The 72,089-nt window shown below is 38.2% G+C and overlaps 2 protein-coding genes across 2 annotated transcripts; one reads left to right on the top strand and one right to left on the bottom strand.

Annotated features, from left to right (window-relative positions):
• Positions 1-31,656: 31,656 nt before the first annotated feature.
• LOC128860815 (lysosomal aspartic protease-like) lies at positions 31,657-33,026 on the bottom strand. The gene is made up of 2 exons (XM_054098572.1): positions 32,940-33,026; positions 31,657-32,841 (listed from the first exon to the last, which is right to left on the bottom strand). Exon 2 carries the CDS (start codon positions 32,835-32,837, stop codon positions 31,713-31,715), a length of 1,125 nt encoding a protein of 374 aa, XP_053954547.1. The 5' UTR covers positions 32,838-32,841; positions 32,940-33,026; the 3' UTR covers positions 31,657-31,712.
• A 3,165-nt stretch (positions 33,027-36,191) lies between these two features.
• Positions 36,192-37,529, top strand: LOC128860934 (lysosomal aspartic protease-like). Its single transcript, XM_054098734.1, has 2 exons — positions 36,192-36,257; positions 36,357-37,529. The coding sequence occupies exon 2, from the start codon at positions 36,361-36,363 to the stop codon at positions 37,483-37,485; it is 1,125 nt and encodes a 374-aa protein (XP_053954709.1). The 5' UTR covers positions 36,192-36,257; positions 36,357-36,360; the 3' UTR covers positions 37,486-37,529.
• Positions 37,530-72,089: the final 34,560 nt, after the last annotated feature.

Raw genomic sequence — 72,089 nt, 5'->3', positions numbered from 1 at the left:
TTTTTGTCTTTTTGATTTCAGACACCTGTGAGTCCCGGAATCCGTGTCGCCAGCAACATACCTTTTGTTGGAAGACCATTTTTTGAAGATTGTCAACTTTTTCAACGAACCTCATGCGGCCGAAAAGAAATTTTTATTTTTTAAAAGTGAATCAAGAAATTAAATACTCAAAACAAAAATAAAAAGACTTTTTTGGTTTCCATTTTACACGCTTTCAAAGAAACACCCACAAAAGATCATTTCGTATGAGGCGAAGGCCTTAACGTATTTTTAAAAATTTTGAATTACATCTATGAGACTGGGCAGCTCCTAAAAGATTGGCTTAAATCAATTTTCATAACACTGCCAACGCCGAAAAGCGCAGTGAATACAGATTATATAAAGCCATAAAGACAAATAATTCCTATTGCAACTGCAGTATTCTACTTTCAAATTAAGTCTGCAAAGTCTGCAATAAGCAAGCAAGGGCAGTCAGCGGCTGTGAGACGAACACGCCCCACTCTATTTGGAAGGGTTAAGCAGATTTCTGCAATCAAAAAAGTATTATTTTCAAGCGAAGGCATAGCGTAGGTATTTTTTCCATAAACAATGGAATATTTCCATGACTTTTAGCAGAAGTTTCACGCAAATATCCGCATTTGTCGAGGCAGTTCTTGTTCGAGTGGAAAGCATCCCTTTACTATTTTTGTACTTTATCATTACTCAGGATGAAATGCTACAAACTAAAGGCATATCCTTCCTATTGCGCAACAACATACAACTTTACCTAAGCCTACTTCCTTTTCTAAATGCGCCATTTCGGAGCTTTTCATATGATTTGCCGCCATATAAAATTCTCTACTCAACTACTCTTCCATACAAACCGCTTTCATCTAAAATTTGTCTACAATAATAAAGCAAACATTTTTATTTGACAACGGTAAGTGTTGGTGGAAATTCATTGTAGTGGCAAAATTATGTTGGCATTCCTTTGTGAACAGTTTCATAAACAGTCGCCGCTAATTATGAACTCAAGCTAAAGTTTTCTGTGGATAGTCAACCGTTTGCGGAAAGGCCCCAACTACATACTAATGAAGTACTGAGAACTTTAGATTTTCCTTTAACAAACTAAGTAAACAGAGAGTCGAAAAAGATTCCCTATGTATACTGTTTATCTGCCACCCCTTTATTGTTGTTGTAGCAGCATATAAATTGTATGCCCAACCCATCGCCCATGAGGATTGAGCAATTGGATGGAGGGTAAATGGGTTGGGTTTGTTATTTTTTTATTTTTTATTTTTGTATTAAAAAGTAAAATAATAGTTGTTGTGCTTAGAGCTAAACCAATAATTGCAGTGGGCTTCGACTGGGTTCATTATTAAAAAAGGGTTTAGTTATTACCCCTTTCGGTTTAAGGGTGAACCCGAGCAAAACTGCACGGCTGATATTCACTAAGGAAATCTAGATAGCAAACTTTAATCTCTACGTTAGTCTTACGCTAGCCCACAAGCAAAATAACTAGGTGTTTTCCTTAATCCCAATGTGTAGGGTTTTCCAATAACAGGTGTTATCTATCGCTACTGAGAGATGATTAACGATTTTTTAAGGCCAGAATTGGATGGTATTGATCTGGACAACGTTTATTTTCAACATGATGGCGCTACGTGCCACGTTTTACGGAAAAATTGCCCGACCGTGTTATCTCGCGAAGAGGTGATCACAATTGGCCACCGAGATCTTGTGATTTAACACCTTGCGACTTTTTTCTTTGGGGCCACGTGAAATAGAAGGTCTACGCCAACAGCCCAGGGTCGATTCAAAACCACAAAGATGGAATTCGTGAGGCTATCGAGGTCATAGGGCAGCCACTTTGCAATTCGGTTATGGAAAATTTCATGAAAAGGATATTGCCCTGTTAGCGTGCTCATGGTGGTCATTTGCCTGATGTTATTTTCCACTATTAACGGCTTTCCTTCCTCATTTATATTAAAAAATAGCATTTTTCTTTGAATATCAAAATAACACCTCTGTTTGGAAAACCCTTTAGAATACAACGTGATGGAAGCAAATATACCACTTTACACGTATAAGAGAATGTTGGGAAAAATGGGGTATTCAATCAAAGTTATCCTATTGGTCCCACACAGCCTTTGCGGCACTAGTCTGGTGGCCTGCTATGAAAAAGAAATACAACCAAACCAAGCTACAAAGATCCGCATGTAGTATCTCAACCAGAGCAGCGCTTAACACCACTCCTATTTAACGGCCTGCACATCTATTATCATTAGACTTACACATAAAAACAATCCCCACATGCACTGTGGGGAGACTCAGAGATATAAGAAGTTGGACAGCAAGATCGTACGGTCACAGCAAGATCCTCTTACAGGGCCCCTCACCCCCTAAAAACAAATCAGACTTCACAATCCCTGACTTCAACTCCAAGAGAGACTATACGATGCATCTTCCATCGAGCGCCGAAAGGAGGAAAGGGAAATTGATTAGTAGATTCGATGACGAAATCTATAAGATGAACTGTGATGTGGGAGCTGACCTCTATTTGGAACCGTTCAACTTGTCCAAATCAATTCGATTAACAAATCAATTCCTAACTATGCCAGCGTGTACCTGGGGGAACTATTAGCAATCAAGCAAGCTTGCAAATCAGTAAAACACTACAAAAAATTGGTGTAAGAGTAGCTATCTTTTCAGACTGTCAAATGGCTATCAAGGCCAATTCCAGAGTCCAATTCCAGAGTCCAATTCCATTTCAGCCAAATTAATTTTACAGTGTACAGAGGAACTGTAACTGCCGGTCATAGGAATATAGATGGTAATGAGATAGCAGTTGAGCTAGCAAGAAGAGGTTCGGCACTAGACATAGCAGAAGCGATGGCAGTTGCTACAAAACAGCTACTAAGCTTTATCCGAAAGAAGATGGAAGCAATTAACTACATTTTGGCTGGTCGGTTAAAGTGGTGATTCATCCAGAATCCAATTAGCGCTTCCGCACCATTTTGTTGTCGCATGTTTACAGCATCACTACTAATATATCCAGTCTCCGGCTTAAAAATCTTATTACATGGCTGACGTCTAAACCATACAGTTGTTCGAAACTCTCGAAAAACGGGTTTGCCCAGGGTTGACATTTTCTCCCTCCATAAGGCAGGGCATTCACAGAATAAATGGAAAATCGTTTCCTTTTTCAAAGGTTGTTTACCACTGTGGCAGTATGTGTTGTGAGGGATGCCCATTTTAGCTACTTGTTCCGCGACAGATCAAAAGCCCGTTATGACTGCCGTGAGTCTCCATGCGTCCCGTCGTTTCATGTTTGTCAATCTTGACGATTTTTTGAGGTTGTAGCTGGGCCATAACGTTTTGTTAATTTTGCATAGCCTCTCCATCTACAATCCGCGATTCGGAGGTACTTTGAAGAAGAAAGTATTCTTGATTACACTGTGTGTAGTGTGAATACTGATTCTGCCAGATCGGTTTTGATGGCAGATCCTCCTATGGCCAGTTCATCTCGGTTTTCATTACCATCCATGCTCCGATGTCCCGAAATCCAGATTAAGGTAACTTTATGGTTTTCACTTAAAGAGACAAAGCTATCCCTACTTTGCACCACCACTTTGCAAGTTGTTGTAGCCGAATCTAGTACTTGCAGCTTGACTATCTGAAAGAATAGCGATATTGCCCTTAAAAGAGAAATCTGCGATTATTAACGTATATGCTTCCCCAATTGCTTGTACTTCCGCTTGGAAGATACTGCAAGAATTAGGAAGGCGTACAGATTTTTCGATTTTAAGTCAATGGAAATATACTTGTGTACCTGCTCCAACAACATAGTGTCGCAGTTTTTTAGTGAGAATCCCTTACTCCATTCCTTCTGAGATGGAATGAGAGTAGCAAAATTTCTGTTGAAAGCAACCATCGGGACGATGTAGTCAGTCCTACAACAAGAAAAATATGGGCGACTTACAACATCCAGAGAAAGATTAATCTGTTATTCGTAGTAATTTGACGTGTTACGGCAACCTTTGCAAGACGTTGAAGGGTGGAGATCATGCAGCCAGACTGAACCTCCCTTTAAATCCTATCTGCAGAAGCTGTCTGGCGAAGAGGGTGAAAGAAAGTCTTGAAAGTATTTGTGTGAATGTCCAGGTTTAGTCAGAATAAGACTTCGCGCTTTCGGTAAGCCTTTCCTACAACAAATTAATGAAATCGCCGAAACTGAGATAAAAATTTGACTGTTAAATCTTAACCTCACAAAATGGATCTGAAAAAATATAAAAAGGGCATCATAATAGGACTATGAATAAGTTCGTGCGGTTTTTTTTCGAAATTTGAAACTTTATTGACGTAAAATGGTTACAAATTTAATATTCAAAATATTGTCCATCGCTTACTACTACTTTTTCCCATCTTTCTGGCAATTCACGGATTCCCTTTGTGAAAAATTCGGTCGGTTTTGCCGCAATCCACGAATCGATCCATTTTTTGACTTCATCGTAATTACGGAAGTGCTGGTCAGCCAGGCCATGTTGCATCGATCGGAAGAGATAGTAATCGGATGGCGCAAGGTCTGGACTATACGGCGGGTGGGGTAGGACATCCCATTTGAGCGTTTCTAAGTATGTTTTGACCACTTGTGCAACATGTGGCCGAGCATTGTCATGTTGCAAAATAACTTTGTCGTGTCTATCGGCGTATTGCGGCCGTTTTTCTCGCAGTGCTCGGCTCAAACGCATCAATTGTCGTCGGTAGACATCCCCCGTAATCGTTTCATTCGGTTTCAGTAGCTCATAATACACAACACCCAGCTGGTCCCACCAGATACACAGCATAACCTTCAGGCCATGAATATTCTGCGCCGACGTCGATGTTGAAGCATGGCCAGGGTATCCATACGTTGCCCGACGTTTTGGATTGTCGTAATGGACCCACTTTTCATCGCCAGTCACAATTCGATGCAAAAAACCCTTTCTTTTGTGCCGTTGAAGCAGTTGTTCGCATGCCATAAAACGGCGTTCAACGTCTCTTGGCTTCAATTCATACGGCACCCAATGGCCTACCTTTCGGATCATTCCCATGGCTTTTAAACGTTTGGAAATGGTTGATTGATCAACTCCCAAAGTTTTTGCAACCTCTTCTTGCGTTTGAGCCGGATCTTGATCGAGCAATTCCTCCAATTCGGTATCCATGAACTTTGGCGGCGCACCCTCGCGTTCTTCGTCTTCCAAGCCAAAATCACCACTTTTAAAGCGTGCAAACCACTTCTGGCACGTTCGCTCAGATAGAGCATGCTCACCATAAACTTCCACCAAGATACGATGACTTTCGGCTGCTTTTTTCTTCATATTAAAATAATGAAGAAGAATTCCCCGCAAAAACACATTATTTGGCACGAAATTCGACATTTTCAAGTGTGGTAAAAATATTGTTGTTTACGCTTCAAATAAAAAACTTATACTGACGTTTGTGCCTTACGACAGTAGCTCTCCAATGAATGTTTGGAAATGTGGATCGATGGAATAATAATCAAGTTACGCCATCTGTTGTAAAACCGCACGAACTTATAAATAGACCTATTACGTTAACAGGTGCAGTAGAACGGCGCTAGTCGCTAATTAATAGTATTTCAATAGAAATACTCCGCAGAATCGTGGCCGTAGTAGTCGATTAGCGAGACTAGCATTCGGAATTCGGAGGGAACGTAGGTTCGAATCTTCGTCAAACACCAAAGTCTAATAGTGGTCGCCCCTCGGCAGGCAATGGCAAACCTCCGAGTGTATTTCTGCCATGAAAAAAGTTCCTCTTAAAAAAATTCTACCATTCGGAGACGACTTGAAGCTGTAAGTCCTTCCATTTGTGGAATAATATCAACACGCACGCCAAAACTAGGAGGAGGAGCTCGGCCAAACACCCAAAAAGGGTGTAATCGCCAATTATATATACGTACGAAGTGTGTTCAAAAAGTATCGCGAATTATGTGTTTTTTTCAAAAATTATTTCATTATTCATTAGTATCTATTTTGTGCCCTTCAAAGTAATCCCCATGAGATATTATGCACTTGTGCCAACGTTTTTTCCAATCTTCGAAGCACTTCAAAAAATCATTTTTTTTTTTTTATCTTGTTCAGCTCCTCCTTCTATGTCGTCTTTATCTCGTCAAACGTAGCGTAGCGTCATCCTTTCATGGGCCTCTTCAGTTTCGGGAACAAGAAAAAGTCACAGGGGGCCAGATCTGGGGAGTACGGTGGCTGTGGCATCATTAGTGTGTTGTTTTTGGCCAAAAAGTCTCGCACAAGCAACAATGTGTGAGCAGCCGGTTTTTGTTCTTCCACAAATCCGGGCGTTTCTGAGGGATTGCTTTGCGCAAATTGCACATAACTTGCAGGTAATATTCCTTATTCCGTTTTACACTGTAGCAAGAACTCATGATGCTCAACGCCCCTGCAATCGAAGAAAACGGTAAGCAAAACTTTTACATTCGACCAAATTTGGCGCGCTTTTTTAGGTCTTGGTCTTGTTTGAGCTTTGCTTTCCCCTATTTAATTTTATAATCTGTTGCCTGGGTACTCTTAAATTTACTACCTGCCCTCTCTCCTCTCAATGCATTGCTCACAACAGCTTCTAACTCAGATTGTTTGTCAAACTAACGGAAATTTAAATCGCATGCAAAATTCAAGTTTCGTTGTTTTTGTTATACTTAAATCGTTGCATTTTAAATATCAGACTAAAAATAAGAATACATTCGTTTGAAGGCACTTGAATAAGGAAGCCGAAAGCATTGAAGTGAATGAAAACATAACTCTTTGTTTGCATTGAATTGATAATTGGTAAGCTTTGTTAACAAGTGAACTCCAAATTATTTTAATATTTTTTTAAGATAAAAAAAAAAAAATAGTCCCTTTATATTCGCAGTGCACAACGAACACACTCGACTACACTTGCCACTGCCGTAGGGTGCTCCTGCTGTAATAAATAATAAATCTTTTTTATGTGAAGTCACATAAATACATTTGCATAAACTTTAATTCTAAAAGCTTTTTCTGTTTCGTTGTGGCAAATATTTAAATATTTTATATGGAAATTGTTGTATTATTAAAGTTCAACAATAAGGTACCAGAAAATTTAAGTCGTAAGCACTTAAGTAAGTACTTTTCATTTAGGCAAACTTTATGTTCCTATGGGATGCACACCCGTATACGCATTAATGGCGTCGTGTCTACTTGTCAGCAAAAACAGCAACAGATACACACTTGCCATACATTAGACAGTTATGACATTTTCTTCAACATTAACTTTTATGCAAAATCGGCTTAACTTTATGGCATCAACGATTTCCATATTTTTCCTACCTACGCACCTAAATATATACCTACAAATATCTACACCTGTGTGGGCCTGTGTATGGTTGTGGGTGTGTTTGGTTGTTTTACTATTATCTTTTTGTAATTTGTTGCCACAAATCTACGCTGCCAAGCAAATTATCCCAATTGTGATTGTTGCCTCAATACTCAGGCAATTGAAACAATCTGTTTGTATATATGTAAGTACGCACTGCGCAATCAATCCATACAAGTACTCGACACGGGGCGTATACGTAATTTCAAGCTTTGTGCTATGAACTAAAGAATCAATGAAATGAACTGACAACTCACAGCGGAGCCACCTCATACCATTTGATGCTTAAACTTCTGTAATTGGTATTTTTTCATTGACGTAGACTGACATAAAAAATAGATACAACGTGCTTTCAAAAAATTCCTCCTTATATGTGGTAATTACACAAGTAAACAACTTCTTGTGCGCTCTTACGATTGTAGGCTCTTCTATTTGTAGGAAAATATCGAGATACACAACACATATTGGAGAAGAAGTTCAGTCAGCCAATAAAGGGTGTGCATGCAATGTTACATATATGCATACATATGTATATGCGGATCAGAGAACTGATTTTCTAACAATATGGTCAATATGACTATTAAATATGAAATTTGATGAACAAATAATGTCAAGTTCCCAACAAACTATTGGATATACTACACCGAGTCGGTGAAACCTTATGAATTTTTCCCACAGTGATTTTGTAGCATTTCTTAATATTCAAAGAAAGGTGATTCTTAGTACACCAGAAGTGCAAATTATAAAAATCAGATTGAAATTTATTCAAGTCACTGAGATCTTTTATGAAATATAAAAAAAAACTATTAAATCATCTGCATAGAGCAAAAAATGACCGCACCACGGAAGAAGCAAAGAAAAGTCCAGCAGATGTGCTGTACACATCGCATGTTAGAGATATAGGATTTAGCCAATTGAAAGAAAATCTAATTTACTCCAAAGTAATCTAATTTACTAATTAATATAGAAGAGACACCGTATCAAAAGCTTTTGAAGAGTCTGTCTATATACAGTCAATCTGAAATCCTCTTGTAAAACACTTACTGAAGTACTCACTTAAAACAGCTAAGTTGAAAACTGTTGCACGATTAGGAGCAAATCCATGGTAATTTGGGGAAATTAAAGCTTGAGTCAAAAAATTTATCTTTCCTTCAAAAATATGCTCAAATACTTTAGAAGTTGTTGAAAGTTTAGCAAAAGGTCTTTAGCAACAGGCATTGTTTTTGTGGCCACAGGGAGGCTATTTGATACAGTATTAACTCGATTTTTATAGAAAAAAAAATGGTGTGTTTACAATCTCGCAATGGGATGTACGAGAAGACTAACAAAAATGCGGTAAATTGAATTAAAAAAAGTTAAATTCTTTTTTTATTATTCATTTTTGATTCTCATTAGTTTTTATCTTCTCCACATAATCTAAACTAATTTCAGTACGGTTTTTAATCTGTAAGTTCAACGTTAAAAACAGTCCCCGAAATCGCGTTTTTGTAGCGCCTTAAGTTCATCACAAACCGCATTTATTATCTCTTCACAGCTACCAAAAATATTTGGATAATAACCAGAGATTACACGGCACCAGATCCGGCGAATATAGCGGTGAACGAATTTCGTTAATGCCAAAAAGCGCAATGCAGTTGCTTATCATTTCAGCAGCTTGAGCTGGCGCATTATCGTGGAGTAAGATGCAGCGACGCCGTAGCCGAATGGGTTGGTGCGTGAGTACCATTCGCAATTCACAGAGAGAACGTCGGTTCGAATCTCGGTGAAACACCAAAATTAAGAAAAACATTTTTCTAATAGCGGTCGCCCCTCGGCAGGCAATGGTAAACCTCCGAGTGTATTTCTGCCATGAAAAAGCTCCTCATAAAAATATCTGCCGTTCGAAGTCGGCTTAAAACTGTAGGTCCCTCCATTTGTGGAACAACATCAATACGCACACCACAAATAAAAGGAGGAGCTCGGCCAGATACCCAAAAAGGGTGTACGCGCCAATTATATATATATATATATAAGAAGCAGCGACGCAGTTTCTGAACTTTCCTATTTCCAAGTTAATTTTTGAACACTTGGTTCGCAGTTTTCCGTGTATGATTTAGCAGTTACTGTCTGAGAAGAATCTAACGAAATAGCCGCAAATATTTTTGTTCTGGTGAAGTAAGCCGAGTTCATTACTTTTGTTGCTGGCACTTGCTGTCTGGGCTTCACTGGTGGATTTGCTCCTTTCGGGCTTAATACTATAGACTGTTTTTTGATCTCCGCGTCATACTTCGCGACCTATTACGATCATACTAAAATTGCCGACTCTCTGTTTATTAATGTTCTTAAAAAATGTTGAGCAAAATTTACTTGAGCTTCTCTTTGGCTCTGATATAAAATACGTGGAACTTATACTCGCATGCAATACTCGCAATACTGCCATAGATTCAAGCCCAATTCCCTACATATCATTTCCTGTGTCATTCGTGGGCCTCCGCCGATTTTTCGCTTCACCAGGGTCACATTTTTCTTGTCAGTCGACGCTTTTAGCCATCCTTCTCGAGTCTCGTCCTCCACAGAAATTTGTCTTGGGTGGAATCTTTGATACCACTTACAATTAGTCTTAGGAGATGAAGTGTCTATTTTTTTTCTGGAACTAATTGAAAATTTGAACAGGCTTGAGTTGTCGTCGAAGGTAGTAAAGTATTGTGCAACTAATTTGCTGCTGGATTGCAGGCAGAATTTCTACTGAAATTACAACACTTTTTTTACGTTTTCTCGTCTACTTAAACTGATTTTTTCAGAAATTTCAAATGAAACATTGTAAAGCTATAATAAAGCTAACGGTCTTTTTTAATTATAAATTATAAAATAAAAATAATTAAAAATATCACCGACTCACCGAACTTTTCTAAGTCACCGAACTTTTCTGAGAAGGTATCGTACGGCTAGGGCGGATGCATAGCGAAAGTGCGGCAGGTATGAGACACCCACACTGTGCCACTGCAGAAATTTTGCAATTCATTGAACTAGATTTTTCTTCTCAATTTCAGCATTTTCTTTTATTACCTACTTTATTTGCTACTCAAATTCCATTGAAGACATCAGTAGACATCAGCACTCTCCTTCAGGCTTTCAGTTTATAGCTGCTTTGTTTTTGAGTGAATAGGGATTGTGGATTTTCGAACACTGACTTTGGTTGGACAAGAGTTTTTCGTCATGAATGGCAATATTTGCCAGTCATTGTAGTGGTCATAAAAGTAGTCAGCGTACGGAGTTAGGTACGTTAGGGCAATCGAAAGAATCTGTGCTTGATTTGCTTCGTTTGGACTATCACAGGAACTAAGCATTTGTGGGATGAATACTTTAAGCTAATAAATGGCTGCGTGAATAGGAGAAGCAAGCAAAATTTACTTTCCTACTTTAATCTCCTCTAAACTTAGCTAGATTAAATTGATATTTTGTATACAAATTCATGCAGATAACAAATTTTTAAGAAACTCATAACGAAAATGTACACAAAAATCGAATTTCGTAAAATTTCCAAACTTTCGAAAATAGACGCGATGGATAGCAATTTACACTTCCTAGAATATCCACCAGTTGCTTGCTTATAACAAGCATAGAAGCAGCTGGAACCAGTTATAATATGTTCAAAATTCACTAGAAGCGCACCAGTACGGCACCAGCGATTTCTCTACTGGATGTGTACCCACTCATGGGCATACAATTCAAACGAACTCTCGCAAACAAGTCACGCTCCAGCATTTGTATATGAAACACGTGAGAAATGTGCGTGCACAGTTCAAAGAATGGCTAGATATTTATGCCTTTACTGCCGCCCATACAATCATTTTCGTAGAAATATTATTTTACTGCCAGCCAGACACGTTGACACGTTGATAAACACATGTGCTGGAGACTAGCTTTATGGTAAGCATACGTGTACATACATATACAAACATATACATACATATACACACATACACATACAAGTACGTACATATATACATATATACATATAATGGTATTTAATGATGGCATACACCTAATAAGTGTGAAGCAGCCTACGCAGTCATAGCCTTAAAGCCGCCTTGGCATGAGCATCATTACATTGAGTTGGCATTGGTAGTCACGCACATTGTATAACAGATACTACTTAGTATGTAAGTATGTAAGTATGTAGTCACGCAAACATACAAGCACTGGCGCTAGCTGTGGTAGCGCATGACTGCGCTCCGGTAACAGCTGCTAAGAGGGTGTGGTTATGGGCGTTATTCAGCTTCGCAGACTGTTCATAGTCAGCATAATTTAATTTTAATGATATCCAACGGAGCAACAGGCGCCATAAAATAAAACAACAGCAAAAATATAAATAAAAATAGAGTTCTTTATGCTATATCAGTATTCGCTGTCTATTTTTTGGACGCCTATATAATAAAAAGCCACATTTTCCTAACTTTTCATTGCAAAGCATTAGAAATAGGCGAGTTACGAGTATAGTGAATCTCCAGAGGAACCGCGAAAAAATTGGCCTTGTGGTGGACATCATAACTCACAACAGAAGCATAAAATCATCTGAAAAATTATCAAAAAAAATGTAAATATTTTTCTTCAAGAATGTTTTTCTCGGGACAATTCTGGTATCATTTTTCGACCTTTTTAATTTTTTTTAGCATCTGGGAGCAGAGCATGGAAAAACAAAATTGAAATATATTTCTTCTTGGAAGCAGAGTAGGGAATAAAAACATTTTCCTTCATCAATCAATAGAATAACAAAATTTAAATATATTTCATCTTTTTATATATATAATATTTCTTTCTTTTTTCTCGAGATAATCCTGGTAGCATTTGTTCGACCTTTTTAATTTTTTTTAGCATCTGGGAGCAGAGCATGGAAAAACAAAATTGAAATATATTTCTTCTTGGAAGCAGAGTAGGGAATAAAAACATTTTTCTTCATCAATCATTAGAATAACAAAATTTAAATATATTTCTTCTTTTTATATATATAATATTTCTTTCTTTTTTCTCGACATAATCCTGGTAGCATTTTTTCGAACTTTTCAGAGCACGGAAGCAATTTTTTTTCTTTTTCAATGCTCTGAGCTACGCTGCCACTTCCAATAAAAAAGTTAAAAACTTTATTTTAAACACTTATTTCCATATTTCTGTAGTCTTACTTACACATATCACCTTGATCAAGAAGTTCCCGTACCAGTCGCCCAGATGACGCTCTAAGTCATCTGATTTCAGATCTGTTTTTTGTCACATTTGTAAATCGTCACGGTGCGAGCAGAGGAGTATCTGCTAGTGAACCACGAACCACGTTCGGTACGTCTGCTCAGCCTTAGCTCGAATCAGGTTTGAGGTCTTTGACACTGATGTATTAGGAAACGCGACCACCTTGGCTCCTTAGCCCCACAAGATCTACTTCGTTTCATCGGAGGTTGGGGAGATTTAAAGAAAATCAAAAAGGAACCCCGAGTGCTGTACAATGGACTTATGGTGGCTGAGTGCTGTACTTTCTACTCTATCCTGACAAAAACAAAAAAAAAAAATTGTGTTAAAAATGGATTCAATAGTGCGAAAACCTTAGAAATATTAGGAAACTCTGTCGGTGATGATATTATATATTATATATTGTATATATTTGGCGCGTACACCCTTTTTGGGTGTTTGTCTGAGCTCCTCTTCCTATTTGTGGTGTGCGTCTTGATGTTGTTCCACAAATGGAGGGACCTACAGTTTCAAGCCGACTCCGAACGGCAGATATTTTTATGAGGAGCTTTTTCATGGTAGAAATACACTCGGAGGTTTGCCATTGCCTGCTGAGGGGCGACCGCTATTAGAGAGATGATTTTCTTAATTTTGTTGTTTCACCGAGATTCGAACCTAGGTTCTCTCTGTCACGCACCGGTCCATTCGGCTACGATGACCGCCTTGTCGGTAATGATATTTTTAAGAAAATATCCGTTTACGAGTGGCATGAACGCTTCAGAATAGTCCATTGAGAATGGTGTAAAGGGAACGCTCCAAAATAGTTTAGCCGTCGAGATCGAAAACTGGTCTGAAAACGTCAATAAATTGAAGGAAAAGTTGAGCAGTAATTATTAATAATGAAACTATAAATTTAGCATCAAAGACCTGGTAGAAAACTTTCCCATTGCTTATGGATCCGTTCAGGACATTGCAGTTAATGATTTGGATTTCCTACAAAAAATGGACCGCGTTGATATTTCCAAATACATGATTTCCAAGGCTGAATCCGACCCAACATTCATCAAACGCATCTTTACTGGCGACAAGGCGTACGAGCCCTACTTTTAAGAGTACAACAAGTAATCCAGACATCGGGCGAGTGAGTGGGGAGCGCCGGAAGCACCAACACTGAAAAACCCACGTCCTTTCAATCAAAACAGAAAGTGATGCGCACAGTTTTTATAGATTATAACGGTATTATACACCACGAGTTTTTTCCGAAAGGCCAGCCAGTTAATAAGGAGTATTTGTTGAGCTTTGAGAGACGTTTATGTGAAGCAATTCCCCAAAAAAGAAAAATGGTGGTAAAACAATTCGCGGATATCGCTACATGATAATGCGCCCTCGCACAGTGCCATCATTATCCTTGAATTTTTGACACTGAATAAAAGGAATATCATCCAACAGCCATCGAAATCCCCTGATATGGCTCCCTGCAAATTTTTTCTATAGGGATTGAACATTTCCGGGAAATTTTCCTATAGCTTGAAAAACTTTCTCAGTTTTAGATCACACTTTCTGTTCTATAGTCAATACGTTTTCAGTTGAAGCATTTCGAAGCTCTTTGTGCGACACCTGGTTTTTGGAAAAAATTCGTTTATCAATCGCATTAAGATGATTTTCAAAACTATCTGCTTCTGAGAGTCGCCGAGGCTATCCACGGATTAAGCCATTTTTTTATGTATTCATATGAATGGAACTGCTGGTCTGCTAGACCATGCGCCATCGATCGGAACAGGTGATAATCGCACGGCGCAATATCTGGAGAACATGGCGGGTGGGGTAGGATTCCCCATTTCAGGGTTTCTAGGTACGTTTTAACGGGCAGTCCCCATGACTTTCTTTACTTTGGATTGCTGTACTGAATCCATTTTTCATCACCCGTAACGGTCCGATGTAGAAACCCATTCCTTTCTTGCCGCTGGAGCAGTTGTTTACAGGCGAAAAAACGGCGTTCAACATCCCTTGGTTTTAACTCATAAGGAACCCAAGTCCCCTGTTTCTGAATCATTCCCAAAGCATCCAATCGCTTGGAAATGGATTGGCAGGTAACTCCTAATACTGAAGCAAGCTCTTCTTGCATTTGACACGGATCCTCATTGAGCAATGCCTGCAATTCAGCGTCTTCGAAGGTGTTTGGCTTTCCTTCACGCGGACGGTCATCAACATTAAAATCACCGTCTTTGAAGCGACGGAACCAATCTCGGCACGTTGTTTCACGCTTAAAGCAGCATCTCCATAAACTTTTTGTAGTTCTCGATGCGCTTCAGCCGCCGTTTTTTTTCGAATAAAAGAGGAAAATCAACCCTTCCCGGAAATGACGATTATTCGGCATAAAATCAGACATTTTCACAAAACCAAAAGTATATGACACCAAAACAAAATCACTAATGTGTCGAAGCAGTTTCTTTAAGCTTGGTTTATGACGACTAGCACACACTGCTGGCGGCATCTCTTGACAAACAGCGGGAACTTAGTTGCGCACCTAATAATTTTTGTTTTTTATTTTATTGAATTTAATATATATAAAATATCCACGAATTCGTCTGCAGACATTTCTCGTTCAAATAAATGAATTCCATGCTCCGCTCCCATTAAAGTCTTTCGCTTCTTTGCTCCGATTCGCTTTGAAGCCTAATTTGGAAGTAAAAAAACCGATTTTTCCTAAAAAAAAGTTGGCTAATTCTGATTGGAAGAATACTTGGTGAATTATGTGAATAAATACTATGCAAAATTCCGTTTAGTCCAGTAGATTTTTCGTTATGGCACTTCATAACTTCAAAAATATCAAGTTTCAGTTTGGTGTAACGGACGTTCAAATACTCATAACTGCGGCAATTTTGCTCCAATCGAGTTGAGATTTTGACACAATATTCTTGAGATATTATGCATTAATACAAAAAAATAGCAAAACAAAAAAGAAATACCTTACGCCGCCTAGCAAAGTTTCCCAACTTGTTTATTATCTGCTGGGTTGAAGCGACAGTAGGCACACTTTTCACTTGCTGGTGTGTTTGTTATGCCGTCTTGAGCTCCATGAGAGTACTACTTGTATTTTGCGTCCATATGTAAGCATGCACATGTAAGTATATAAATTGATATACGAGTATGTGTTGGAGGTTTTCGCATTTAATTATTTTCATTATACAACACAACTCAAGGTTAAGGTGCACTTTGACAGTCACTCATTTTTCCCTCACTACATGAATACAAAAATATGCTTGTATGTATGCTTGCATGTTTGTGTGTATCTATACATCTGTGTATGTGTATATGTATATGCATACGCCTTATGGACTGAGGAATGTACAATTGCTGATAAGCGAATTTCTGGAATTTCAATTGCGTGCATTTGTGTAGGTAAAATTCCATTTAATATATGAGTCCTTAGTTTTATAGCCTTGAGTCAGCAGGCAGTAATGTTTTAATATGGAATGTAATGAATTATTACTACACATGAAGGAAATTTGCGAATAATTAAAAAACATTCACATGTTTCTAAATTCTGGCAACAAAAGCAGTACCGTGAATCGATTAATAAAACCCGAAATATTTATTATACACTCAAATTTATTTTAGTGCCGATTCGAAATTATGCACACAAAATCACAACGAATAATCTAATCGTTCAAAAAATTTTCAAACTCATCAGTGCGCGCTGTAAGCTATTTTCTGTGATTCTATCAACTAAAGACGGGTGTCTTGAAGTGCTCCTATGAGGTTTGGAAAGACAAAAACAGAAGGAAAGCAAAAAGCCAATTCAATTTTAGTTTTTTTTTTTTCAATCTATGAAAAACTCTTACAGACTAGATTAGATAATTACTTGCAGGTAACTTAGCCTAAATCATAAGTGCTAGATTACAAGTTACTCGGATTGTTGAGTTCTTTCTCAGATAGCCTTCAGAGATAGTGTCAAAACTTATGAGTTTTTTTGCCAAATCTGGTATTTTTCCATAAATCCAACGTTGCGATTGGCGAGAAAAGTGTCAAAATATACGAAATTTTAGTGTATAAATCATTTGATTAAAATGTTATTCCATGTTTAATGGCAACACTTAGTCTTTGAAGTAAAAAAATGCTTTAAAAATTTCCATGAGTCTATTATTTAGAATTGAATTAATCGAGATTTCCGTACAAGGTTTTTTTGGTTAGCAAAATTATTTGTAAAAATTAGTAGTAGTTGTAGTAGTAGTAGCAGCTGCAGTACTGAATGACTGATAAAATCATCGTATCCTTGTGCAGTGCAAATATTTATCCCGCGCCTTACTTAGTTAATGAATTTGGCATAGGCTTGGCCGTTGCAGTCGAACGAGTTGGTGCATGACTACCATTCCACGTAGATTGGATTCTCAGTGAAACCCCAAAGTGAAAAAAAAAGATTTTTTTTATTAGCGGTAGTATATTTCTACTTTGAGAAAGCTCCTCATAAATCTGTTATTCGAAGTCGGCTTAAGGGGGCAAACCGGTTTAGGAGGCCAAAAGTTTGGGAGAGAATTTTTTGAACAAAGAAGGAATAATCAGAAATTGTTTAGGTTTAGCGGATATTTTATTTATATTTTTAGGTACACTTTTAAATTTTTTTGAAACTATTTCCGAGGGAGACAGTGCCGTTAGAGCGTGCTGTCCGTGGTCGACCGCCATGCGTGTGTCTTGCTCGTGGGAATTCCTGAAGTTGCAATTTTTCTCTGAAATCAACAGCAAGTTTCTTTACTAACAACATATTTCCTAAGAATATGAACCTAATTGTGGTAAAAAAATATTGAAAATTGCATGTTTTTGAGGCGCTTGAACACAAAGTATTGTAGTTTTTTATACCATATTTTTTCATATATTTTGCTTAAAAACCCATATTTTAAATTATAATATAATCCCAGAATTTGGTTCATATAAATAAGAATTGAATAAAGAAAAAATCCCGAAAACGAACGATTGGCCGATAACTTTTTAAGCTAGAATGCCCACCAGTTGAAAAACACTCGTTTCGAGAAAAACGCGTTTTAAATAAAGCGTCGTATCGTAAGCGCTACGGGGCCGAACCGACGGGTGATCACTTAAGTGCACATAGAATCGGGAATAAAACGAATTTCGCTTTAAAATTTTTACCACATTTTCTTAAGTAGTTATACGAACAATTTTAGTTTTCACAGTGGCGTTCCCCTGAAATCTTATTTTTATTATATTATCATAGTTTAAACACTTATCCAATTATATATATAGTTTTTTAATTTTTTATTATGGTGTTTTATTTTTTTACTTTTAAACATTTTTTGAAAAACATATTTTTTTATATGTTACACTCTTTTTACATTCTTTTTTAATATGTATGCCGGTGTAATATTTTTTAGTAAGAAACTTTATTTTTTATGACATCATATTTTATATTTAAAAATCTATAATAATTTTTTGTTTTTCTTTTTTCGTATTAGGACACTTTATTTTTCATTACTTCCTTTAATTCATTTAAATGTTTTTTAAATATATGCTCTGTTTTTGGTACACTATGATTTTCTGAACATTTCGAGGAGAACTTTTAAGAGAAGATTAAATATCATTAATTTGTAAATCTTTTAACCCAAATTTACCGAGAGTGCAATTTCTCTCATGCAAATTTAATGATAGTTCACAGAGCACTGAGGGCACAGGTACATATTAAATTTTAAAAAATTCTCACCGCTAGCTATTTTATTCAAATACGTACAAAGAATTCGGAGCGGTATCTGTTAACAAAACTTATTGGCGAATAAGAAATTGAAAACTTTAAAATCTGGTTTTTAAATATTTTCGATTTTTGAATTACGACACTCTTCCATAAAATGCGTAATAAACCGAGCGTTTATGCAACTTGTTGAGTATCCTTCAACTATATACAAAATAAATCCACACGAGAAGTGCCAAATATTTTTCATGTGCACACCATCCATCTGCGTGTATATTTGCGCTTACAATCAGAAATATCTAATTTCACAGCTGAATTCACATCAGTGTATGCCCCAGTGCAAATGAATATAATGACATAGCAAACAATGTTAACAAATGTAAGCTCATACAGAATAGAGAAAAGGAAAGTAATTTTTTGTGAAGGACACCAGCAAAGCTATGATGCCACTAGATAGACTGATGGCTTCGATGGCAGTCCGTGACTTTGACGTTAAAGCTGTCACTTCATCACTCAATTTTGTTTTAAACCCTTCATATTGAGCATTGAGCTGACGCAAAGCCAAATGCCCCCACAGAAGCCTCAGATACTCAGGAAAAGGAAGACTTCAATTCACAGCCGACTCTTGTAATGAACAACATTAACCAAGGAGGCATTAAAATTGTAGTGGACAATTTCAATACCCAGATTAGAAGTAATAACATCGACAGAATAAAGGTGAAGCACGCTCTAGGAAGAATTACCACCAATGGAACTATACGACTTGTTGCACAAAAAGCAATTTAGCGATTGGCGGATCTCTATTTCCGCACAAGGGAATTCATAAAGTTCCCTGGGTTTCAAACAACCACATCACTGAAAACCAAATAGAACACATCACTGTTGACAAAAAATTTCACACTTCACTTTTAGATGTAGGAAACGAGCGAGGGTGCTGACGCGAATTCCGATAATCACCTACCATCTGGCGAGATCCGCCTCTAAGCCGGCAGAGTGAAAAACAAGCCGAATATAAGCAGAAGAAATTTGACCTACGTAAGTTAAACAAGACAAATGGAAAAACAAAGCAAATGATTCTAAAACTGAAAATGAAAAAAAACATTAGAATAAAGTGCAAGACAGCTGAACAACAGCTAGGATACAAAATACAAGGAAAATATCCAGAAAGCATGGATATCAGAAAGAACGCTTGCAATTGTCCAAGAAAGAAAAGATGTAAAAGCACACATCAATGTTGCAAAGACACGAAATGGCAAAGCACAATTGAAAACATGATATGCTTAACTAAATAAAAGAGTGGAACGAAGCGTACGTAGTGATAAACGAAAATGGACCCAAGAACTAGCAAAAGAAGCTCAGAAAGCGGCCGACACTCGACCGAATAAAAGACCTGCACAACTTAACGAACAGGCTAACTACCAAAAATCGCATTACAAATAAGCCGCTGAAGGATAATAATGGATACATTACAGCCCACAAAGAAGAGCTACTCTACCTGGCGCTGCAGAGTATATCAGAGAAAGCCCAGAAGCAGCAGTAGTTGAAGCAGCAATAAAAAATCTACGTACAAGCAAATCAGCAGGTAAGTATAAGAAAAGAGCAGGCAAGTTTTAGACAACACAATTCATGCGTGGATCATATAAATAGCATACGTTGAACAATCAAATGAGTGGCAATTCCCACACTGCCTATCTTATATTTATTGATTTTGAAAATGAATTTGTAGCGTTGAGATGCAAAGGCGTGCCACCGAAACTAATAAGGTTGGTAAAAGCACCCGTATGTAGGCGCAAGTTGTGAAGTTACTCACGAGCAGATGGTCAGCGAAAGAATACGAGCTGCAAAAATGCGTACTCCAGGGTGCCTTACTTTCACCCCTCCTGTTCCACAATTTTCTTGATGTTATACTGAAAACGGCACTTACAATGAAGAGAGGTCCTCGCTGGGGTCTAACCGATCGTCTAGAAGAATTAAACTACGCAAACGATATCTGCCTACTATCGCATACTCATACTGATACGAGTATCCAAACGAATTTTGCACGCAATTAGACAATATGCAAGCAAAACCCAAGGCTAGGAAAATTATTGGGCATAATACTGCCAACTCCATAAACGGATCTCCGATCGAGGAAGTAAACTACTTGGCCGTGTTATCGTGGCGAATAGAGGATATAGTGCAGATATTAATAATAAAAAATGCACAGACAGCAATCAGCCAGCTAAGCTCCATATGGCGCTCGCAACAGATATCTAGAAATACCAAACTACATAATTTTTTTTCAGACTAACATAAAGTCGGTTCTTCTTTGCGTCTGCGAAACGTGAAATATATCGCAAACGATGCGTAAGCAAGTCAAACTTTTGTCAACCGCTGGCTGCTTTTACTTCAAGAAATAAATGTGCCAACGTACTATAATAATGAGCGAATATTTGGAGACCCTTATGCAGTACCGAATGGATCGCAGAAGGATATGAGCAAGAAACATCGTATTTAAATTTTTTACTTTTTATTCTCTTTAATGTATAAATTTATTTACTGAAGAGCTTAGAAGTAAACTAAAACCCATTAAACACGTTCTAAAACTTAATCTAATTTATGTAACTGCTTGTTAGCTCGCTGAATGTACCCTTTTTAGTCCACGTATCTTCACTTAGTTGAGGCTACCTACAGCCGAAGTACTTAGCTGTCTATCAGCGATCGTTTTTCGCCTTCGCTTCGACTGCCGTTGATAAATTCTCAGAAGTATAAGTTCAAGCAGCAGCTCGTATTCGACTCATGAGAATCGATGCTACGCAGTTGGCAGTAATTTGTTGGCTTTTGCTACTTTGCCTGCAGCTATTCAATCACTGGCTTCGTGTTTCTCTACAAAATTAAATTGGTGTATTGGTACTACTTATTTCCGGTATCCAGTTTTATAGATCATTGAATTATGGAATAGTAAAGTACAAGTTTCAAGTAGGTCAAAAATCACAACGAAGTTTGCTTATTTTGTTGCTCGCACTCTTGTGCATTTGAGCCATTTAACGTTTGCTTCACATTCCTTTTTTTATATTTAAGAAAACACCCAACCCTGTCTGCAGAAAAAAATGGAAAAAATCAACGCGATTTTTTAACCGCTTGAAACTTGCACTTTATTAATATATCATATATAGAAATTCAGTGGGCTGTAAAACTGCATACCCAAAAATGCTAAGTAAAAAGTTTCGATGAAACATTGCCGAATTTTTAAAATTTTTATACAAAGTTCAAAACTTTGCTTATATGATAGTTGTTGTAGTATGAAACATATTTTTATAAAAAAAATTTTAAATTATAAAAAAATAGTAAAAAATAAATCTTTAAAAAATAATTTAAAATTATTATAAAGAGTGGTTAAGTTTTAAGGGCCGGTGTTGATTGCAAATAAAATACAATCTTTTAAGAAATTATTGTCATTTCTCCTTATTATGATAATACTGATATAACTTAATTACGCATAAAATAAAATATCGGTCAAATGGCCGCCGCAGCCACGGCGGCACACCTCCATCCGATGGTCTAAATTTTCGATGACGCTGAGGCATAATTGAGGTTCTATGCCGTTAATGTGTCGAATTATCTCATCCTTTAGCTTTTGAATTGTTGCTGGCTTATCGACGCACACCCTTTCTTTCAAATAACTCACATGATCTTGGCGGCCAATTGACAACGCCGCGACGTAAGATTATTCAGCCATCAAATTTTTCGCGCAAAAGAGCCATTGTTTCGTTAGCTGTGTGACAAGTGGCACCGTCCTGTTGAAACCACATATCGTCCACATCCATATCTTCCAATTCGGGCCATAAAAAGTTCGTTATCATCTCACGATAGCGAACACTATTCACAGTAACAGCCTGACCGGCCTCATTTTGGAAAAATGATGCCCAATGATGCCGCCATAAACCGCACCAAACAGTCACTCTTTGTGGGTGCATTCGTTTTCCGGCAATCACTTTTGGATTATCATTCGCCCAAATGCGGCAATTCTGCTTACTGGCGAATCCACTGAGGTGAAAATGTGCCTCATCACTGAAGATGATTTTCATCGAAAATTGGTCATTCCCTGTTGTCATTTCTACCATTATGACCATTGACGACGCTTTAAATGGTCAAGAGGATTTAGTTTTTGAGTCGATTGCATCTTGTTAGCATGTAAATGCAAGCTTTTATGCGTAATGTACATCAACGACGAGCGTGAGAGGTGCAATTATTGGGCACGACGACGAGTTGAGGTGGACGGCTCTTCAACCACACTATCGCGAACAGCAGCAATATTTTCTGCAGTACGAGCTATACGATCATGCACTGGTGTATGCACATCTCCTACAGACCCGGTTTGCTCAAACTTTTGCACAATTATTCGGATTGTACGCTCATTTGGACGATTAAACTGACTGAAAAAATCACGAAGTGCGCGACGTGCATTTGATTGAATGCGGTGAACACTTTATTTTGAAGCTGACTGTGTGTGGTTATATTAACAGAAAACATTAAAAATGGCGAAAAAACACCTCCCAAATTGTACCTAAAACAAAGTCTTGTACCAAAAAATATAAAATTTGAGTTGTGGAAAGTTGAACAGACAGCCGGAGTCATATGAAGTGAACACTCGTTGATAACTTTTGAGCTAAAAATATCTAAAATAGCTTCGCAATGATAGTCCTTTCGTAAGTTGCCTGGTAGTGGGCCTTAGTCCCCAAATTTTTGCACAACTCTATGGAAACGTCAACCTTTTCAAATATGTAAACACTACAAAAATGGGGCTGAAAACAAAAATCTGTGAAATTAGCCTAAAGCCTCTCTAGCACCCAGTTGCCTTGGCAAAATTATTTTCAGCCAAAGTAGTATAACTCGCTCAGTTTTCGTCTCATTTGCTTGAAATTCTTACACAAATCTATGAAGGCGAAATCTCTTTTCGATTAGTTTGCTACCTACTTGTAGCAGTAAGAAAAATAATTCGAATCCTGCTTAATTGGCTCCAAATTTTGTCGAACAGCAGTTTTTTTATTGAGTTTTCACTTCACATACATCTGCACCAGCTCGAAAATCCAGAGACGGCAACACACACCCAGAACATTACTGCTTCGAATAAATGGTAATACGTAATTGGAATAACGGGAAAAAATTATATACATATTTCACGTTGGTGGCGACGGCAACAAAGCGAAAAACAGCAAAAAGGACAATGGCGCTGCCATTGGCGAAGGCCACATTCCGGTGTACTTCCGTTTTTACAACGAACGCTTAAGAAAATATTGGATGTCATTGCCATACGTGCACACATACACTCCCACACACATTCCACACAATTTGAAGCCTCTTTCCTTTTAATAGCTTTGTGACATTTCCTTGGGTGCCGCTGCGGTCTGAAAGCATTCGCCGCGTATCAGTCAAGTACAAATTTAATTCAATGGAAAATTGGCTGGAGCGATAATGACTGCAATGGCTACAACTGGAAGAAGCTGCTAGAAGTGGCCTCAGCGCCATGCAGCAAGTTTAACAACTCGCACGTTTAAAGGTCACTTGAAGAAGGCAAGCAGAGAGAAGTCCACAGTAGGTTGGGATGTGAGAGCTCTACTAGTATTGTGGCTGCAATGACAATTGCTTTAAGTACATACGCTCCGTGCACCACCACTCACGCATTCAACGGCACAATTGTAGCAATGCACCAGTTAGTATTTACTTGGGCGCAATACAAATGAAAACTAATGCAAAAGTTCTGTCTGTGATAGGCAGAAAAGCGAGTCCAGGCATTGTGCGTTGCAACAATAACACTGCTATATGTATAGGTGTATTTAAATGTGTTTGTGTGTACTTGTATGTATTTATGTGCATAAGTAGTATGTAGAAATGTGCTCGTAACTGGCAGCAGAGCCATACAAAACAGTCAGTTCTCGTTTGTGCGCTTGTCACTCGTAATATATATTTGCTTGAGTACTTTGGAGATGTGGCATGCTACAAGATGACAACAAAAGATTGGAAATGGAAAGCTTATAGTAACTACTACGAAAGTGGTGCCAGAAGAAGGAATGCGGAGGTAAGTGTGAGTTCTACCACAGCATACAACTGTGAAAAAGTAATAAAATATTTTGGAGTAAATGAGGAAAATCTTTCCGCTGCAAGAGGCCACAGCAAGACCCACAAAATATTTGAATTTTCGCGGTTTTCTTTTTCGACCACAGTCCTTGCTACTAACTTAGTGTCATTCCCATGTAGCGCACATTTCTCTCATCTCCCTCTAATGTTAATGGGATGCATGTTGCCCACTTGTGATAAAATTTATGTTGACACTTTTCAACAGGAAGTCGTAAATAGTAAAAGCATAAAGCCACAAATACAAAGGAACTTTTTCAACAAAAAATGTATACTTACACCACCGCACACTAGCAAAGTGCGTCAAAGGTGGCAGAAAGTTTTAGACATAAATACAGTTGAATTTTTTTTGAATTTATCATTCCCTTTCCCTAAAATAACGGCGCTACGTTGTGACACTTGGGTTGGCTAAGAGAGACGAAATGAATTTGGAAGGTATTTATGGTAATAAGTAAACAAACAAACCCTCCGATTCTAAAAAAACAAAAAAAAATTTAACAACTAAGGAAATACTAACTGCGGTAGGAATAGCACTTTTTATGGAAAAACTAAGCGCCAGTTCATATTAAGGCCGGCGGGCCAATTAGATGTCCTAAATTCAGTAGTTTTCGCGAAGCGTTGTAGGATGAGAAAAAAAAACAATTAGCCAAATGAAGTTTTGGGGATGGTTTAATATATATTTGAACTAAAAAAAAAAAATTTGTACAATCTCCAACAATATATTGTAAGCCGAGTTATCAATAGATTCCCAGAGCGCCTCGCCACTGAAGTATCCAACTTCTGTACAAGATACAACTTGCAATTTTCATCTGAAAACAAAAAAAAAAAGATTATTAATTTTGATGTAATTATCTTCGATGTGAACTAAGAAAATTGGGAGAAACACGAAATTCGAATTTTTGGGGAAGGTAGAAAAAAAAGTGGTTTTTCAAGGAAAAAAAAGCTCTTCAACTGGGTAAAAAAGTCGCTTAAAAAAAGTTTTTGGATGTTTTTTTTTAGTTCACATAGAAGAGAAAACAATACTGAAGATAACGCATTTTGAATGAAATGGATAGCTCGTTTAGTTTTTTTGCAATCGTGTACATAAATTAGGTAAAATCGTGAAAATGAAAAGCCGAGAAAATGGGCGGAGCACTACAACAATAAGCGCACGGTTGCTCGACGCCGCACTACGCTCGGCTCTGTAGCTCTGCAAATACTTGGAATTTAACTCTGAAAATTTGTGTCTCATGTTCGTGAATATCTAAGCTATTGATTTCAGGAAAAAAAAAAATCGATTTTTTTGACCTTTTAATTGGCCCGCCGGCCTTAAATTCTCCTTCTTGGATAATTTTTATTAGCACAAAATTACCGTTAAGTGGGTTATGCGGAATTTCCAATAGGAACTTATTCTGTATCAAGGCCAATGTTCTCGTCGAGTGGACGAACGAAATTTAGTTTTAGTAAAACCGAAGAAGTAAAAAAAGTTTTTTTTTGTAATAGTGGTCGCCCCTCAGCAGGCAATGGCCAACTTACGAGTGAATTTCTGCAATGAAAAAGCCTCTCATCAAAATATCTGGCTCAAAGAAGCATGGACAAACTACAGAGAAATTTATTGTCGGATTGAAGCAGCGAGGGAAGCTTTCTTCAATTACAGAAAAGTTATTTCCAATAAAAGCTTCAACATAAAATTACGTCTTCGGTACCTTAAATGTTACATTTCGTCTGTTTTGTTGTACGGTGTGGAGGCATGGACACTAAAAGTTACGAGTATGAATAAATTAGAGGCGTTTGAGATGTGGTGATATCGGCGGATAATGGAAATATCGTGGACAGACAAAGTTAGTAACAAAGAAGTCTTAATGAAACTTGGAAAGGATAGAGAGCTGTTATTATATTAATGATAAAACGCCGCAAAACGGATATTTTGGTCACATTATGCGTGGCCCTAAATATGAATAGTTGCAACTGATTGTGCGAGGTAAAATCGAAGGCAAACGTGTAATTGGAAAAAAAACAGATTTCGTGACTACGTAACATCAGAGAGTGTACAGGATTAAGGACTATTGGGCAATTGGTTGAAGCAGCCCGAATCAGGGACAATTACTATAATGTTATATCTAATATTTTATAGTTTTGTTAAATCTAAAAAAGAAGAAAGCATTATTTATCACATTTGTAATAAAATTAATGAAGGATTTATTACTGTGATCACTTACATCCTGTATTAAGAGTTCGCAAATAAAGAAGAAGAAAACTCTCCGCATGGCAGGTTCAAAACTGTAGGTCCCTCCATTTGTGGAACAACAGCAAGACGTACATCACAAATAGGAGGAGGAGCTCGGCCACCACCCTCTCAAAGGTGTAAGAGTCAATTATATATAAATGTATTTGTATAAAGTTAACCGGCGCCAGTTGGACATACCATGTGATGCCAAGTCCTTCTCCACCTGATCTTTCCAACGCAGAAGAGGCCTTCCTCTTGATCTGCTACCACCAGCTGGTACCGCATCGAATACTTTCAAAGCCGGAGCGTTTGTATCCATTCGGACTACATGGCCCTGCCAACGTAGCCGCTGGATCTTAATTCGCTGCGCTATGTCTATGTGGTCGTAAAGCTCATACAGCTCATCGTTCCATCGCCTGCGAAATTCGCCGTTGTCAACGTGCAAAGGTCCAAAAATTTTGAGCAGAATCTTTCTCTCAAACACTCCAAGCGTCGTTTCATCGGATGATGTCATCGTCACCGCTTCTGCGCCATACGTTAGGACGGGCATGATGAGAGCCTTGTAGAGTGTTAGTTTTGTTCGTCGAGAGAGGACTTTACTGCTCAGTTGCCTACTTAGTCCAAAATAGCACTTGTTGGCAAGAGAGATTCTACGTTGGTTTTCAAGGCTGACATTGTTTTGTCCTCGTGTACCACCAGACCCATTCGCTTTGCCTCCTTATCCAGTTTGGAGAAGGCAGAACTAACAGCGCGGTTGTTAAGGCCGGTAATGTCAATATCATCGGCATACGGCAACAATTGTACGCTCTTATAAAATATTGTGCCTGAGCGATTAAGTTCTGCGGCGCTTACGATGCCTTCCAACATCAGGTTAAGGAAGTCACACGGCAGCGAGTCGCCCTGTCTGAAACCTCGTTTGGTATCAAACGGCTCGGAGAGGTCCTTCCCAATTCTGAAGGCGCAGCTGGTGTTGAGCAACGTCATCTTGCATACCCGTATTAGTTTGTGGGGATACCAAATTCAGACATCGCGGCATACAAGTAACTCCTTTCCTTACTGTCGAATGCGGCTTTGAAGTCGTCGAAAAGATGTCGATTCTCCTTTCTTCTCCGTCAGTCTAGAGATTAAACGAAGAATAAATCTTGCCAACAGGTATTATTTTGGGTTCAGTAGACAATTAGGGACTAGAGAGAGCTCACTCTCGAAAAACGAAAAAAAAAAAACATTATACAAAAGCCTAATCATCCCCGTCCTTGTATATGACGCCAAGCTTGGACGATTACGACAACCGATGAGAGAGCACTGGAAGCCTCCGAGAGAAACATTATCCGAAAAATCTTTCGTTCACATCGCGTAGGCGAGAATGAGTTCCGCATCTGATGGAACAGCGAGCTGTACGAACTATACCAAGATGTGGATATAGTCAAGCATATTAAAGTACAGCAGCTGTGCTGGCTTGTCCATGTCTCGAGAATGAGCGAAAGTGCTCGGACACGGCAATCCTTCGAGAGGGAACCCACTGATGGACGTTGAAGAAGAAGAAGACCCCATCTCCGTTGAGGAGATCAAGTAACCTGGCATAACCTGGCTGCACTCGGTGTCACTAACAGGCGACGAGCGCCAGCCAGTAGCGAAACGAGCTCGATGGCGCAATGTTTGAGATTCGGCCAAAACCGACATACGGTTGTAGAGTCATCTAGCAACAGCAACAACAACAACAAGGAATATTTTAAAACCGAGAATGATTCCTGTTGGAGCAACAATGGCGTCCATGTATTCTGCTAAATGGAGAGAATGAAAGTGAATTGATGCTACTTTTTTTCAGCCAGAAAGTTGCTGTTTCGTTGATGAACAAAATACATTCTATCAAAAAAGTACCAGGAATTGTTCAATAAAACACAAAGTAATTGTTTAATCCACAAAATGTGTTTTGTCGCCTTCAAATAGGTTCCAATCGAAGCATTACACATAAGGCCAAGGATAAGTGTAATCATCTAAGTACGTTTTAAACGCGTTTGAAGAGATCTTCTTCAGCTCCTTCAGCGAATTCCCCTCAATGGCATCTATCGACTTAAAGCGGCGTCCGCAGAGTGCCAATATAAGTTTTGGGAAAGTCACCGGGGCAAACGTTGGACTTGTTCAAGTATGTCTTCCGCCACCTTCTTCCGCTGAATTTTTTGAAGGAAATTCAACTCTCTTGGAACGAGTCGAGCAGCCACGCGTCTCATGCCCAATTGATGTTTTAAAATGTGGCGAATTGATTTGTGAAACACGCTATGGTCACGAGCTACCTCGCTCAAACTTAAATGATGGTTTCCCAGCACCATTTCCTTGACTTTGTCGACGTTTTCATACGTTCAAGACGTTCATTGGCGACCAGTTCGGGGCAAATCTTCTACGGCTTCTCAGCCCTCTGTAAAAGCTTTATACCACTCATAGACCCATGCTTTTGATAAAGCACACTCGCCATAGACTTTCTGCAACAATTTCAACGGCTCGGCACACGAAATCCCGTTCAAAACACAAAATTTAAGACAAATTATTTGATCGATACTTTTATCCATAGGGAAAATCGCAGAGCACACCTGCGGTTGACTGATATAATTAAATGCCAAAAACAAGCTAATTGACAGATCACGCTAAAACTCTGCGAAACTATAGAGGATAGTTGAAAAAAAAAATGTTTGTCTTTCACAAAATGTTAATATTTATAACCCTTTAAGAATATGCCAAAAAAATTTTAGAACGTAAATTTAAGTATTTCTTATATTATAGATCGTCAACCGTGACGACTTTATTCTTTGCGTTCGAGCGCTGGGAGAGGTATAGTTACGTTGTATTCAAACTTTAGACGCGTTTTTTTCAAAACTATATTTTTCGAATTGGCGTACACGATAACTCGAAAAGTTATTGACCGTTTGCCCGGAAATTTTGCACACATCTTGCTTATGATATTATTTATGTGGATACAAGTTTTCGAAATTAAAAAAAAATAAAAATTTTTTCGAAGCAAAAATAGTAGGAATATTCGCCCCAAAATTAATTTTTATTATTTGTCAAAAAAAATTTTATTCAACGATTTTTTTCATTTGTTTTTAATTCATATAGAAATTATCACATTAATAAAAAAAAATGTTTGGGTTATTTGTATTCAGGTCACTGACGCCGATGCTACAATGCCCACCGATTGAGAAGCCCCGCTGCGACGTTTCTGGAAGAATTGAGTGTACATCCGCCATTTTAAATGATTAAAATAAAGAAAAAAATTGTATATTAATTTATTGTATATTATAAATAAACTGTATGCCAATTTTGAAGAAAATATATTTTAAATTCTTCATTTTAAATAATTTTAATGAAAATCAGGGAAAATATGACCGTTTACAGATATCTGTCCCGTTATGCAAAATCTTCAAATCGGACCTTTGTAAAATATTTACGAAAATGCTTAAAGCATTCTCTTCTTCGAGCAACCATATTTCAATGTACTAAATAGTACTGATGTTGATTTTACTTAGTAGTTTATTAGAATAAATTATGAACACAGGCACATATGCAATAGTCACGTAATTATTAAGAACTTAAATGAACAGTACAGTGTTTAATACTTATTTGCACATACACACACACACATACACATTTCATTCACAATTATTATATACCTGCATTACGTATGCATGCAAAAAGTGACTTTCGTGTTAAGGCTCTTAAAGTATTTTGTTTTGTTTATTTTACGTAGATTTCGAAGAACAAGGAATAATCCTTCGTAGAACTTGAAAACGTCAAACGTCTGGATATTGCAATCAATATTGTTTGCTCACACACTTACATAAACAGCTTATGCTATGTATGCATTATACACACGCACACAAATGCACATCTTTATTTGCATTTGACATGCAAAATCGTCACGAGACACAGGACCAGTTTCAGCACAATAGCAAATATTGTCACATATTCTGGCAAAAGACAAGAAAGGTGCAGTATATCGTTTATAATAATATTAATATCCTTGTAGAAAGGAAAGGCGAATAGAATTTTCTTTGATACGAAGTGCGCTTAAAAAGTAAAGTGACTTCTGTTTTGTTTTCGTCAATATCCATTTCGTTCCCTTCAAAACATCCACTTCAGATATTATACACTAGCGGTGACTCACTTCACCGCCCTGCTGTTTCTGCCCTCCTAGTTATTATTCTCAATTTCCAAAATATTTGAATAAAAAATTTAGAATGAACTAAATTAATATTCGGCGGCGGCCGCCGTAGCCGAAAGAGTCGGTGCGTGACTACCACTCGCTAGTAGGTAGATTCGAATCTCTGTGAAACACCAAAATTAAGAAAATGGTTTTTTTTAATAGCGGTCGTCCCTCGGCAGGCAAGGGCGAGCCTCCGAGTGTATTTCTGCCATGAAAAAGCTCTGCATAAAAAATATATCCGACGTTTTCAGTCGCCTTAAAACTTGTAGAACAAAAGGAGGAGCTCGGTCAAACACAACAACAGGGTGAAAGCGCCAATTATATCTTCAAGTACATATAATATTCCACATACGACAACTTTCCATTCAGACCCTTCACAGGGATTCTTCCACATTTGTATTGTAATGAGAAAGAAATCACGTTGTATTGACGTAGAATCCATATTACTTCATCACAGGTAACAAACAAGTTAAATATAGTTAAACAGAACAATTCAATATAGTAGAGGGATAAATTCCGTTCTATTCAGAAAAAACCCCAACATACTCAACTTATATATATTCGACACTTGAAGGAACATCCCATACTACTAATCGCCTTTCACATGCCTCTAAGATCGACCCATCTAACAATTGTCTATCTCGAAATATACCGTTTCCAGCATCTAATGAAAGATGACATCACCGTCGATGGTGCTGACTGATGGCCAAACCGCTACCAGAACAACAGCAATAAACTCCAACTTGGCATCTGTGTATATTCCACACCCCTAATACCCATCACGTTCAAGCCAATTAAGTGTAAATATTTTTTTAAATACAATTTATTAAAAATGTTACAAAACCAAATGGAATCTTGTAAATTTCACATAAATTTCTCAAAATACCGTTTCAAAATTCATCAAACGTATGCACTTAAGCGACTGGGGCAAAACCAATGCGGCTGTTGCCCATATCGAATTCAGTGTAGTACATTCCAATGAAGATATCACCCAAGATCCAGAAGTCAGTGCCCATGTAGCTGACAGCAGGTGAGCATTGACCATCTTCGTTGAGAATATATTGCGAAGCTGGTACGGAGAAAGTAGTTCCACCAATAACGAATTCCATATCAGGCAGAGACTCCATGAGTGAACAATCGACCACACCATCATAATCGGGATCAACGACATTCATGTAGACACTGTAGGCATTGTATGGGGCAACGATGAGGGAGGTGCCAGTATCGGCGATGGCTTGGCAACCACTGCTGCACATCACTTGCCCGTCAATGGTAGCGCCATCCAAACTGAATTGCCAGTAGCCTTGTTCGGTGATAGATGTGTAGGTGAGTTCCCCCTGGTAGTAGCTGGAATCGGAACCACCCAAAATCATTTCACCACCTTGATCGGAGGTACCAGCGCGGGCCAAGTAGAAGGAGAATACGTCGTTGCTAACCAATCCCTGGGAATACAAGTTGTAGAACGGTGGCACAACGTTGTCAACAGCGATAGATTGGTAAGCCATGCCCATAATACCATCGAAGTTCGAGTAGACGAAGCTGGTGCCAGGTTCGTCAATGGCTTCAGCGAATACTTGGTTTGAGATGCTGAAACCGGCTACTGAAACTGTATCCTGCGACAGGTAACCAGTCAAACTACCGGAGCCATAAGCGATGGAAAAGCTCTCGCCATTAGCAACATAAGTGCTGGAAGCGCTGGAGTCGTATTTATTGTGATTTTGACAAGCTTGGTTGCTGGTGGGGCAGCTGGATGAGGGCACCCACAAGTTTGAGGAACCTGTATCGAAGAGCACCAAGAAGTCCTGTGCTGGTGTGCCAATGGTAATCTTGCCGTAGTAAGACATATTCAGTTCATTGTCCAACGTTTCGGAGGTACTGCGTGCACTGGGAACATTGTATTTGGAACGCAACAAGGCGATCTCGGATTTCATGGATGCGCGAGTCCTACGATAGTTGGGGTTCTTGTAGATGGGCACGCGCACCAAATTGGCCGAGACCAAAGCGGCGCAAATGCTGAGGAATACCAAGAACTTGAACATTTTGCTGTTTGGAATGAGAAGAGAAGTTTTTTATTAAGTAAATATTTGCATATGGGAGACTTATTAAGGATGTTTGGCGAAAAGCTTTGTAACATTTCTTACCTTTGAGGATTGAGTAACTGTCGTATAGCACCAAATGATGATATACAACTATGCCATAAATTTTTTGCGCATCGCTTTTATAGTCGAGCTGTGGTGTTAAGTTGTGACAGCTCCGCATTATCAATTAGATTCGTATCACCAAAAATAATTTGATACAGCAAATTTTATGTCTTCAAGTGAAGTGGCTTACGTATTTAGCAAGTATTTGCCGATAATATTTGTTTGTATACAATTCGAATATTCGCTTGGTCAAATGTCAAATGACTGTATCAGCTGAAGTTTAAGGTAAATTGATAGCAGATAGCAGGGAAATAACAGTTATGTATAAGTTTTATTTTGAAAATATGACTCCTTAACAGTTGTTAGATAACGAATATTTTTTATATGCGAAACTTAGTTTTTCTGTTGCTCGATGGTTGTTATATAATATAAATAGAATTTTTGTTTAACTTTATTGCTACTTTTTTTATAACTACTATGCAGCAGTTTTTATTATTAACAATTATCAATAATATCAAATTTAACTTTACGTAACCATACGTGAGAAAAAGGCAATTTTTGTTTTGATTTTGTTCATTTTACTCCCTCAATCCGTCTAGTTGAGTCCTATCTTTGAGTTGAATCATTGAGTAAAATTATAATAGAATTACAATGTCGTCCAATTTGTCTCACTTATTTCGATTTATCATTTTTTTTCAATTGAACCAACTGTGCAAAAAATGGCTTCTCGTATTATACTTAGATATGTTTGTAGATATGGATACAGATTGGCAACGGTAAAAATATTCCTCAATGAATAATTTTTATGAATCAACTTTTTCGTTGAACTTCAGTATTCAGTATTTTCAATTTGTGAATTACAAAATAGATAAATAAATATAGAGAAGTAGGTAATAGCTCAGATTTTTTAATATTTCTTTGTTCATGTTATCATTGAATATAATTATGACTACCATCTGCAGATAATTGCGATATTAAACTGACGCAACACACCTTAAAATTAGATATTAAATATTAATTAAAATATGTGAAATCTCGTTCTCCAATGCTTTAGGCAGATTAAAGGTCTTGGTGCAGATGATGAGGAAATGATTTTTTTACAATAGTACAACTTTTTAGGTGGAATAAAATATTTAATATATTCTGGTTAAATATTTTTTTTTCACTCCACATAAATAAATCTTGAAGTAAAGACAGCGACGACGAATCTCTGACTATAATTAATCGAGTTGGTACGCTTCCTTGTCCTGAATGGCAAAAAGCTCGCGGCACTACTTTTCGACTTCGCCAGGCAGGTGAAGAAACATCCATACAGGAAGTGCATCATGCAGCAAAAGGCTATAATCGGAAGGCGCACGAGCAATTCCGTATGCGGCCAAGATTATGTACACATAAATATGAATATATTTATAGTGGCGCGTATACCTTTTTTGAGTGTTTGGCCGAGCCTCTCCTTCTATTTTTGGTGTGCGTCTTGATGTTTCTCAAAAATAGAGGGGCATATAGTTTTATGCCGCTTTCGAACGGCAGATATTTTATTTTTATGAGGAGCTTTTTCATAGCAGAAAGACACTCGGAGGTTTGGACACACAAAGAGTGACCGATGTTAGAAAAAAACTTTTTCTTACAATTTGGTGTTTCGTGCCCGGAGTTTCGAACCAGTGCACTGCTGAGAGTTAGTCACGCACCAGCCCGCTTGGCTACCTTGGCCGCTTGAGCTGAACAATAGTACCGTTCTTATGCTGCGCTATGTCGTCGTATACCAGTCCTTCACTTTCTACTTGGCATATTTTTGGTCGCTTCGTTGCTTTCAATCCCTGTTTTCACTAATAACGCAAAACGAAATTAAATTATTTCAATATTTTTATTGCAAAGGAAAACATGAAAATTCACAAAAGCATAAGAAAGTGCACCTCAAAGGCTACAAAATGATAAATCACCTTTGCATATATAATCGAGAAAATTTAGTAGCCTTGAATAAGTGTTCAAAGTCATGCAACCAACTCTTTGCGATTATGTTGACCTCTGGAGGCATCTCCCAAGGGGCATGGTAGCATTTTTGTCCCTTCGTATGCGGCAAATATTTGCAACTGCTGACTGGAGTTTGAGGGTCGAGGCAGACCAATTTTTCCAAATAGGCAGGATTGGATTGAGGGGAAACTTTGCACCGAAGCTTGCACCTGTGTCTTCACTGACGGTTCCAAGATGGAATCGCGAGTCAGAGTAGGGATTTTCTCTAAATCAGCCAATATATCTTAGGCAATCAGCCAATCTTAAAACTTCCGGGTACTACTAGTATTTTTCAGGCAGAAGTGTTTCTGCAGACATGCAAAATGCTTAGGGAGTAAGGAAGATATCAACATTTTTTCCGATAGTCAAGCCCCAATCAAAGCACTGACGATACCATGGAGCAGATCCAAATTAGTCAATTCGTGTAAGGAGGGAATGAAATCTCTTGGATGTGAAAATGACCAGGTTTGGGAGTTAGACGATTCAGGTCACTGGATGTTCTTTTCTCCGACAGCTTCGGGCAATGCGCTAATCTACGTCCCATCAATTAGTTGATCATCCCGGCAGCGGATTCCCTCTAAAGCTACTTAGCAAATAAATAAAAGGAAAAAAAATTGCCTAACAATAAATTTTTATACATACAGCTGCTATTTGTTTATTAGACACAACCAATGAAACTATACGGTTAAAACGCAATCATATCTTAGACTTGCCATTCCTCTAGTATGAATCTACTCAACCTATAAACTTTAAGGTAAAATTAAGTAAGTTAATCTTAAGTGATAATATTAACAAACAATGAATTTAAGCAATCTTGAAGTACTAATGAATTTTAATAATTTAAGAACGAACTGTACAAGTTAATAAGCTGTTGTAATTTCTATGTAGATTTGCACAAAAGCAAAACTACCGCTGCCATTATCTTATAAGATCTAATTTGCTGAATGTCTTATAGTAGATAGATTGCAAATAAAGTAAGTTATAAAAAAAAAAAAAACATATTTGTATAATTCAATCTACAACAAATATCACGTAAATAAAAGTTTCCCACTCTTTAATCAGAATTACACAAAACAAATAACAAACCCATACAATTTCTTCTTCTTAATTGGAGCGATAACCGCTTACGCGATTTTGGCATACAATTTAGTATATCAAATTACTTTTGAAAGATACGAATCTAATTGATAATGCGGAGCTGTCGCAACTTAACACCACAGCTCGACTATAAAGGCGATGCGCAAAAAATTTATGGCATAGTTGTATATCATCATTTGGTGCTATACGACAGTTACTCAATCCTCAAAGGTAAGAAATTTTACAGCATTTTTTATCCACATATCCTTCATAAGACCCTCGTATACAAATATTTACTTAATAAAAAACTTCTCTTCTCATTCCAAACAGAAAAATGTTCAAGTTCTTGGTATTCCTCAGCATTTGCGCCGCTTTGGTCTCGGCCAATTTGGTGCGTGTGCCCATCTACAAGAACCCCAACTATCGTAGGACTCGCGCATCCATGAAATCCGAAATCGCCTTGTTGCGTTCCAAATACAATGTTCCCAGTGCACGCAGTACCTCCGAAACGTTGGACAATGAACTGAATATGTCTTACTATGGTAAGATTACCATTGGCACACCAGCACAGGACTTCTTGGTGCTCTTCGACACAGGTTCCTCAAGCTTGTGGGTGCCTTCATCCAGCTGCCCCACCAGCAACCAAGCTTGTCAAAATCACAATAAATACGACTCCAGCGCCTCCAGCACTTATGTTGCTAATGGCGAGAGCTTTTCCATCGCTTATGGCTCCGGTAGTTTGACTGGTTACCTGTCGCAGGATACAGTTTCAGTAGCCGGTTTCAGCATTTCAAACCAAGTATTCGCTGAAGCCATTGACGAACCTGGCACCAGCTTCGTCTACTCGAACTTCGATGGTATTATGGGCATGGCTTACCAATCTATCGCTGTTGACAACGTTGTGCCACCGTTCTACAACTTGTATTCCCAGGGATTGGTTAGCAACGACGTATTCTCCTTCTACTTGGCCCGCGCTGGTACCTCCGATCAAGGTGGTGAAATGATTTTGGGTGGTTCCGATTCCAGCTACTACCAGGGGGAACTCACCTACACATCTATCACCGAACAAGGCTACTGGCAATTCAGTTTGGATGGCGCTACCATTGACGGGCAAGTGATGTGCAGCAGTGGTTGCCAAGCCATCGCCGATACTGGCACCTCCCTCATCATTGCCCCATACAATGCCTACAGTGTCTACATGAATGTCGTTGATCCCGATTATGATGGTGTGGTCGATTGTTCACTCATGGAGTCTCTGCCTGATATGGAATTCGTTATTGGTGGAACTACTTTCTCCGTACCAGCTTCGCAATATATTCTCAACGAAGATGGTCAATGCTCACCTGCTGTCAGCTACATGGGCACTGACTTCTGGATCTTGGGTGATATCTTCATAGGAATGTACTACACTGAATTCGATATGGGCAACAGCCGCATTGGTTTTGCCCCAGTCGCTTAAGTGCATACGTTTGATGAATTTTGAAACGGTATTTTGAGAAATTTATGTGAAATTTGCAAGATTCCATTTGGTTTTGGAACATTTTTAATAAATTGTATTTAAAAAAATATTTACACTTAATTGGCTTGAACGTGATGGGTATTAGGGGTGTGGAATATACACAGATGCCAAGTTGGAGTTTATTGCTGTTGTTCTGGTAGCGGTTTGGCCATCAGTCAGCTTCATCGACGGTGATGTCATCTATTGTTAGATGCTAGAGACTATCTTTTTCGCGCCAGACAATTATTAGGTAGCGGGGTTTCACATGGTACCTGATGCTATCTCTCTACAATAGATGAAAATTTGGCCCCGATTATAGCATTCAAAAGAAAGAGTTTGTGAAGAAAATAAAATGGACTCTCCGTAAATGTATTTCAAAGCTGATGTGTGTTTCATCGAGCTTAGAGGTTGTTTAATGTATGTCAGGATGTGTCTAAAAGGTGGCTTCTAGCAGATGCATCCGCGCGTAATTTTATGCTGAGCGGAGAGATCTATAGCCGGTCTGCAACATTGTGTTGTCCTTGCTTCAAAAGCTACCAGCGCTGGCTATTTGAAAACTTTGTAGCTGTTTTGAACCGTAGTTGTCTTCGTGGTTATACACACGCAGAAAAAGAGAAAATTATCGAAGATAATTTAAAAAAAGGGTCATATTATTTGATTTTTTTGTGCAAAAGATGTTTGGCTTCATAAAAATTACATATCTGTGTAACCATATATATTTTTTTAATATATCAAATATGTAGAAATCATTCACTATTAATCTTTTTAATTTAACATCTCTAAAAGTAGGTCTGTGTAGATCTTGTGGTGCTAAGGAGCCAAAGTGGCCGCTTCTTAACACATCAGTGCCAAAAACCTAAAGCCTCATTCGAGCGAAGACGCATAGGAAGTAGTCCGCCATCTCATCTTCCTCTCCGCACGCTGGGCAGAGTGCACTGTCTGTCATATAGAGTGCCCCGTCATCAGTCCAACCAGCTGTCTGTAGTCCCTTCTGCTTAATGACAGGAGGATCTATGACAGTCGGTCGGAAATGACACGTAACATCAGTTTAGTCCATCTGCGACCTCTCTCAGCTTACCATGCTCGCCTGTGGGTAAAAGTAACCCATTTGTTAACCGTGGCTTTGACGGCTGCAGAAGGGAGTGGCTGAACGACCTCCGGGCCAAAGAAGTTGGCGTCAGAGCCCATCCTAGCAAAGGAGTCAGAGGTCTCGTTATCCACGATACTCACGTTTTCTGGGACCCATGTTAGCTTCAGGCTATTTTGTCTACCGACATAGTTCAGCCTGGATTTACAGAACTCGACGACTACCCCTGATGTGGTTAGGGGGCAGTCTAAGGTCATGAGCACAGCTGGGCTGTCGCTGCAGGCACATGTAGATCTGCCTCTCCATCTGTTTTCCACAACAAAGTTCATCGCTTCTTCAAGAGCATACAGCTCCGCTTGAAACACAGATGCATGCATTCCAAGAGCAAAGTGCAGTTTTGTCCCGCTGAATTCCACGTAGACCCCAGAGCCGGAGCCGTGCTCGGTCCTGGAGCCATCCGTTTACATGTTAGTTTACATGAACTTCAAGTGTTTAATTTTTATTTCATATATATTTTTATATATATTTATTGAAAGGGAAGAATTTTTATGTATTTTAACCATTGAAATAAAAAAAATTTAAATATAAAACTAAATGAAAGTCCGGCATATTTCTTTGCCATATACAAAATTTGTATCTATACATTCAACAAATCGAATTAAGGCAAAAATATTTTGAATAGGGATTGATTTTTTAGCGCCAAGGAGAGTAAGAATTGAAAGAATTGGATTTTCAAAACTACCCGTTAAAAACTTTTAGCGAAAGGGTTAATCATGCGAAGTCTGTGCAACTGTCACCTGTCACCTATCACCTATCACCTCTCACCTGTGCCCTGCCTCCTGTCTTGTGACTCCTGTCTCCTGTCTCCAGTCACCTGTCTCTTGTCTCCTGTCTCTTGTCTCCTGTCTCCTTTCTCGTATATCCTGTCTCCAGTCTCCTGTCTCCCGTCTCTTGTCTCCTATCTCCTATCTCCTATCTCCTATCTCCTATCTCCTATCTCCTGTCTCCTGTCTCCTATCTCCTATCTCCTATCTCCTGTCTCCTACTCCTGTCTCCTGTCTCCTGTCTCCTGCCTCCCGTCTCCCGTCTCCCGTCTCTTGTCTCTTGTCTCTTGTCTCTTGTCTATTGTCTCTTGTCTCTTGTCTCTTGTCTCTTGTCTCTTGTCTCTTGTCTCTTGTCTCTTGTCTCTTGTCTCTTGTCTCTTGTCTCTTGTCTCCTGTCTCCTGTCTCCTATCTCCTATCTCCTGTCTCATGTCTCCTATCTCCTGTCTCCTGTCTCCTGTCTCCCGTCTCTTGTCTCCTATCTCCTATCTCCTGTCTCCTATCTCCTGTCTCCCGCTCCTGTCTCTTGTCTCCTGTCACATATCTCCTGTCTCCCGTCTCCTGTCTGCTGTCTCCTGTCTCATGTCTCCTGTCCCCAGCCTCCTGTCGCCTGTCACATATCTCCTGTCTCTTGGAAGTGCTCAAATGCAGTGTAGGATTTGTGGGTACGGTCAAGTGTTTTCACTCAACCTAGACTTTCATTCTATCAAATCAAAAAAATATAAACCATTTTATGCTTAGAAAGTATTAGTACAGCAAACCTATATTTGCAAAATTTTATATAATATTATATTTAAAATAAATAATAAGTAATAAAAAACATAATACTCAGATGACTACCATATAACCACGGCGTAACAAAGGGTACACGCTTTTTTATATGCCTGAAATAAATTTGGCTTTTTGATTTGTTTTTGGGGTATTTTTTTTATTTCGACTTTCATGCTGCATCACCTTCTTTCGAAACGTTCAACCCATCTGTAAATTCCTTTTTTCGCTGCGGCCTTTGAAATTTAAATGGTTTTTATTACTGTCCTCGTTCTTCTTTTAGTGCCGGGGGTGATTGGGTTTTATCGATTTGCAACATCTTATACATATTTTCATATTAATAAACATAACTATATTCATACGGATGTAAGTTTGTATGTATGTATGCATCTACTTACATTTCACAATTTCGTGCAGCTCTTTTGTTTCGCAAATAAAGAATTTTCAAAGCGCGCGCTGCATGAATGAATCTGCAGTCACAAACTGCTGGCAACCCAGCAATAATGTCAATATTAATATGAATATGTAAGTACGTATATGTGTTTGTGTATACAAACAACAAAAACTAACCTACAGGGAAAACCTGAAAAGGAGTTCAATATTTCTGGTCCGAAACTAGTGTTGTTGGGTCCATTGTGAACCACTCCGCTACAGGTATTTACCCATGTCGGAAGTGCCGACATTTGAATTCGGATTTTAGAGGGTGTTGAAAAATTTATTAAATTACAAAATTAATGCAAGTAATATGTCTGATTTGTGCTAGATTAGTAAATGTCGAAGTACTTTCTTGGCAAACTGTATATATAGGTATAAGGCACATGTAAAAGAGTGGTCCTGCACTTATATTGAAATCCACAAAAAACGCACCGGTTTGATAGTAGTAAAATTCCCTGTTGGCTCGCTATAGCCTGCAGAATTTCTACCACCTGGCTTTAGTGAAAAGTAATGGTGCCACAAATTTCTTTTATATCTCAATAAACATATTCATGTGAACGCAAACACAACAAATAAATAAACATATATATACTAAAGTAAACATACATATAAACGTAATATGTGCATGTATATGTCTAAGTATATAATAGGTATATATATAGCCACATATATGTCTCCACATATGTGCGCACCTTAGCAAATATTTAAAGTGCATTGAAATTCGTATTCCAGTTGATGCGCAAATTTATTGTTTGTGTGTATTTTAAATTCTCCTTTATAGCCGCAAGTGGTGGTTAGATGAAAGTGGCATTTGTGTATGCATATGAATGTTTGCGCTGAAAATATGTATAAGCTGTACAGGAGTACACATACACGCATAGGTGTCGGTATTTTATTTATTAGCGCTTGAAAGTCATATGTTTCTTTGCGTTTCATATGGCAAAAAGAAAAGTTATTACTTCAGCGAGCAGCGAGCGTATGTGCACACATTTCTAATAATCAGGATGAAATTTGTAAATTGATTATGGGCAATTCAATAAAATACGGATATATAAATAATCCACTTTTATCGTGGAAATTTGCCAACTGCGGCAAGCGCACAAATACACTGAACAAAACTCGGGCAGAGATATCCTATAAAACGTAATATGAGAAGTAATATTTCTAGCTTTCTATTAAATTTTTAGTAAAAGCAATCTTTGCATCGCCTTCAAAGTTGTACTCCAGTCAAGTTAATGTGATAAGTACCCAACTAGTCAAGTACACCCCCTGAAACTCCCCTGGGGGTTCCCCATACAATCATTTTAAAATAGCACCATTTTTGGCCTTATCATGAAAAAATCAGCTAAATGGCTAAGTTTTTTCTTTATTTTTATTTATTTATAATAATATCTATTTTTTCTTTTAAGAAATTTATTTAGTCAGAAGATATGTAAATGAAAAAATTAATTTAAGTGAGTTATAGAAAAGAAACTAAAAAGTTCGACCCAAATTGGGGGACATCAGAATTCGTTTTAGAGGTATGGTTCCTTCGGCAAAGTTTCTTATTTTGATCCCTAAAATATGATTTTCACAGAGCAATGGGCGATTTTTTTGCCTCCCCACAAATCGACCCGGCCTAATGTACATATATGTTTGATGAGTATTCACGAGTAAATATCATAATCTGAATATTCTTTATATTTATGCATTGCCCGTGAAAATAAAATAAAATTGAATTAAGTAAATCAGCAAAAAAATTTCCACAGCTTGAAAAATTGTAGGTACCCATAAAGTTAAGCATTATTTATACATTTTTATATTGTATAACTATTCGCTCTTAACGACATTTATAAGTATAAGAATAAGTATATGCAGAAAAATACAGCAATAACAAAATGTACCTGCATAACAGTGTATGAATATAAACACATTTGGAATTAAATAGCCGCCACAAATGTCACTTTCATTGGCAATCTCAGCCAAATGTCACTCATACGCCCCGCTACACTCACCACACAGCACTTATGTACATGTATATAAGTATTTATATGTATATTTGTGTATGTGCTTCAATTGTGCGCTGCCACATTTGGCGTAGCAGACAGATAAATACGCAAATACTTGAAGCGCTGCTTTTGGTCGGCGTGTGGCCTAACAAATATTAGGTGTGCACTGAGGATGCCAAACGCGTAATTTCAGGTTTTCCGTGGTTTTTAAGTATCGAAATCTCAGCATTAGTGGCCGGTATAAATTATTAACTGTTTACAAGCGGCATGTGCTTCAGTTGTAGATATGATTTGAAATAATTTTTTGTTGAAAGAAAGTTGACATTAACCAGGGTTATAAAATTTGTAAAATTAAATATAAAATTTCCCGTTTTTGAAGTACAAAATCACAATATAAGTGAGGCACTAACAAATATAAGATTGTGCATGATAAAATACAACATTTCGCCATCCCAAGTGTCGAGATGTCAGTACAGAAAATAAAAGGAAGATTAAGAGGAGTAGAGAAAGAAAAGAAGAGAGACAGAGCAAGAATAAGTGAAAGTGTGTGGAAATCAAAAAATATACAAGAAAAACATCTGCACGTGCCTACATTCTGCTTGCTTATTTTCTATATGGACTTCACTCAATTGTCAAATTCACCAAAACTAACTTAAATGCACAGGACTTTCTGAGCTCTCCGTCTATTGCACTGAGGCCACATGATTTTCAAAATAGCATATAAAGAAATAGAGCTCCATCTTTTCTGCACTTTCCTGAGAAAAAAGTGGCGGAATTCCTCTTTACCAACAGTCAATGGGATGCCGATAACCGGGTAGGAGGTATCTGAGACAAATTCAATCCAATTGCAAAAGAAAAAAAATTTCAAAAAAGTAATATGAAAAATGTTCGACATTTCGGAAGAAGTCTCGAGATTTTGGAATTCCGTAAGAAGTAGCCCCCAAAATCAAGATCAACAATTTCCACCCATATGCGTAGGCATGCATAAGCACCTGTGGATTTTGATATAACCTGTTTAAATGATTTTATCTTATTTTTACTTCCACCGCAATAAACGTAGCACTAAATAAAATATTTTAAATTTTCATCAAACTATTTTTATAGTAGATGGTAGTGACATTTAAATATCGCTCTGGCAGCGAAAAGTATAAAATCGAAATAGGTCCTTTTATCGAAAAATCACTAGCATGCAGACATAAGTAAATATGTGAATATATTGCAAAAGTGTAAGTATATTGCGGTTCACAAGCCTTCAGTTACATATTCTGCATGCAATATTTCCTTTTATTTATTTACCTTTGCCTTTCATCTCATTTATTTTGCACTCAAGCGCATTTGCATACGTACGAGTAAATGTTTGTTTATGTGGCTGCTTATGCGTGTTCGCAGATCTGTCATGATTAACTGTGACACGTTCCCCTTTTCCATTTGACTCCTTTGCTCATTTCATGAAACATTTTAAGCAACATCTTTCATTCAACCCACAAAGCTTAATTAAGCGGCGCCAAAAGTAATTGGGTATGTCTTTAGCAGTTTTAGTATGACGGAGGCCAAGGTTCAACCCGAACTGGCACGCCAACAATAATGATGATGATGATGAGTATGAGGGCAAATACAAATTCTCAAAGCGCCAAATGAAATGTGAATGAAGTAAATATTTGCAGCTAATTAAAAATTATGTGCAAAGCAAAGGATTCAATTAATATGAGTTTTTTAATAACTTCCTTTATGAATAAAAGCTTTGGAAGTGTTAGCTTATGAATATCCTTTTAAGGTGAGTGGTTCGAAAATTATTCACTCACACAATATTTGAAGCACGCCTTACGGTGCACTCTTATTATCATATTTGAGATAATTTTTTTTGAAAAAAAATTACTAACCGTCGTGTACAGATCATCAGCATTAAAAGATTTTACGAATTTATCAAATAAGTCATCTAAAATCCGAGGTCGGAAAGTAATGGCAAGGTTTATGCATATTTTTTTAAAAACATTCTACTTTTTTGGGGCGTGCGTTTTGATGTTGTTTCACAAATGGAGAAACCATAAATTTTAAGCCCATTCCGAATGGCAGGTATTTTTTTTTTTTTTGTGTTTTTTTTTAGAAGCTTTTTCATGGCAGAAACCCACTTGAAGGTTTTCCATTACCTGCCGAGGGTCGACCGCAACCAAAAACACTTTTTTTTCAATTTGGTGTTTCACGGAGTGGACCGGGGGCAACACTTAGGGACAGGGCCTGGTTCACCTATTCACGGATGGCTCGAAGTTGGACGGTAGGGTTGGAGGAGGAGTATTCTGCAAAGAACTCCCCATCAAACTCAAATTCAGGTTACCGGATTACTGCAGTGTGTTCCAGGCAGAGGTAGCCAGAATCAAGGAGGCAGCTGATTGGCTGCTCACATAATTATTGAATCGCTTAAAGTGAGTAAATTACACTGCTGGAGTTCCATCTGCTGGTTTTCTGAACAATAAAGTAACTACCACTCCCTCTGAAGTGGTAAAACTATTTGCTGATTTTTAAAGCAAATTTTGTTAGCGATGAGTTAGTGATGTTTGAGTTTGTCAATGGCAGATGTTGAAAAGGGAAGTTTAGTTTTAAAACCCTCTACAAAAAAGAGAGGCTGGTGGTCTTTCAGTTGATATTTTCAAACTTTGTTCTTTTCCTTACTCTGCCCCTCAAGTCAATTTTCGATGAATCGTTAGCCTCTGGATCTATCATATATTTAAATGAGTTATTGTACATACTGACAATTCTGAAAATTCCGGTGACTTATTTAAAACGGATAACGAGTCTCCTTATTTTTAATTTTAGTTATTAATGCGGCCCTTTGTTCCGCCCTGGAATCATGGGAAGTAATAACGATACCAATTAATCCTCACTGTTTAATAATTAAACTCCTCCGTTAGAGAGCCTAGCATCAGTTAACATATGCAATTTTTTCACATTAATTTACGAGGTGTGTTCAAAAATATAAGGTGAGTTTTCATTTTTCTCAAAAATATTTATTTATTCATCAATTTCTAGTTTATCTCCTTCAAAGTAGTCCCCCTTATATATAATACACTTGTGTCAGCACTTTTTTCCAATCCTCGAAGCGGTTCTGATATGCACTTTTTGGTATGTCCTTGAGCTCTCTAAGCGATTCGGTTTTTATCTCCGCAATCGTCGCAAAACGCCGTCCTTGCATGGGCCTATTCAATCTCGAGAACAAAAAAAAGGCGCATGGGGCCAAATTTGGTGAATAGTAGGGCTGATGCATGATAACGGTGTTGCGGATGGACCATTTGAAGCGCAGTCGTGGTCATCATTTGCATGAAATAATCTTCATACATTAAATTATATGGACTGTACTATCGATTTAAATAAAAATTTCATGCATTTTTCTGAATTTCTGAATTTTACGTGAGGTTTTTTGAAAAACTTTCCTACAGCTCTTAAAAAATCACCCTTTACATATTGATGTATGGAAAAGTACGGTTGTTCCTACAATTTTTAAAAGTGGTAAAAAAATTGTCATCAGCATCACGAGAACGACACAGGACTTAGACCCTCAAGCGAACAGAGGTCGCGATCGGCCAAAGATTACTTGGAGAAGTTCGATGTTGCGTAAGCTAGCAGATGCCGACAGCAAATGGGACGGTGTAAAAACAACAGCACAGCACCGTGTACGAAGGAAAAGTTTTTTATAGGTTGGTCCACAGTTTCCATTTTACTTTTTTTCACTAAATACTTTGCGCAGCCTTCTAAGCAGGGCCACAAGTCGACTTTATTGACTTTAAGGGGGGCAGCTTCTCAGCACTTTCACAGTATCCATTTTTTTGCTTTCAAAATTCATTTACAATCTATTCTTTTTATCTGTACAATGTTTTAAGTTTAATATAAAGTCTGAAAACGCCCTATAAAGTCAGTGAAGTGATGAGCGTCGAACGAAAGATGAGTAAGAACGAAAACTTTAATCGCGCTTTTCTCAAAATACGTTTTTTCTCCGCGCAGTCGAATTGAACTGTGGTGTACTTCTGAGAGAGCTCCGCATGATCAATTAGATTCCTATCATTCAAAAATAATTTGATACTCGAAATTTGCCTGCAAATGAAGTGGTTTCGCGTGTTAACTGAAAATTAAGCAATAATATTTGCGTACACAAATTTCGAGTATTCTTCTGCGAATTCTGTGCTTGTGTCAATGATTTTAGTTAATTGGTTGTATCAGCTCAGCTGAAATTTAAAGTGGCAGATAGTCTCAATCAGTTTTGAGAGGTGGGTCAGAGCTAAAATGCGTTTTACATTTATTCTGCTGTATTTTCTTCTTTTTTTGTCGTTGAAAAATTCCATTTTAAATGACATCAGACCCCGTTTATGAAAATTATGGCACATTCATTTCACGAAATTGTAGTAGAACCCTGTATATATTTTTGTACACGATATTTGGCTTATATCAAACAGGCATGCAATACTAAAATAATTTTCCACAAGCAACAGATAATGGAAAATACAGCGAAAGGATTCCAGGCTTGAATCCTTTGGCGGAAAAGCTCGAAAAAAAACCTTAGCATGTGGAGTACGCGCCAATTATACATAGGGACATACATGTAAACAAAAGACAATTAGCCACATTTGTGTCTAAGCTTTGTGAAATTTTTAAGATAAGTTAATAACTGCAGTAGATAAGAAGGGTCGGTTAAAAGCCGTTCCTAATCAATATTTTCTGTATATTCAGTCTGGCGTTTATTTGATTGTGAACAGTTTAAAGTAGGCCATAGCAAGTGCGCTTAAATATGTCGATTAACATCTCAAAAATTGTGGGTATACCCCAAAAATATTATTTATAAACTTGATTGATATGACTCTCATCCACTCAAACGCAAAAAAAAAGAAATAAATGGAGAAATATCAGACGAACTTGAAATGGAATTAGGCATAAGATAAGGCGACCGACTGTAAACTATTTTTTTTTTTAATTTAGCATTCAGCAATCAACGCAATAGATGAATATTCGCATATTCGAATGACATTGCCACACTTGCGAGAAATAAGGAGGCTCTTCAGAACGTTTTTATGCGGCTAGTGCGAGATGCAAGACCAGCGGGCCTCAAGGTAAATCATGATAAAACCAAGTAGATGACACCATCTGTTTAAAATAGTCGCATCAGAATCGGAGGTTATAGTTTCGAGCTCATGCATGAGTTTTAATATCTGGGCATAGAACTCAACATAAAGGTAGAGCCATTCTTATCAATACAAGATCGCACTCAGGCAGCTAACAGGCCATATTTCGGGTATATGAACCTTGTGAAATCTTCATTGATATCAAGGGAGCAAAAACTTGCGGTTTTGAAACATGGATCCTCAAAGCTAACTGATACGATTTGATAGAAACATTCTTAGGAAAATATTTGGCCCTTTACGAGTAGAAGAGGGTACCTGCCGTATACGGTGTAACCACGAACTATGGTACAAACACAGATCGAAATGTAACGTGGTCTTTTAAGTCGCAAAAATTGCGTTTTTATATATATTCAATCCTTACAGGACCTCAACAAAGTGTTTCCATTGGTCCCGATTTTGAGCTACTATTTTAACTTCACTCCATATTTTCTTTGTCTTTTCCAGCTCCGTCTCAATAATCCTTCTCCAAATGTCTCAAGTGACGGTCTCCGCCTGCGGTAGCTGGCTTGCGAGTGCCATTCAACTACAGTTCTGATGACGTCGTTGTTAGGTCGGCGTAGTATGTGGCCAAGTCAGTTCCATTTCCGTTTTGTAATTTTCTTTACAATGGGTTTCTGTTTTGTGGCTTACCAAAACAAAGTGTTCTGAATGGCCTTGAATGAACGTTGGTATGGGCACGTCCTAAGAATAAATTTTTGAAGCAAAACCAGAAAAGGTGTGAAAAAGACACCAACCGCGGCGAAGATGGTTACAAAATATTTATGGGAATATACGAACACTGAAGATCCACAACACAGAGCGACAGCGGAATGTAAAGAGAAATGGAGGCGCATTTTAGAGGAGGTAATGGTTCGGCCGCCGTAGCCGAATGAGTTGGTGCGTGACTAACATTCAGAATTCAGAGAGAGAACGTAGGTTCGAATATCGGTGAAAGACCAAAATAAAGAAAAAGTTTTTTTTCTAATAGCGGTCGCCCCTCGGCAGGCAATGGCAAACCTCCGAGTGTATTTCTGCCATGAAAAAGCTCCTCATAAAAATAGCTGCCGTTCGGAGTCGGCTTGAAACTGTAGGTCCCTCCATTTGTGGATCAACATCAAGACGCACACCACAAATAGGAGGAGGCCAAACACCCAAAACGGGCGTACGCTCGTAGATATATAATGGTCCACCCTGGACTGTAATGTCAATACGATGAGGTGCACTTAAAATATACGTATGTTTTTATATTTTTATTATTTCTCATAGTAAGCAAACGTTATTTTACATCGGCTAGCCGAAATATCCACATTGTAAAAACATGGTATATCCGTCTTCTTGTTACCTTGGAAATATTATGAGAAAGTGATTATGGATGATATAAAAAGTTTCACATAGCTTACTAAACTTATTTTTTAAACTTTTGCCTGTTTGTATACGCTAATATCCGAAACGGATTAATTAAAATTTACGGAACCTTTACTGATAGATGAAGACATTTTCTGAGTAGGTTATAGGCTTCTTTGTATTCTAAAAATATTACTGTCTACCTGGCGGTGGGATCGAAATATTTCTACAAATCCCCGTATGGTCCAATTCTACTCGTATTCAAATTACATTTTGTTACATACTTTTTTGCCAACAAACTGCTCGTCTAGGTGACGCTCGAGTCGAGCTCTTGCAAAAAAATTTGTGTTTTTGGTTCAAATTCACGATGATTGTTACAAGGGTTTCCGGATGATGATAAGCTGAAGGGCTGAAGCGTTGGTAGGGACAAAGAAAATTTGCAGTAAAATTGCACACGCGAGGTTGAAAATCCCGATTGATCTGAATATTAGTGAACACACAGGAACCCCTCGAGCCGTAGTAGTGAAACTAGAATTTAATGCGATTTTTCTTAATTAGTATAGAAAAGTTAGCCAGCTGTGCACGGCTCTTTTGAGCTAAAATAGTTTTGTTTAATTATTGGTGCCTTACACCAATTTCATGTCAAGGGCGATTTTGATACCACACATCTATAAAACCTTAAAAAATTAACAGGGGCATGCTTACTTATGTTGGAGAAGAGATTGTGAACTATGTCGCTATTGGCAGAATCAAAAAAGTAAGTGGGGCCTACTTTTTTAACTTTTATCCCACAAAATTGAAAAAAAAGCTGCTCCGAAAATTTTTTTTCGTAATTTAGGTCCATCGAAATTGTATAATGATATCAAGCTGCCTCAATTAGCTTTTCAGCAACAATGCATCACCCCATTTGCCCACACCATTTTCACACTTTTTGGCTTTATCTCGCAAATGGCTTAGCCAATTACAACTTAAGGCAGTAGTTGCAGCATCAGCAAAAAGAATATTTATCTCTAACGAATGCACAAAAGAAAGGTAGTGAAAAATAAATCCTACCCAGAATTCATCAGCTACTTGCAAGAGAAAAAGGCGGAGCGCCTAATTCAAATACTTTTCACACTCATAAGAGACCACCGCTTCGGAACTACTCCATGTTCTGGCAAGTAGTACGATTTTATAAAACTTAAGCAGTAGTTTAAAAAATCCAAACCTAACCGCAGGAGCCTCAATAAATGAAGCGCACAAGTAATTCTGTATGTTGCTTGCCACAACATAACCCGCAGGCATGAATTTGCATTACATAAAATTTTTTAGTACTTACTTAAGTATGCACAAACATAAGTTTTTCTTAAGTTGCGCAACTAAATGTTTGCACTAACACACATCCAAAAGCCAACGTTTATATTCGCTTGAGGAACATCCTCACATCTACAAATTTAACATAATCAAGCATGCACATTTCGAGCGCAAATCGTAGCCATTAAATTTAATAGAAGTACACGCATGCACTTATTCACATATTCATATTCATGCATAAATATATTCGACAGTGCTAGCAAGGTGGTCCCAGCCAGAGCAGGAGAGCGCTCCTAGCTTAAGTTAGCCAGTCCTCACTTATTTGTGGGAAAAAGCCCTGATACAGAAATTCTACTCCAAGAATATGGAAATAGTTTCGAGGGTAAGCCCAATGTCTAAATAGACGACTTACGGCTGATGAGCGCAAAGAAGATGGACAAAGGAGCAGGTGTGCGTGGCAAAACCGCTGCGACTTAGCGACAAAAGGGAGGTGGGCACACAGACTTATCGGTAGCGTAAACAGACATGTGTTGAGCGAAGACATGGTGAAACGCTTTACCTGACGCAATTCCTGGCGCGACATGGCATTTCAGAGATCAGAGAGCACCTTCATAGATTTGGCCATGATAACGCACGGGAGTGCGCGTTTAGCGGTAGTTCCAATGCAAATGCGGAACATATCTTATTTTGCTGCCCGAGATATGTGTCCGAAAGGGCGACTATAGAAACGATAGCTAAAGAAACAGTTACGCCAGGTAATATAGTAAAGCATAACGACGTTGAAAAATGAAAGACTGGTCCGCGAATGAGCTAGAAGAGGGGCATATGAAAGAATGGCAGCACAGCACAGAAAGGAGATAACCACACATTGGTGAGTAGACCAATGCGTATATGAAGAGACAAAAATGGTCCAGCTTCACCCTACGAAGTGCCCAGTGCCTAACTGCGGTACCGCAAAGTAAAATTAAAGCTACAGAGATGGGAGTTAAGGACAAAGCTAAGACGCATGTATGTGTAATATTTCGCAAGAAAAGTTTAGTAAGATAATACTTACTATGATGGTCCCAAATGCGGTGTACCTTTAGCAAGCAGTATGAACCGGGCATGACTACTATGTTGACGGTATCTATGTTAGAGTCCCCCAGAACAGGATCAAATACCAGGGTGGTTGAATAAGTACCCGTGTTTGATGACAGAGGGCTTTCGTGAGGGAAGTTGGTGTTAGAATCGTGTGCTGCCATCTATCAAACGACGCCACAACAAATATCAGACTGATTGATAGGTTAGTTTGGATTTGGCAGCTATTCGAGTGAGATGTGTTTCGTAATTTTCGCTAAGATGGAAAAAGAGCAGTACCGTTCGATAATTTGCTTTTTGATTTTAGATGGGAAAAATGCGAGGAGATAAAAGCAAAGCTGAATGCTGTCTATGGGGATGTTTTGCCATCTATGACGACAGTTAGATTTTGGTTTAACGTTTTTGATGAGGGGCGACCAGGACGACCGGCGGACGTGATTACCGAGAAAATCATTCAAAAAGTCCTCGACATCAAAACATCAAACATATCAAAAGTCTAAATACATCAAAAACTAAGAAACAATCGAAACAATGGATTTCTCCCAGTGGATCTGCTCCAAAGACGGCGAAAATAGTCCCATTGAAAGGAAAGGTCATGGCGCCGATTTCTTAGGATGCGAGTGCGTCATCCTCATGGGTTTTTTAGAATAAGGAAGATCGATCACTGGTACAGTGAGTTATTGGACAGCTTTCACAAAAAATCGAAGGAGACACGGTCGCATTTGGCAAAAAAGAAGGTGCTGTTTCACCACGATAATGCACCAGCCAATTTATCCGGAGTTGCCGCCGCCAAATTGCATGAATTACGTTATGAATTGCTGCCGCAACCCCCCCCCCCCCCCCCCCGCTCCCCCCGTATTCATGCGGTCTGAATCCCTGAGACTTTTCTCCCTTCGTTTCGTATCTCTTTCTCTGATACTTTTCTCCTTCCCTCCTTGACTATCTATCCGCTTTCCAGAGCTTTAAATTCAATGGGCTTTTTAGCTTGAGTGTTTTAGGAGCCACCAAATCTCCTGGTGCTCCTTGGCTAGACCTTTTCAAACTTCTATTTCAACATGAAGAATGGCTCGCGGGAATTTTTTTTTTTTTAACGAGAAAATCAACGCCGAGACAGAGGCATATTTTGGAGAGTTCGACAAATCCTATTTTTTGGAGGGGATAAATTCATAGCCGGGGCATTGGTACTAGCGTATCTTTCTAAAAGGGGGCTATGTTGAAAAAATTTTTTTTTGAAATATGGTGTCTTCATTTCTATCACGGATACTTATTGAACCCTCTCGTAAGTTCCAATATATATACATGATACACAAGTTCACTCCTCAAATACTGCAACATACCTGGGAATGACTGCGAACGCCAAGCCAAGATCGAAAGCACATGTAAAGAAAAATAAAGAAGAAATGGAATTAAAGTATTGAAATTTGTATTGGCTTATGGGAAAGGAATTAGTGCTATAATAAATAATTAAACCAATAATAAAATAATTACATATAAACAGATTTTGAAGCATATATGGTCCTACGGCGCACAGTTATAGAGCTGCTCCAGCCAAAGTAAGATTCAACTTTTGAAAAGGGGCCAGGCTCCTTGGTTTATCCGTAGCTCTGATCTCGAGCGCGACCTAAATATTGACACGGTAGCAGACGCAATAAAAAAAACGCAAAAACGCACGATGCAAGACTAAAAAACTACTTCAATACGGAGACCTATTTTCTTTTTAACCCCACTAATTGGAAAAGAAGATTAAAACGCGAATAATCCAAAGACTTCATGGAATCACACCTAAAGTGTGGTACAGACAACATAAATTATTGTGAATTCAAAACCAATGGCTTGTTGGTTAATAATATTGTTTTTTGTAACTAGTCGCAATGTAAACTTAAAATAAAAAATGCAAATTTTCCGCTTATGCATCAACTTCATACCAGTTAAGCCACTAGTTAGCTCATGCATCAGTTTTGTACCACTTCAAGAACTAGTGAACTAATGGGCTAAAAAAGCAGACGGCTGACTCCACTAACATCCATATTCAACTAATTCTTATACTAACGTTTGAAAACGTCTTTATTTTCTGAAAAAGAAAAGTATATCTTTTGCTTAGGTACACCTCAAATGCATCTTTTTGCAACTGGTGCAATTGTAGTCACTCTCGAACTAGTATAACTTTTTCCATTAAATACTTAATCATGAACTATGTAAAATGTTTGCTAAGTAGTCTGGCATTTCACTTCATGATATACACATACATATATATTGTACGTACGTTAGGGCAGGTCAATTTAATGGAACAATTTTTTAGCCTACATTCCTAGCAAACTCGAGTTCTATATAATCCTATACATACAATTATTAGAAAAGAGACCATTAGAGCATAACTCTAAAGTTATTTCCAAGCCGCCGAACATTTGAAAAAAGCAACCCAGGCAGCTTTCAGAATGAGAGAAATCAATCTAGTCACAACGAACCATAGAAAGCACTCGTCAATTTTAGAGAAATTCTCTTGCATTCCTGGTACAACGATTCTTTCCAAGACCAAAAACATTAATTCAAATAAACCGTTTATCACGGACTTTTCTTTGAAAGATAAATAGAATAACGTACTTATTATTAACGAAAAATACAATAAACAGTTATACAGATTTCTCAAAATTAGATAACAAAGTAGGCGGAGGGGTGTACTCTGTTAAACTTGGGGTCAACCGATCATTCCGCCTACCTGATCATTGCAGTGATACATTCAAACGGCAGTCAGGGCTATAAAAGAGGCACTTACAGCGATGAAAACGCGAGTATTATCCACAAATGAAGTCTTCATTTACTCAGACAGTCCAGCAGCTATAAAATTGCCAGAATTCAAAATAGGCTCGTCAAAAACAATCATGGAACGTTTTAAATTTCTAACTGACGAATCTCAATACTGTAAAGAAATCCTTATCTGAGTGCCAAATCATAGGATTATATTGTATCAAACTGCAAAGCAAAAGAGCTTGCTAGAGGAGGGGCAACTCTTGATATATATATAGGGTTTTTCAGTAAGAGCGCTTCAACTTTTGAACTTTTTTGAATAAAACACAAACGGTTTGACTTTTTTAACTAATTTTTTTTTATTATCGAGTTGGAACATATACATTTAAGTATGAAATTCGATTTCTTTTGCATGACCACCGCGTGCACGTTTTACGAAGTCCAATCGTTGAACCCAATTTTCGACCACTCTTTTGCATAAATCGGCCGAAATTCCAGCAATTTCGCGTTCAATATTGGCTCTGAGCTCACAAATCGTCGCCGGCTTGTTACTGTAGACCAATGACTTCACATAACCCCAAAACGGGATGGCTTGTTAAATGGACCGTAAAATGGCCGTAATGCTCTTAAAGTAGCAGCAACGGAACGATTATTTTCATAAAAAATTTGCACGATTTGCAATCGTTGCTCAAGTGTGTAGCGTTCCATGATGAAATGTATACTAATGAAGTTTACAAATCACAAGCGAAAAATAAAAAATATTGCGTCGTTCGCCCTCCCTATCGGAAAAAAGTTCAAGCGCGCCTATTGAATAACCCTATACAATTGGATAAAACGTAGATAGTCACTTTTATATAACTGAGAGATAAGGAAACCATCGACTGGTAAATGCAATTTGACAAAACCTAACTGCAAGCGAACTAAGCAAACAGGCATAGCCGAAATGGAAATAAGTGACCACGAAACGCAAATAGTAACCACGCCAGAAGGTCGCGATTTCCATACAATTATTTTTGTAGAAGTTATCTTAACATGGAAGAAGAGGAAACATTCTGACACGTCCTAGTTAGTATAAAGGCTTACCCAGATGGAGATTTCGCACTCTTGGTAGTGCATTCTTAACAGATGTAGCGAATAAAGCGCATCTTAAACCAACCTGCCTGCCCTCCTACCTACCTTTAGCTACTACTACTAAAATAATATGAACATTAAATTTTTTAATTCAAACGTATACTTGGGGATGTTTTGTTATTTAGTTACTATTTAAAGAATTACACCGTGGCGCTACAATGCAAATTTTTATAATATTTTGATATTGCAATAGAAAAGATGAATGCATATAATTTTTGATACATCAAACTCAAATTTCCGAAAACAAAAAAGAACTCCAACTTGTTTAAACTATTTTTAACATTGACCAGGGGAAATTAACCTCTATACAGATGGAACCCAGATAGAATAAGGTTGGCTATGGAGTATTTCCGAAGAAATTAGGACTGTAACTATCCATTCGACTACCAGACTTATTCTTGATTGGCACCATAACCGCTACCAGACTACCGCAGTATTTATCAAACAGAAGTTCTCGCTATAAAAGAAGAGGTTACGTATCTAAATACGCATATCGAAAAGAAACCTATCATTCATATATTCTCGTATAGCCAGGCGACCATCAAATCAATGGAAGCAGTTATACTAAAATCAAAGATTGCTTAGGAATGACTGGCAGCTCTAAATCATATTAGCACCGTCTTCAAGGTCAGTGTTATTTGTGTTCCGGTACATAGGAATATTGACAGAAATTGCAAGGCCAATTATCTAGCCAAAAATAGTTCTAATCTGCTACTGCTTGAAAACAGAGGTCATATTTCCAATAACAACTTGCAAATAAAGGATAAAAACTAATATTCCCCAAGAGACCAATAAGTCATGGAACGAAGAAAATATGTATTTGTGTTACTACCAGGCTAATTTGGTCGCAAATACAGGGTGGGCCATATAGCGCTTGCTTTTTGAACCACCTATTTTTTTGAGAATGGTAACACAAATGACATGTCAAATGTGTTCATAATTTACTTAAAGGTTTGACATTTACGAAATGGGACTCTATACGCTTGAACAAAATTGGAAAATATTGAAAACCTATTTCCGAAATGGTGAGTCTTCTTCTTCTTCCGCGGTTACAGTAAATGGAGAGCGTTATCGTGACATGCTCAACGAGTTGTTTCCAAAAATTTAAGAGGATGACATGGACGACATTTGGTTTCAAAGGGACGGTGCAACTTGTCACACTGCCAAAATTACACTCGAACTTTTGGCTACCGTTTTTGAATTCCGATATCAATTGGCCGCCTCGGGAATCGTTAAGGACAAATGCTATGCGAACCATCCAGAGACGATTGATATTTTAAAACACGAAATCGAAGTTGCCATTCATGAAATTGGAGCCCAAACAAACGAAAATGTGCTTAGAAATTGGGTTGATCGAATGGTCTACTGTAAAGCCAGTCGTGGCAGTCATTTGAACGATATTATTTTTCATTCATAAATGACAATGTTCAATCTTCAAAATAAAAAAACATTTTGAAAAAATATTGATTAGTTTTCAAAAAGCAAATTTTACATGGCCCACCCTATAGATAAGAAAAGATCAAGAGAATTGCTGAGTATCTCTTGAGAGAATATCTCTAAGGACGTAGCTTGTGTCACCGGGCATCGGCCATTAGGTAGGCAGGCACTCTTCTAGGCTAGTAGAGCGTAGTTGTTACTCTTTTGTCTCTCTTACGGAACTATCCGGTGTTGGAATAAATACTATGCTTCATAAGAGCGTTTAAATGGTTCCGTCATGAATAAACATTCAGACTCCCCTGTTACACATTAGTACCACAACGGACCTACCTGACCAAAGAGAGTTGGCTACTCTAAGCCGACTGTAACAAAAACCCAACCTAACATTGGCCCGCCCTATTGTACGTGTATGGAAGATGCAGTACCTATTGAGTTCATGTTGGATATGTCAACAATTGCAGCCTCTCTCCGCGATCCGCTGGCTTGCTGTTTTGCTTGTAAGATATAAAATTTCAAATTAATGAGCTCTTGTTGCATTTGCTTGCGTTTTATTATTCTTTTAATAAGTTTAACAAAAGCCACAAGTGTGTACGCGAAATCAGAAAGCAAAAATTATGAGACTGTTGCAACTTGTAAGTAAAATTCACTACGCGTGAGAAAAGGATAGAAAAATTTCATTGCATACTGACTATTACCCGACGCGTCGCTGCTCCAGAAAAAGTTATTTTATTGGATACTGGTTTTTTTTTTAATTGTAACATATAATGAGTGCACTCGTTGAAATTTAATGAATTATTAATGAGGTCTGATTCAAGTGCTTCAGGATATAAAAATTTTTTTTGTTTCCCCGTCATTAGGATACACGAATGCCGTCCGATACCAGCAAATGCTATTGAAAACGCAAGTCGAATGGGAAACTGCAGTCGTATGAAATCAAACGGACCAGCTATATGAATGATGGAAATGCGTGAAATGAGCACATCTTGTCCTTCAGATTTTAGTTCTTTGTTTCATTATAAAGTATGATTAAATTTCAAGGGCCGATGTTGAATTTGAACCACACTTAAACGTCAACGACACCGTTGGACTTCTTTTTTTGCGATTATTTGAAAGAAAAGATGTACATCGATAAGCCAGCAACAATTCAAGAGCCAAAGGATGAGATAATTCGGCACATTAACGGCATAGAACCTCAATTATGTCTCAGCGTCATCAAAAATTTGGACCATCGGATGGAGGTGTGCCGCCGAGGCAAATAATTAATTATCATAATAAAGAGAAATGGCAATAATTTCCTAAAAAAATTGTATTTTATTCATACTCAACACCGGACCTTGAAACTTCACCACCCTTTATTTAAGGCAATGGTAACAACCTTTCGGCCAAGACTTACAAGGTAACGTAATAAAAACTTTAGAAATAAAATTAAACACATAGATTATTGATAAATAATAAGACTTTAGAAGTGACTTAAGCAGAAACCTTGGCAGCGGAAATTAAAGTCTAATACTTCAAAAAAGTCGGTAAAATTCTTCAAATCCTCTTGTAAGAGGCGCGAAATTAAGATAATTAGATCTGAGAATCACATCCCTCCTAATGTATGGCGCAAAAGTTTGCATGATGAAAATATCCAATGAGGGGTCCTTAGGAGGGTTTGTGAGAAAGATTTTTGGACCTTTACATGTTGGAGAGGACGAGTACCGTAGCCGATGAAACAATGAGCTGTATGAGCATAACGACGACATAGACATTGTTCAACAGATAAAGATCCAGCGGCTGCGTTTGCTTGGTCACGTCGTCCGAATGGATACAAACTCTCCGGTTCTAAAAGTATTCGATACGGTACCAGCTGGTGGTAGCAGATGAAGAGGAAGGCTTCCTCTGTATTGGGAAGATTAGGTGGAGAAGGACTTCGCTAAGTGCATACAACTGGCGCTGATTAACACGATGCAGAAGCGACTGGTGGCCACCGTAGCCGAATGGGTTGGTGCGTGACTACCATTCGGAATTCACAGAGAGAACGTAGATTCGATTCTCGATGAAACACCAAAATTAAGAAAAACATTTTTCTAATAGCGGTCGTCCCTCGGCAGGGAATGTCAAACCTCCGAGTGTATTTCTGCCATGAAAAAGCACCTCATAAAAATATCTACCGTTCGGAGTCGGCTTGAAACTGTAGATCCCTCCATTTGTGGAACAAGAGGAGGAGCTCGGCCAAACACCCAAACAGGGTGTATGCGTCAATTATATATATATATATAGAAGCGACAGGCGCGCTTTGTTAAACTCGACCAAAATCGCGAAGGTGGTTATCGCGCCAATCAAGCAAAAGAAGAATAATAAAAAATTGGTGTAGTTGCATTAACTTTTGTTCAAAATAAGAACTAATTAGTTTTACTCTCAGGTTGACTTCAAATACCAGACGCCCCCTAATATTTATATATGTAATTAGCGCCTACACCCTTTGTTGGGTATTTGTCCCACAAATGAAGATGAAGTTACTTTTATTACTTTGTTAGGTAGAGAGGTTTAATTTTATAAAACAAAAATTGAAAAATTAACATTCAAAAAAATCAGAAGAGAATTCGTCAAAACTGATGGTGGTATCGTTTTGGAGCGGGCTTTATAAGTATATATACTTATGCATATATACATACTTTATTTGCGTATGCCTGCACTCGCCAAATATGAAATTCAGTTCTACACAACAAAAAGTTTACTTGTGCCAATCAGCAACTCAAAGTGATTTATCATAGCTTACACCCATATCCCCACCTATAGTCACACCCTTCTAACACACAATTGAGCAATTGCCAGATCAAGTAGCAGCACACACACACACACAGAATTTAACCATTGCTAACAGTTATGATTGCCCAATTTCTTGAATCGCTTACGCTACTCAAACCCCTTTAATCACCATCGAAGATCATATGGCATTTGCATATTGTGCGTTCATAATCCCTGAGTGCGTTTGGGTCGTACACACATACATTCAGATACTCCAATGAGTGCGTGCATGCAAATTAGGGCTAACTGTCTGCTAATCGAAGCGATTCATTCTGCCAAGCTATACGATGCTGTCCTTTAAACGGCGCTGCGTGAGCATATGAATGCAACGGCCGCAATGAAGCGAGAACGCATGCAAAGGGTATTCAAAAACGTTCGGTAGTAAATTTCGGGTATACCGTTATGAGCTCGAATATTTCTTGTCATAATTAATGTGCATTGCATTGGGAATACTGGAGGTGAGTTGCCAATGGTCGATGAACATTCAAGCGCATATCCATTACTGAAAATTGAACTAGAAGAGCAAACGGAAAAGTTGCTTTAGACTCTTCTTTTTAATTGGCTGGTACCGCATCGAATACTTTCAGAGCCGGAGCGTTCGTATCCATGCGGACGATATGACCCAGTCAGCGTAGCCGCCGGCTCTTTATTCGCTGCGCAATGTCTATGTTTTCGTTAGGCTCATACAGCGCATCGTTCCATTGCCTACGATATTCGCCGTTGCCAACGTACAAAGGTCCAATAATCTTACGCAGAATTTTTCTCTCAAACACTCCAAGCGTCCCTTCATCGGACGTTGTAATCGTCCCCGCTTCTGCGCCATATGTTAGGATGGGCATGATGAGAGCTTTGTAGAGTGTTTGTTTTGTTCGTCGAGAGAGGACCTTACTAGTCAGTTGCCTACTTAGATTCTACTTGACGTATTTTGAGGAATGAAACACTGCGGCTGCAATTTTATCAAAGACAGCATTAAGCATGCTTATTTTCCTGAACATTTTCCCTTACACCACTAATAAAATAGCACATAAAACCTCGATTAGCACAAGGCGTTTGGTATTTTAAGTCTAATCTCTACTGCAAGGCTTTTTTTGGAAAAGTCCCGTAAACTAACAAATAAGCTCCTTGATGGATGTGAGAAACAAGCGTGGAGCCGATATTGAAAGCGATCACGAATTGATTAATTAATTAAAATGAACTCACAAAGAGTGAAAAGAATGTCTTCAAAGTGCTTTAATACCAGCAAACTACTCAACACCAATGTGAAAACTTTGAGCTTGTCGCAATATTGACAAATAGCGGTGATGATATCTGGGACCAGATAACAAACTTGGATATGAACTTGCATATGAATTTAGGACTGAAAAACAACCATGGATATCAAATAACCCAGGTGAGCTAGTGTGTTGGAATTTACATCCCTAGCTGACTTCCAGTGAAAACTTGGCGACATTCGGTTAAGTGGAAGTGAAGTTATTGCGTCTAAAGTATCAGTATGTTTGTGCCATCGGTGCAAAAATGAGTTCCGAATAAAGAGCTAATATCAAATTTTGTATTAAAATCGGTAAAATGTTTACCGAAACATTTGAATTGACGAAAAAAGTTTATGGCGAAGATTGCCTATCTCGTGCTAGAGCTCATGAGTGGTTTACTCGTTTCAGAGATGGTTGTGAGGACCGTCCAAAATCAGTAATCACCGAAAACTCCATCGAAGTTAAATATTTCCAAACCTTTGATTTGTCGCATTTTAACTGATCATTTGGGCTTACGAAAGGTCGGGGCAAGTTTCATTCCGCGTAACTTCGGAACCAAAAATTTTCCAGAATTGAAGACGAGAACTTCATTTACAACATTTTAACTGATGATGAAACGTGGTGTTTGTGAAACTGCGCGTCAAAAGACCGAATGGAAGGCCCCAGACAAGCCACCACCCAAAAAATCGGGTTTGGAGAATGCAAAAATCCATCAGGTGCTCATTTGTTTTCACGATTCCAAGAGAATTGTCCTCAAGGAGTTTGCGCCAAAGGTCCAAACCGTCAATGCAATTTTCTATCTTGGGATTTTGAAGCGTTTGTCGTATCGCATTCGTCGAGTTCGCCCTGAATACCGCGTAGGAGGAAGCTGGCGCTTATTGCTTGATAATGCACCATCTCATCGATCCCCTCTGGTGACAAATTTTTTGACTAGGAATGGCATACTAACCATCAATCACTGACCCTATTCGCCTAATATAACTCCCTGTTACTTCAAATTATTCGGAAAATTGCATTTGGCCATGAAAGGAAGACGTTTTGTGTCCGTAGACGCCATCCAAAAGGCTTATACCGACATCCTGAAGGGCATTCCGATCAATGTTTTTAAACACTCTTTCGTAAAGCTTTTAGATCGCGCAAAACAGTGTATCGGAACAAAGCTTCTGTTGTCTCTATTTTAGCTCAGTCTTGTTTTTATTTCGACCATACCTTGTTCATAGAAACAGGTCTGGCTAAATAAAAAAATTTATTTTGAGTGATGGAAATCTTTACTTGCACCTTTACGCATTTGTATGCTTGTCTCTTTGTGTACTGCAGCTGTCTTCACTAAGCGAAATAGTTATATGGGACAACTTCATAATTTTTCTTCTAAAATATCTGCATAAGATTTCCTTGAATTACCCTATATTCTATATAAAAGTGTGCACGAACTAGTAGTATTATATATTAGTTTTAAATATTTTGCATTTTGCTTTAAGTATTGTTACGTCTTAACGTTGCTTGAATTTCGGTATTCTTCAAGGAAATAGTTATAAGCGGCAAATGGTTTCGTTAAGATTTTACTTCTTGTTGCTGCAATTCCGTGATATTTTGTATACACATTTGACAATTTAAAAGATTCCTTGAGGTTAATAATTCATGCGGGGAAAATAACTGTTTAGGACACTATGCCAAGAAGAACGCAGCTATCTAAAACGAAGTAAAATTATCTTCCACAACTTTTTGAAAATCCTGCTGGAATTAAAAGAATCGGTTCGAAACCTAAGATTAACGATAGGTGCAACAGAAAGATAAGACACAATAATTAAATTTGAACTTCCTTCCCATGTTTAGAAGCGAACAATGCTGAAAATTTTGAGTGAAGGTTTGAATTTAAAATATAAAAATAGACGAGCTGAACTGAATCTTACACTATTAGAGTTACTCATGAGTTCACCTATAATCATAAATTCTGGAATGATGAATGACAATCCATCGTTTTTAGCGATGAAGACCATTTAATTTCGATGGACCTGATGGTTTTCAGGAGCATTGGAGAGATATTCGTGAGCTACCACAAGCGCGTCACAAGCTCGAAACTTCCACGGTGACTCTCCTATGGGTTGGAGTGTTTTAATTACCGCGGCAGAAATTGACTTAGAGTTCTTGGATAATACTTGTATTTTATTGAATTTTTCCGCAGAATTTCACGGTGAGTCTTGACGTACCAACAGGACAATGCTCCAATCCGCAGCGCTAAGCGTATAAGGAGTTTTTGGCGTCGAAAAATATTCCTGCGCTGAAATAGGGCGCGGTTAGTCCTTGTCCGGACCTAAATGCAATGGAGACCAATCTGGAGCATTCTTAGCAAGAAAGTTTACATAGGCTGACGCAAGTTTATTAGCCTATTATGCCTTAAAAAAGCTATTCAATAGGAATCAACAAAAATCGTCCTTAGTGTACTTCAATCACTTGTAAATTCGATGCCACGACGACTAGTATCAGTTACCATAAATAACAGCGGGCATAAAAGCTATTAAATACTATTTCATTTATATTTGTTTCTTAAAATTATTTGTTTTCTTAGGTGTAATATTGAAATATGAAATTTGAATTGGTCGAGCGAAGGAGCACTGAGAGCACTCAGGCTAAAAAGCCCATTGACAGAGGCAGAGACAGACGCAGAGACAGACGCAGAGACAGAGACAGAGACAGAGACAGAGGTAGTTAGTCCTGTGAGTATTTTCCAGATTCTTTGGTAAATCTGTAAATATCCTCCAGTTTGAGAGAACGAATATTACTCATTCTCACGACATCGAAAGCCAAAACTCGATGGCTTGCTCTAGCAAAGGCAGGATATTAATTTCGTCTCTTAAAAGGCTGAAATAAATCCATTTACTTGCTTTGTTCTTACCTTTGTTTTCGTCGCTTATCTCGAATGGCAATAAAATTTAACCTCTGATTATTTAATTGAAAAAAAAATTGTAGTTCAGTGTCCCATATAGCTATTGGGTTGGCAACTATGTAATCGCGGATTTTTTTTAGCAAATCAAAGACAATTTTTTCATGGAACTAAATAACTTTATTCTGCAATATATGGCCCATTTTGATCAATGACCTTTTGCCATTTTTCAGGCAGCAGCATAGTCCCACGTTAATAAAACTTCTGGTTTTATTAGAAAAAATCTGAATCAGGTACGATTTGACATCATCTGCATTAATGAAATTTTTACCGTTCAAGGAGTTTTGTAAAGATCGAAACAAAAAGTAGTCAGATGGTGCAAGGTCAGGACTATATGGCGGATGTGGTAAATCATCCCAACCAAGCTCCAATAATTTTTGCCGAAAGGCCAAAGATGTGTGTGGTCTTGCATTGTTATGATGGAATACAATACTTTTTTCGATTTGCCAATTCGGGCCGCTTTTTTTCAGCTGCATTGTTTAATTTCGTTAGTTGTTCAATGTAGACATATATTAGGAATTGATCGTTCGGTTGGGTGGTAAGAGTTCAAAGTAGACAATTCCTTTGTAATCCCACCAAATTGATAATAAAACCTTCTTTTCATGAATATCAACTCTTAATGTTGTTTGAGTTGGTTCACCTGGCCTACTTCATAATCTTTTCCGCTTGATATTGTTCCAAACAACCCATTTTCCACCGCCAGTTATCAATCGTTTTAAAAATGGATCATTTTCATTACAGTTATTTAGCAAATCGCAGCTGTTATTGCGTTATGCGTTAAATGCGTTTCTTTCAGTTCGTGAGGAGCCCATGTATCGAGTTTTTGAACATAGCCAAGTTTTTTTAAATGATTTTCAATGCATTTACTCGTATGTGATACATGAAGCTTTTATGCAATCTCACGTGTTGTACTGTGACGATCCGAATCGATTATTGCTTTGATTAGGGTGTCATCAACTTCAACTGGACGTCCAGAGTGTTTTTCATCTTTGAGTGAAAAATCACCAGAACGAAATTTGGCAAACCAATTTTGACAGTGCCGTTCTTTAAAGGCTTCGTCACCATAAGCAACACATAACTTTTTATGGGCTTGCGATGCGGTTTTCCCTTTGCGGAAATAAAAAAGCAAAATATGACGAAAATGTAAATTTCCCATTTTTCAACGAACGCTAAACGAAAACTACGCAAAATGTATTTTCCATTTGTAGTACGCCTGCAAACCTAAAAACTCAACTGAAGCCATCTATGATTGAAATCCGGAATTACTAAGTTGTCGACCCAATATTTCATTTACTGTAGTTCAAAAGTGCCATAATTTGCAGAAATTATAAATCTTCCGATAGGGTGACTAATTTTGCACCACTCTGTGTATAGTATTTATACATTTATACACATGGCGATTGCTCATTTTACTGGCTATTTGGCCGAGGTCCTATTTCTACAAAAGAAGGATCCTACAATTTCATGCCGGCTCCCCACGGTAGATAGTTCATGAAAACCTTTACATGACATAAATACGCTCGACGGCTTACCATTGCCTGCCGAGGAGTGACAGCTGTTAGAAAAAAGAGTTTGCTATCATTTGGTGTTTCGTGTACATTTTATGAATGTAATAAAAATATCTCCTATGAATTCCAATAATTTGTGAGTCCCCAATATACCGGCACATACTCATAAACACAGCCTTTCTGAACAAACGATTCAGTTTAGTAAAGTTTCCAAGAAAAACATCAAAGATATTAGTTACCGAACTTTTTAGACTACCCAACATTGCAAAGGGGAGCCTTGCACAACACACTTGCATACACACAACTTTAAATATACTCGCTATAGACTCGTTGTTATCAACGTTTTGCCCATTTCCTGCCATCCGTTATGTTTGGTTAGCTGCGAGTTATTCGTGTAGAAGAATAACAAAAGGACGTCCATATGTATGGGTGAGATTGTCTTGAATGACCGAGCGGCCGAACAACGCTTTTTATGTTCATTATTTGTTTTTACTGCGCCTTTCAATTCCCATTTAGTTTTACGACAAGCAACAGCTGTGCGCCAATTTAGTTTATTGGCTTTACCGGCTCATTAGCCGATTTCGGTAAATTCCAAATACGCCAAGTATTGTCTGATGATTTCACAAACAGGGTAAATAATAGAGGGTATGGAAAATTGTAAATCTTAATCAAGGATTCTTCAGTGCATAATGACTTTTCTAAAATCCAAGCTAGTGCTGCACTTACTTATCATATTTTAACTTTCATATGGTGTTGTGCAAAGCGAAAATTTACGGAAACAAAATTTATTTTTCTTTCCAATTTCTAAGCAATTCCGGCGAAACAAGTGGGTACGTGCAAAAATATTACAGTAACTATGTACGAGCACATTTTTTGAATACCTCATTCTACAAGTAAAAAGCGCAGATACTCGACATTTGAAATCAGAATGACAGTATTGATTAAAATTAAATTTCTAAACTAATTGTGGCATCAAATCAAATAAATAATTGAAATTACACAGACCTCCTTCATTTTCAAAGCAAAAAAACGCACATACCACACGCCAGCTTAATGCATATACGAGTTTGTACTCTTATGTGTATACTTTCTGATATCACTCCTAATTATTTAGCAGCTGCTAAGCAAGAACAACCAATTCATTCTTTAATTTTCGAACAAACAGAGTGTAAGCGTATGCTCGTATGCGGTGTAGCTATGAGCCGAAAGCAGTTAAAGCTCTTAACTACTTTTGAGGCATCGCACGTACAAAGATATGCTATTGCTGAATATAATTAAAGCAATCATTTAAAAATACTTATCTCTGACGTGCTACTTGATATTTATAATAAACTTTTCAAGATCTCAAGGACTTATATTGGAAATTTAATGAGCACCACTAAGTCTAACAAATGACTTCTTGTATACACAAAATTCTCTAGAATACTGGTACAGTCGTACAGTCTCTGGCTTTTAATTATGACCGGCGCTGAATAGTGAAAATTTTCAATGCCTGCGTTTGACGAAATTTAAACTTAAATATTGCTTATGAACACTAATTTGTAGCACTTAGTCCTGCCATAAGTTCTGTTACAAGTTAAGTCCGTTATAAAGGGTAGTTAAGTTTTAAGGGCCGGTGTTGATTTTGAATAAAATACAATTTTTTACGAAACTATTCCCATTTCTCTTTATTATGATAAAACTGACATAGCTCAATTACGTGCAAAACAAAATATCGGCCAAATGGGCGCCGCAGCCTTGGCGGCACACCTCCATCCGATGGTTCAAATTTTCGATGACGCTGAGGCATAATTGAGGTTCTATGCCGTTAATGTGCCGAATTATCTTATCCTTTAGCTCTTGAATTATTGCTGGCTTATCGACGTACACCTTTTCTTTCAAATAAATCCAAAGAAAGAAGTCCAACGATGTCAAATCACATGATATTGGCGGCCAATTGACATCGTCGTGACGTGAGATTATTCGGCCATCAAATTTTTCACGCAAAAGAGCCATTGTTTCGTTAGCACTGTGACAAGTGGCACCGTCCTGTTGAAACCACATATCGTCCACATCCATATCTTCCAATTTGGGCCAGAAAATGTCCGTTATCATCTCACGATAGCGAAAACTATTCACAGTAACTGCTTGACCGGCCTGATTTTGGAAAAAATACGGCCCATTTGGCCGGCCCAGAAACCGCACCAAACAGTCACTTTTTGTGGGTGCATTGGTTTTTCGGCAATCACTCTGGGATTATCATTCCCCCAAATGTGGCAATTCTGCTTATTGACGAGTCCACTGAGGTGAAAATGTGTATCATCACTGAAAATGATTTTCTGCACGAAGTGCGCGATATGAATTTTGATTTGAACGCCCGTTTTCATAATAAGCCTGAATAACTTTAACGCGTTGCTCGATTGTGTATCTTTCCATAGTTCAAATTGAATTAGTCTGGAATTGGAAATGTCAAATGAAATGCAGAAAAAAACGTGATGTTTAGGTGTGGTTCACATTCAACATCGGCCCTTGAAATTGAACCACCCTTTAGATATCAAATTATAACACTTCTTTAATGTTTTTAGTTTTATTTATATAATATATATATTATATAATGTAAATATTAAAAAAAAATTTATTTTTATTCCAAATGGTCACCATTTGATTTAGCACAAACCTTCAAACGAGTAGGTCAATCAGCTTTGTGGCATGCACAGTTTCCGTGTATATGGGCGACGCTGCTCGAACCAAAGATTGCTTGCGACCAGGCCCGTGCGCAGGGGGGGGGGGGGGGGGGGGGGGGTTGAACCCCCAAACCTTTTAGGGAGATTTCAGCAAACATCTATATTTCAAATGGCCAAATTCCATTCCTTCTGATACTCTTTACAGTCTTAGATGCGGATCGAATTTTTGGTGGGTGTATGTATTCAAATTGTCATTTACGTTCGTGCACTCACTTGTAAGTGCAAAGCGGTTTAAATTTGTCTTATTACTTATAACTGAACCGCAATGCGGCATTTTCTCTCGCTTTTGTAATGACTACATAGTAGATATACTTATTTAATACATATGTAAATACTCCTTTCTGTTTGTTGTTGTTCCCGCAATGCGTATTTAACCGATTCGTCGTGATACTGTGTCTACATAGACGACAGCGAGCGACAGTCAGCATCTGTCAAATTTTATTTACACGTGTTCTTATGGAACCGATTTTTTTGACGACAGCACAACTTCAAGCGGCAAAACTGCAAATTGACGTTGTCGCCGAATTAAATCTATTTCTAATTTTGCCGACGACAACTCACAAAGCAAGTGTTAAGTGGAAAGACCAAACGACTTCGTCTGGAGCTTTTCAACTGCTTTCAGCTATAAAAACCGCAAATTTCCAGATATCCATGCATATTTTGAGCTCGGTGCATTCTCTCACATTGTCCCTGAGTCGAGTACTTCAAGGAGAAAATCAAGATCTGGGAGAGGCTATCAAATTGGCTGATGCAGCGAAACAAATTTTGATGGAAAGAAGAGAAAACGCTGAGGGTGAGTTTAGACAAATTTTCAAAAGCGTGAGCGAAATTAGCGAACAATATGAAATTGAAAAGCCAAGGGTTGCGTCGAGACAGACCCAACGTTCCAACGTACACACTGATTCAGCTGAAGATTATTTCCGCATAACAATCTACATACCGTATATTGATTCGTTTCTGGTACAATTGCAATCTCGATTCTTAAATCACCGCAATATTTTATCAAATTTCGCTTGCCTTTTTCCCAACAAAATGCAAATTTTCGAGGAAGAGTCCTGCGCTCAACTATTCCAACCATACTGTTAAATTTTGCACGACAATTCCCGTGAAATCTGGGTGAACGAAGTACAACTTTGGCGGAAGCTCATTGCTGGAAAGGAAATAAAAAACTCACTTGAAGCACTCGATATTTGTAATGAAGATGCGTTTCCAAATGTTAACCAGATGCTTCGCATGGTGGCAGTTTTGCCAGTGACAACAGCGACGAATGAACGATCCTTCTCAACTTTGCGACGACTGAAAACGTATTTGAGATCAACAATGTCTGAAGATCTCCTGAACGGCTTAGCCTCACTCAATGTACATCGCGATGTCAAAATCGATCCGCAAATAATTTTGAAAGAGTTTTTTTCAGTACCTCGAAGAGTAGATTTATTACATACCTAAATGTAGCTAATTATTACTTTTGACAATAAAATGTCTGGCGGCCGCCGTAGCCGAATGGGTTGGTGCGTGATTACCATTCGGAATTCACAGAGAGGTCGTTGGTTCGAATCTCGGTGAAAGCAAAATTAATAAAAACATTTTTCTAATAGCGGTCGCCCCTCGGCAGGCAATGGCAAACCTCCGAGTGTATTTCTGCCATGAAAAAGCTCCTCATAAAAATATCTGCCGTTCGGAATCGGCTTGAAACTGTAGGTCCCTCCATTTGTGGAACAACATCAAGACGCACACCACAAATAGAAGGAGGAGCTCGGCCAAACACCTAACAGAAGTGTACGCGCCAATTATTTATTTTTTATTTAATAAAATGTCTGTACTCAAAAAATTTTTTTTTCTTTTTTCATTGATTACGTAACTTGAGTTAAACTTCGCTATTACACTCATGCCAATCGAAGTGTATAACTCGTTTAGAGCAATGCTTATGTTCTCTACCCCTCGTTAAAGGTTCTGCTCAGAGCCTATCTTTTAATACTTATCCGCTCCTTCATTTCCCTATACTCCAGAGTGGCCGACAACCCAACAAAGTGGCGTGTTGTTAAATTAGCGAGTTATTAAACCGTTGGTCTTAGCCATTACTGGGAGGGCTGGCTGATGTTCGCCTTATGGGCTGGAACGGAATCTTGCTGCAAGATCCAATGCCCTCCATTGAAGAGAGAACTGCTCAACTGCTTCACCACGCCTTCTAAGACATCCCCCTGGTACACCTTTGTTTCGATCTTAACCCCTTTTTCGCAGAAATGAAGAGATGTGACGGTTTTACAAGAGCCTCCCCTCAAAAACCATTACGGAGGATGGATGGTGGCCACGCTGAACCCTTGGAACAATTTTTTTGTGTCTTTAGAAGTTTTGATATAGATTTTGTCGTTTTGCTTACTAAAAACTTCTTTAACAGTTTAAATTTTCTCATCTGTGAAAAGAATATTTTCATGCCGTTGACCGTGTGCCACTGAAAAAGCTGATTGCATCTTTCGAGTCTAATATTCTTCAAGCGACAAAGGGATTTCATGTGGAGATAATCTCTAATTCGTCTTGATATGGATCTGGTCGATACATTCATTTCCCGGTACAATTTTTTGGGCTCATTTACTACCTTTCCTTGCTTAATTCTAGGCATTCATAATAGGGAAGCGGCTGTCCTGTGGGACAACCTCAGGCTCATCACCCACTGTGAAACCACGTGGGGAGTTTGTCTCTATCTCTCCTAAAACCAGTGTGTGTTTTTCAAAAATTATAGCATACTCCTGATTCCTGCAGAGCTCAAGATAAACCTACGTCTTAATAGAGCAGGATAATGGCACAGAAGGTGGAAAATCGTCTCTTTCTTTTCCTCATATAGACAGCTGCTGCAAAAGTCATGTGTTTGCACAGTCAGTGTTTTACCGTCACCGTAAACCGTGTTTGACCACTTACTTAGAATGTTCAGCCAATATAAATACAATATATCTTGCCTGCAGATCTTTTGGAGAGAAGTTTAATGTCGCATATAATGCTTTCGATGGTGGGGTTGACGTCAAACCGGTTATAAGAACAGATGCTAGTCTTTGGTCATTGTGAATTTTTTTAATGTTCACACCTTTATCAAGGGCATTCCACCATGCTACAATTCCATAATAGAGAAATGACCTAACCACTGCTATGTAGAGCCAATGTATCATTCTGGGTTCCAATCCCCATTTCTTCCCAATAAGCCTACCGCAAGAGTACAATGCCGTCATAGCTTTGCGTACTTTATCTGCGACTGTGAGCCCCCACTTTAGCTTGCCATCCAGTACAAGTCCTAGATATTTGGCCTTTTCTGTTACTCTAAGTGGTTTTCCTCCTAGGTATATTCGTTTAAGAGCAGGTATTTTATGTTTCCTGCTAAATAGTATCAGATCCGTTGTTTTCCGGATTTACTTCTAGTTCTTGACTTTTAGGTCAAATGCTTAGAAAACCACCAGATGGCATCACGAGAATGGCACTGGACCGGAACCCCAAGGGAGCAGAGGTCGCGGTCGGCCAAAGAGTAGATCGATGTAACGCGAGCTAGCAGCTGCCGACATCACATGAGACGGCGCAAAAAACAGAAAAAAACAGCCCTCAACCGTGTGCGATGGAAGAGTCTTATCGAGTGAACAAGAATATACAAAAAAATAAGAATAGATAGTCCTTTGTCGGTGCACCACTTGTTTATTATACTGAGAGCTTATTGCATGCGGTTAGAAATGGTCTCCTCATTTCATTATATTCAACGAATACTAAGCAACGGTACTCTGTAAAGTGTAGAGTTAGCTGAAAAGCCTAAAAGAGCAGCATCGGTCATAATTTAGTGGCCAGATACTGCATACTTACATACCCACTCCTTCTGCGCGCTCATTAATACTTATACATTCACCATAGGCACCTTCAGGGCCGAGGAATATGGCATTAAATATGTTATTGCGCCATTTGTGGCACGCCTAAAAATATACATACATACCATATTACACCCACAAAATCAATCATTTTACACCAAGAGCTATTAAACGAGCTTAATAAGCTTAATTATGAAAAAGCGTAATGCTCGATGAAATTTGTTCGCGCCACAGTATCGAGCAAAA

This window comes from Anastrepha ludens, chromosome 4 (genome assembly GCF_028408465.1).
Source record: "Anastrepha ludens isolate Willacy chromosome 4, idAnaLude1.1, whole genome shotgun sequence".
NCBI classification, from domain to species: domain Eukaryota; kingdom Metazoa; phylum Arthropoda; class Insecta; order Diptera; family Tephritidae; genus Anastrepha; species Anastrepha ludens.
This window is presented reverse-complemented; position numbering and strand designations above follow the sequence as displayed.

Coding starts and splice junctions, on each gene's coding strand:
- LOC128860815 (XM_054098572.1), bottom strand. CDS start 32,837: ATGTTCAAGTTCTTGGTATTCCTCAGCATTTGCGCCGCTTTGGTCTCG.
- LOC128860934 (XM_054098734.1), top strand. CDS start 36,361: ATGTTCAAGTTCTTGGTATTCCTCAGCATTTGCGCCGCTTTGGTCTCG.